At 50.2% G+C, this 71,252-nt stretch overlaps 2 non-coding genes and 6 pseudogenes across 2 annotated transcripts; all 8 read right to left on the reverse strand.

The window, feature by feature from the left end:
• Window positions 1-7,120: 7,120 nt before the first annotated feature.
• LOC144674091 (U2 spliceosomal RNA) lies at window positions 7,121-7,291 on the reverse strand (annotated as a pseudogene).
• Window positions 7,292-27,030: 19,739 nt separating this feature from the next.
• LOC144674089 (U2 spliceosomal RNA) lies at window positions 27,031-27,206 on the reverse strand (annotated as a pseudogene).
• A 3,348-nt stretch (window positions 27,207-30,554) lies between these two features.
• On the reverse strand, window positions 30,555-30,733 carry LOC144674083 (U2 spliceosomal RNA; annotated as a pseudogene).
• Window positions 30,734-34,083: 3,350 nt separating this feature from the next.
• LOC144674096 (U2 spliceosomal RNA) lies at window positions 34,084-34,264 on the reverse strand (annotated as a pseudogene).
• A 3,349-nt stretch (window positions 34,265-37,613) lies between these two features.
• On the reverse strand, window positions 37,614-37,795 carry LOC144674093 (U2 spliceosomal RNA). Its single transcript, XR_013574471.1, has one exon. It is a non-coding gene; the product is annotated as a U2 spliceosomal RNA (small nuclear RNA).
• Window positions 37,796-43,138: 5,343 nt separating this feature from the next.
• Window positions 43,139-43,317, reverse strand: LOC144674085 (U2 spliceosomal RNA; annotated as a pseudogene).
• A 5,789-nt stretch (window positions 43,318-49,106) lies between these two features.
• On the reverse strand, window positions 49,107-49,287 carry LOC144674088 (U2 spliceosomal RNA; annotated as a pseudogene).
• A 5,342-nt stretch (window positions 49,288-54,629) lies between these two features.
• On the reverse strand, window positions 54,630-54,812 carry LOC144674084 (U2 spliceosomal RNA). The gene has a single exon (XR_013574469.1). It is a non-coding gene; the product is annotated as a U2 spliceosomal RNA (small nuclear RNA).
• Window positions 54,813-71,252: the final 16,440 nt, after the last annotated feature.

Raw genomic sequence — 71,252 nt, forward strand, 5'->3', positions numbered from 1 at the left:
TACCATGAAACCTTTTATCCTTTAATGTCTCCTGCCCTCCACCCTATCACACACCTTCCCTTTTGTTCATCGACATCATTCCCTCCCCAGACCAACTCCTATTGGTCCAAATAAAATCGGCCTTCCTGGTAATAAATCCATGAGTTCTGTCATTGGTGGAGATTGTGGCTGGTTAATTGGTTCAATGTTGCTGCTTCTGGTCTCACTGGTGTCAGGTGAGTGCGGCTTGTGTGTATAAAAGGTGCTGCTCGGTGGCTGAAGGGATGGTTGAGTTGTTTGGTATCATGGGGGATTTTGTAGTGAGGGCTTTGTTCCCAGGGCTGGTGTTAGTTGGAGCTGTTTGTGGCTCTGATACTTGGCAACTGTTTCTCGGCCAGAGGTTTCCATGGAGCAGAGTCAAAGCCACCCCTGTGCCTCAGACATTCTCTCCGCCTGGGCCTCCCTTTGGTTCCCATTTCCGTGTGTCTGAGGGTGGAAGTGTGTCTCCACTGCAGACTGTGATGGTGCAGTGTGGAGAGGACAAGCTGCTGCTCAGGGTCCAGCTGGATTTATTTGGAACCTGGCACCTGATCAAAGCTGCTGACCTGACCCTGGGGACAGCAGGTTGTTGGCCAACCAGGATCTACTCTCAGAACCACACTGTCCTCTTTGACTATGGACTCCATGAGTGTGGCAGCAGGTTGCAGGTAATGGGAATCCTCAGCTCTTGCTCTAAGCTTGGGCTGTAGGTTGTTCCCCACTCTTCATTCCAACACTGGGTGAGATGTCAATGATATTGAGGAGATAGCTGTCTCCTGCTTTATAAAACTACAAATTAGCTTTCTATCTTGTATTGTACTTTACTTTAACTGATCCCTGAGTCTCTCCAACCTATGACATCAGCCCCATTGGTCTTGAACCTTCTCTTTGGATCCTCCAAGCTTTTCCTTTTGTTGTTTTGAGGATTTTCAGCTCTATTCCCCTCATTCAGATCAATCCAACTGGAGGTTTCAGTCCAGTTTAATCGAACCAGGTTTAGAATGAGATGTGATGAAAATTTGCTTTTTCAATAAAATTTGGATAGCTTGAATTTCCAAGCAATGGTGGGATGTGACACCCAGCTTTCAGAAACTAAGCTGAAGTGTTAATTTTTTTCAAAAGGTTATTGATAAATTAGTACTAAAGTTTTATATTATGAAAAGTGAAGTTGCAACAAGATATGGGAACAATGGAATTTACCTGTAGAGAGGATGAGGCTGAGTCAGTATTGAAGACATCCTAAGATCTTTCATAAATGTGAGAAGCCTCCAGCCTCTGCATCAAGTTCCTGTCTAAAGGAACCAAGGATGTGTCAACTCGTATTGAATTCTCCTGTCCAGGTGGTGTTGCTTTGCCTGGGTCTGTACAAATCTGTTTTTTAACTGTTGCCTTAATGAAGGTGTCACTGGGAGCCAGATTAATCAGAATTTTGGGAGTTCTTATAGTAATTTGTAGACATAATGGATGTGCTTAATCTTTTCTTTAAATGTTTACATTTTTATCTAAACCTCCTGAATTTGTGGCAGTCTTTGCTGTTCCTGAATTCCGGGCACTGATCTCAAAATAAAATACTAATTGCAAAACAGTTGAGTGCCTAATCAAGTTTCCCTCGTGGATTTGATCCACCTGACTAGCATCATCTGCCACATCATAACATTCCCTTCATTCCCCAAAATAAATCCATCTGTCTCCAATGTACTCGGTGACTGAGCATTCACAGCTCTCTGGGATAGAATCCCAAACATTCACCACCTGCTGTATGAAGTAATTCCCTGTCACATTAATCTTAAGTGACCCCCTGACCTGAGATGCCTACCCCTAATAATCAACTCTCCTCCGGCTGGGGGGAAGCAGCCTCTTCACACTGATCCTGTCCATCCCCCTCAGAATTGTTTCAGGGGAGGGATGACTTCATGTTAGCCCCCCCACCTGAACCACACCCCAGAGTATCATGGATCTGTCATTGTGAGAACAAATGGAGCTGTCGTTCCCATTGAGTGTCGTTGAAGGTGAGAATCTTTATTCGCTTTGTCAATAAGATCTACAGCTGCTGGTGGTCTCTGAAGATGTCCTAAAATGACTCCCTGCCTTTCCAGGAAGGGCAATGTGAGCAGTGACCCCATCAAGCCCACCTGGATCCCATTCAGCTCCACCAAGTCCTGGAGAAGGGCATCTGTCATTCTCTCGCGCCTAATGAATGGTATTGTGATGGGTGGATGGGGAGTGATTTGTACTTCAGGTGACTGGCTTACAGAGCGCACTTCGACTGTCTACTACCTGGGTGAGCTCATTCACATTGAGGCCTCTGTTTCAATGATCAACCACATGCCCCTGAAGCTCTACATTGACCGCTGTGTAGCTACACTGAGCCCAGACAAGGACTCCACCCGGAGATACAGCTTCATTGACCACAATGGGCAAGGATCTCTCTGCTTTCTCCAGCTGGTCCCATCTCAATGGCTTCACTTGATTCACTTCCTGTCCCTTTTTAATCTTTCTTCAGTTGCCTCCTGGACAGCAAAGCTGAGGACTCCTTTTCAACTTTTGTGTTGCCAAGAGACGAGCAGGAGCTGGACAAGCTCCGCTTTGACCTGGATGTGTTCCGTTTCCTTGGAGATGACCGTTCCTTGGTAAGAGGAAGCTGATCATTGGGGTCTCCATGTTGGGAGGGAGTCACTGAATCATGACTTGTGTTGAATGTGTCCCTCAGATTTTCATCACCTGTCACCTGAAAGTTGCTCCATTGGATCAGAGGGATTCCAGGAACAAAGCTTGTACTTTCCAGAAGGTGCAGAATGTGTCAGTTCCCCCTCTCTCTCCCTCAGGGATGTTGTGTGGGGATGTGATGCACAACCTGGTTGATGGGCTCTTTCTCTTGTTTAGCTGGACCCCATTGGAGGAATCGAGCATTGACATTTGTGCCTGTTGCCATGTGGGTAACTGTGGTGCCACAAGGGAGTTGTGGTTAGGTCCCAGAGGAAGGAGAGATCTTGTACCTGAAGCTGGTGGGACATTGATCCTCTAGATGTTGGACGTCCCCCTTTCCCCTCTCTAACTGGAATGTTTGATGTTGCAGAGAGTGAAGCTGGATTGAAGTGGGAGGGTGAGGCCTCACTTGGACCCCTGCAGGAGATGAGAAGTGGTATCGCACACTCCTGCAGAAACAACAGGTCAGCTTTGACCTTGGCAAGGTAGTCCAAGGTCGCAACACATCGAGTAGTAGATTTAATGCTACGCACATTTCTGGATACAATCTTTACACCCATTTTAAAGCATTTAGTGTCTTACCAAACCTGTTGTCTCTGAGAGTCCGAGACCTTTGGTCTGCTCCTGCATACCCATAGTGTTCACAAATTGCCTCACTTTGGATGGGCTGAGGAAACTGTCCTGAACCTCCCCATTGGAGATGTTCTGCTCAGGTGGCATCTGGGGATTCGTGTAGAGGACGGGATTTGAAATGTCCTCTGTTGGAGAAGCTTCCCCAATCCTCTCCCCCTCTGGGGCGTCGCTGCTCCCGGCTTCCCGGAGCTGGGGTGCGCTGAGCGCTTCACTGCTCCCAGATTGCTGGGGTTGGGGTGCACTGGCCTCTTCAGGTTGTGGGCAAAGTCGGGGTGCGCTGGTCTCCTCATTGTCGCCAATGTTCTGGAGCTCGGGTGTCTCGTCCTCCAACTCCCTAGAGCTTTTCCGCTTCTTCTGTAGGTGCCGCCCTTACCTTTCTTCGTCTGAAGAGCAGCTGTCCTTGTCATCCGTGTCGGATAGGAGACGCCTCTTGCCACTTGTCTGGGAAGTGGCTTGGTCCCTTCTTAGCCCCTTCTTCCTTTTGGCTCTCTTCACCAGCTGCCACTCCCCCTGCTGATTTTCCGCTGCTTCCTCCTCCATTGATTCGCTCTCCTGAGGAGTGGGAGGTTCAGGGGGCAGTGCTGTTGATTGGCTGTCTGCTGCCTCAATCTTATCCTCCACCTTGTCTCTCTCTGTGTCCTCCTTTGTCCCGTTGTTCTCACTGGGGGCCATGGTGTTTGGAGTGTTACAAGAGTCCTTGGTAGTAGTGACACGAAGCATTTCTTCTGCTTCCCCCTCATTGGCGTTGGCTGCCCGTGCATAAGTGAGGCAGCGTTTGGGGCAGGTCCTGTAGAGGTGACCTGCCTCGCCACACAGGTTGCAGCACTTAGTCTGTTTTCAGTCCTTTGTCTGGTGCCCTTCCTGTTTGCAGTTCTTGCAGAGGGCGGCGCTGCAGTTGGCCGCCACATGACCAGACTTGCCGCATGAGTGACAAAGTTTGGGTTGTCCAGCGTAGACCAGGTAGCCACGGCTTCCCCCGATAGCAAATCTGGAAGGAGGGTGGAAGACGGCTCCCTTACCATCGGTCTTGAGCGTGACCTTAACCTGGCGTTTGCTGGTCCAAATCCCGAAGGCGTCTCTAACCTTGGTGCAGCTCCCAACCTTGTCGACGTACCTGGTGAGGAAGGTGAACACGTCAGCGACAGCGACGTGGGGGATGTAGAGATGCACCGTCACCACACGGTCCCGTTGCAACGGCAGAGCAAAGAGCGGCTCCACCGTCAGGATCTTCATCTCCGGCTGGTCTCTCTTCTTCTCGAACACCTTCAGGAACTTGACGCAGGCAGCAACATTCCTGAAGGTCACGTCGAAATATCCAGCGCTGGGGAAGTCTTGCAGGGAGTAGATCTCCTCCGCTTCCAATCCAAACGCCTTCAACAGGATCCGCTTGATGAAGAAGGCCCGATCCATGGGTGCTCCTCCTTCACTGTCCTTCACTGTCACCCGAACGGTGTTACGTACCCCCTGGTTTGGGGCTCCTTTGGTTTTAGCCGTCGCTTCACTACAACTGATCTTAGCCAAAAGGCCGAGAAGCGATAACCCAGAAACCCATGCACCCGTCCCGTCTTCCTCGGCCTCCGGCTTCACCGTCCGTTTTGCTGCGTGTGGCCGAACACGGGCTGAAGACCCGACAGCCAGCATTGAGCATCAGGACCTTTCTTGCTTGATGCTGCCTCCCTGAAGCAGCGCCTGCAACAGCTTCAAAACCCAACAGGGGGCATCGTCCAGTCCCGGGCTCCGCCCTGACAAGCAGCACAAGTGCACACCAGCAGCAGCCCTGCAGTTGTACCAATATCCAACAGGGGGCATTTTCCAGTCCAGGATTCCACCCTGACAAGCAGCACAAGTGCACACCAGCAGCAGCCCTGCAGTTGCACCAAAATCCAACAGGGGGCATTGTCCAGTCCCGGGCTCCACCCTGACAAGCAGCACAAGTGCACACCAGCAGCAGCCCTGCAGTTGCACCAATATCCAACAGGGGGCATCGTCTAGTCCCGGGCTCCACCCTGACAAGCAGCACAAGTGCAAACCAGCAGCAGCCCTGCAGTTGCACCAAAATCCAACGGGGGGCATCATTCAGATATAAAAACAAAGAACTGCGGATGCTGGAAATCCAAAACAAAAACAGAATTACCTGGAAAAACTCAGCAGGTCTGGCAGCATCGGTGGAGAAGAATAAAGTTGACGTTTCGAGTCCTCATAACCCTTCAACAGAACTGAGTAAAACTAGGAGAGGGGTGAAATATAAGCTGGTTTAAGGTGGGGGGGTGGGGGGAGAGAAGTCGGGCGGGGGGGTGGTGTGGTTGTAGGGACAAGCAAGCAGTGATAGGATCAGATAACCAAAAGATGTCAGAGACAAAAGAACAAAGAGGTGTTGAAGGTGGTGGTATTATCTAAACGAATGTGCTAATTAAGAATGGATGGGAGGACACACAAGGTACAGCTCTAGTGGGGGTGGGGTGGGGTGATATAAGACTAACAGGGCATAAAAGGTATAAATTTAAAAATAATGGAAATAGGTGGGAAAAGAAAAATCTATATAAATTATTGGAAAAAATAAAAGGGAGGGGGAAGAAACGGAAATGGGGGTGGGGATGGGGGAGGGAGTTCAAGATCTAAAGTTGTTGAATTCAATATTCAGTCCGGAAGGCTGTAAAGTGCCTTGTCGGAAGATGAGGTGCTGTTCCTCCAGTTTGAGTTGGGCTTCACTGGAACAATGCAGCAAGCCAAGGACAGACATGTGGGCAAGAGAGCAGGGTGGAGTGTTAAAATGGCAAGCGACAGGGAGGTTTGGGTCATTCTTGCGGACAGACCGCAGGTGTTCTGCAAAGCGGTCGCCCAGTTTACGTTTGGTCTCTCCAATGTAGAGGAGACCGCATTGGGAGCAACGAATGCAGTAGACTAAGTCAGAGGAAATGCAAGTGAAATGCTGCTTCACTTGAAACGGGTGTTTGGGCCTTTGGACGGTGAGGAGAGAGGAAGTGAAGGGGCAGGTGTTGCATCTTTTGCGTGTGCATGGGGAGGTGCCATAGGTGGGGGTTGAGGAGTAGGGGTGATGGAGTGGACCAGGGTGTCCCGGAGGGAACGATCCCTACGGAATGCCGCCAAGGGGGGTGAAGGGAAGGTGTGTTTGGTGGTGGCAGAACTGTTTTTGAAGGTAGCAGCATCAGAACAGATGCGACGGACGCAAAAGAACTGAGAGAATGGGATGGAGTCCTTACAGGAAGCAGGGTGTGAGGAGCTGTAGTCAAGGTAGCTGTGGGAGTCGGTAGGCTTGTAATGGATATTGGTGGACAGTCTATCACCAGAAATTGAGACAGAGAGGTCAAGGAAGGGAAGGGAAGTGTCAGAGATGGACCATGTGAGAATGATGGAGGGGTGGAGATTGGAAGCAAAATTAATAAATTTTTCCAGTTCCCGACGAGAGCATGAAGCAGCACCGAAGTAATCATCGATGTACCGGAGAAAGAGTTGTGGGAGGGGGCCGGAGTAGGACTGGAACAAGGAATGTTCCACATACCCCATAAAGAGACAGGCATAGCGGGGGCCCATGCGGGTACCCATGGCCACACCTTTTATTTGGAGGAATTGAGAGGAGTTAAAGGAGAAATTAAAGTTAAAGGGGGCATCACTCAGTCTGGCACCAATGAGCCTGTCCTGCCACTCAGCACAAGTTCAGTTCAACCAGATCAATGATGGAAAGCAGGACAATGCTCTGAATGACTTTTTCTTCTTTTCAGTTTCCCTTTCACCCTGTAGAGGGCAAAACTGCACCATTCCTGAAGACGCTGCAATACCAGGTCGATGTGTGGAATGGACGGAGAAAGATCCTGTTCCATCTCCCTGCTCCAAAAATAAATTTAATATTTGGTCCCCAGATAAAGGACGTATCGGATATTAAACTGATAAGAACAGATTTTTTTTTGAAAAATATACTTTATTCATAAAATATCTGGAGGAACATTCCAAAACATTTCAAAATCACCATCACAAAACTACAATCAGATTCAACTTTTACACATTGATCACAAGGTGCATCGATACAATCAATGAATATTACAATCATTTCAATATGGTCAATGCAGACAATCAGACAAAAGTATTGGAGTTATCAACATACATCATGTTGCTCTCTGAGGTGCTTCAATATAATTAGTATTCACTGCAGACATTCATTTGGAGCTGTACAGCCCGAGGGGCTCTCAACATTTCCCAGTCCCTGGGTGCACTGTGGCAGAAAGGTCTTAGACAGCGACCCTTCCCCATTGCGCCTTTGCGGTGGCTGCCCCAAGCTTTAGTGCGTCCCTCAGCACGTAGTCCTGGACCTTGGAACGTGCCAGTCTGCAACACTCGGTCGGGGACAACTCTTTGCGCTGGAAGTCCAACAAGTTTCAGGCAGACCAAAGAGCGTCTATCACCGACGTCCAGACCTTCTTTGCAAAGGCACAACCACAAGGAGGTGAACAACGGTCTTGTCCCCACCACAGCCACCTCAAGGGGAACGTGCAGAGGGGGTGAGACTCCTGCCGTGTTGCGGAATCCCTCCCCAAATCTCATTTTGGAGAGCACATCCACCATGTTTGTCCAGACTCTCCCATGTACTGTCATCAAAGCCCTTTGTAATGGAGGACAGGAAGGACTGGGACTCCGTACTGTCTGTGGGCTTCACGTCATACAATCCGACATAAAAGGATTTGCTGATCCTCAAAATGTCGGACTGCGATGACTTTACTGAGCCGTCTTCTTCCTTCAGGCTGCTGATCACAGAGCTCTCTCTGTGTACCTTTTGGAAGAAGAAACGTGAGCACGTCTCATCCTGCTCCACGGAGCGGACTCTGGAACGGAAGATGATCTTGGAGGCCTCCGAGGCAAAGAGCGAGGCTTGCTGGCTCTTCACCTATTGGAGTTCCTCCTTGACATCCACCCCCATCGACTGCAGCTGGAGCAGGTTTTTCTGGAGACAGGAAACGTTCCCCCAGCCTCTCCCTCTCTCTCTTGCCTTCTGAATACCTTTGAGGGTGAAAACCTCTTCATGTTACTAACAAAAACACATGAACATATGAATTAGCAACAGGAGTCGGCCTCTCAGCCCTTCAAGCCCACTTTGCCACTCAATAAGCTCCCGGCTGATCTGATCGTAACCTCATTTCCACATTACCCCCTACCCTCGATAACCTTTCACCCACTTACTTCCCAATAATTAAAAATATTCAACGATTCTGCTTCCATCGCCTGTTGAGGAAGATAATTCCAAAGTCTCACGACCCTCTGAGAGAAAAGAATTTCCCCTCACCTCTGTCTTAAACAGTGGCCCCAAATACAAGATTCTCCCACAAGAGGAAACATCCTCTCCACATCCACCCTCTCAAGGCCCCTCAGCTTCTTGTATGTTTTAATCAGGTCGCCTCTTACTCTTCTGAACTACAGCAGATACAGGCCTAGCCTGTCCAATCCTTCCTCATAAGGCAATCCGCCCAATCCAGGTACTAGTTGGGTAAACCGTATCTGAATGGCTTCCAACGCATTGACATTCTTCCTCAAATAAGGAGACCAATAGTGTACACAGTGCTCCAGATGGGGTCACACCAATGCCCTGAATAACTGAAGCATCAGCTCTCTACTTTTCTATTCAACAGTGAGGCCCGAGTGCGCAGGCGCAACTGTTGCTGACGCCTTTCCAGTCAGCGGAAGGAGTTACAGTATTTTCAGTGGTAGCAATAGAATCAACATCAGTGCTGCCTCTATTAAATAGCTCAAGGAACGCTGCTTATGGAAAACAAAGAAAAGATTGCTTTCTATTATTCTGCCTGATTGCGTTGGTTGATCTTAGATTTTTCCTTTCTGATTGTGCAATTTAATTAACGGTAACTCGAAGCATAACCATACCAGTGCACTTTCAAACGCTATTTGGGCCCAATTTCCAGATGACAGTCGAACCGGAATTGTCCCGGCCTGTTTCTGTGCTGTAAACTTGTGTGCAGACGACTGAGATGATATTTACACCAGGGAATGGAAAGAAACATTAAAGAATTTCAAGACATCAGCAAAAAAAATGTCAATGTGAAAAGCTAAGACACTGATGTGAGGGGGGCAGTGAGACAACTGAAAACAAAGAGGACATGTCGCTAAAGTCTGAATTTAAAATAGAAAATTCTGGTCAAACAGGTTAGGGACAGTTGCAAAAAACAACACAGCTTCCCCCCCTCCCCCACCCACCCAGCCAAAAGCTGTTTACAGAATGTCTGTGAAAAGAGCTACGCAGAGATTTAAAGAGACACTCCATTCAGCTGACTAAAAGTATCTTCACTTACATCAGTATAGCTCCAAACTCACGATCCAGCTCCATTTTCTCCTGTGCTTCACTTGCTGACTCTGTAGCCTCTCAAGCAGAAGGTTGTGGGTTCAAATCTCACTCCAGAGATTTGTGCACTTAATCCAAGCTGACAGTCCTGTTGGAGGAGATCGGAAATCAAGGCTTTAACAAGTAGCTGAAAAAGATCCCAGGTACGATTCAAGCTGGGGAATTCTCCCTGGTTTCCTGCTGAACATTTATTCTTCAACCAACATCAGTTAAAAGAGGTTATTTGTCATTATCCCGTTGTTGTATATGGGTCCTTGCTGGGTACAAAATAACTGCCACACTTACAACAGCAAAACACATTTCAACACTTCAAAAGTGCTTCATGGAGTAAAGTGTTTGGAATATTCAGTAATGAGCAGAAACAGAATATCTCTGTGATAATACACACAGAAAATGATGGAAATACACAGCAGGTTTTCAGCCTCTGTGTGGAGTAACAGAGTTAACGTTTCAGGTTGTGATGAAAGGTCATTCACCTGAAAAGTTCACTCAGTTTCTCTCTCCAAAGTGATCAAGGTAAGCATCAAGAGGTTTTTCATCCTCAAAGGCACCCAGAAAGCTAGAAAGGAACAGAGGGAAATGTCCCGACTCCAGAAAAACATGCAGAATCTGCTCTGGCTGCAGTCGATGGGGGTCGATGTCAAGGAGGAACTCCAAGAGGTGAAGAGCCAGCAAGCCTCGCTCTTTGCCTCGGAGGCCTCCAAGATCATCTTCTGTTCCAGGGACTAAGGCCCTTGAGTCCTTCGAGAAGAGTAAAACTCCTGGAAGCGACGGCTTGCTGGCGGAGTTGTATTCGGCTCTGTGGGACTTGATCGGCCCAGACCTGCTAGGAGTGTACGAGAGTATGCTCCTGGCCGGTAGTATGTCAGAATCCATGAGGAAAGGCATCATCACCCTCATCTACAAGCACAAGGGGGGAAGGGAGGAAAGGGAGGAAATTAGAAATTGGTGACCCATTTCACTGTTGAATGTGGACTATAAGCTTCTGTCCAAGGTCATCGTCAATCGGGTCAAATCCGCTCTGGAATTGGTGATCCACCCTGACCAGACCTGCACTGTGCCGGGCAGGAAGATCTTTGACAGCCTGGCGCTGCTCAGGGATACGATTGCCTATGTACAGGACAGGGGTGTGGATACCTGCCTCATCAGCTTGGATCAGGAGAAGGCCTTTGACAGAATATCGCACACCTACATGGTGGATGTGCTCTCCAAAATGGGGTTTGGGGACGAAATTCGCAACTGGATCCAACTGCTCTACACTAACATCAGTAGCGCAGTCTCAATCAATGGGTGGGAAACAGATAGCTTTCCGATGAAATCTGGAGTCAGGCAGGGCTGTCCTCTCTCGCCTGTCCTTTTCGTGTGTTGCATAGAACCCTTTGCCGAGTCCATCAGGAAGGATCCGGGCATAAGAGGAGTGACGATCCCAGGCAGTGGAGGCACTCAAGTCAAAGCCTCCCTGTACATGGACGACGTCGCCGTCTTCTGCTCGGATCCGCTGTCGGTGCGCAGACTGATCCACATCTGCGACCAGTTTGAACTAGCCTCGGGAGCCAAGGTAAATCGTGGGAAGAGCGAGGCCATGTTCTTTGGGAACTGGGCTGACCGATCCTTTGTCCCCTTCACCGTCAGGGCTGACGGCCTGAAGGTGCTGGGGATATGGTTCGGAGGGTCCGGGGCATGTGTTAGAAACTGGAAGGAATGAGTGGCAATGCTAATAAGAGCACTGGGCATGCACCCAAACCCATTCTTAGGAAGGATGAGTGCCCATGAGTAGCATGTTGGCATGGGTCAGTGTGGAGAACAGTTAGGGGCTGGCCATCCCCCATGGACCTCAGGGGTGTTACAGTCAGTGGCAGCTGCCAATGATGCCGAAGTTCGCCAAGGGGGTGAGCCCTGGCTGCATGGACTGAGTGCCTTGCGGGTCGAGTGCCACGAATCGGATGTGCCCTGCGAGATGGTCCTCAGCTGGGGTTGGACTGGCTGCAATGGCGCTGCAGGTAGAGAGTGGACTCACTGCTCCTCTATACTTTCAGGAGAAGACATCCCATAACAATATTGAGAGGTCACAGACTGGCGGGGAACCCCACACCTCCTCATCCTCACTCACTATAAGCAGAAGGCCTTGGAACTCGAGGGGCAGCAAGTACCTCGGTCAACCAGCCGTGGTGAGGTTGGGGTATCAGACGAAGGTCAGAGTGCAGCGCACTGAGGTGAGAACTTCAGCTTGTGCAACCATTCTAGTGTAGCCTCTTCATTGATGTGCGCCTCGAACCTGGAGTCCCCATTGACAATCAAAAGACGAGGGCACCATGAAGCAGATCTCCGTTGTCTCACCAGGGTGCCTGGCATGTACAGTGAGAGTCTGATGACTTTCACTAACAACATGTTCATCTTCTCCCTTTTGGGTTCAGCAGCAGGCGCTCGCACTCAGGACCCTGAAGGGCCACCCCTGACCCCGGAAGATCACCATGTTCCCCACGCGCCTGCCTCACACCCGCTCTGTCAAGCAGGCACCAGCGCAGATACCAGCATTAGATGGCCGTCCAGTATCTCAGTGCACATTGGTGAGGGCACTTCACACTCGTTTGAGGTGCAGGCGGAGGCAGAGAGTGCCCAGGGTGCTGGCAGTCGGAGGACTGCTGGAGACCAGGACGATGCTCAGTCGAAGGCTGATGATGAGCCTCTGGAGTCGTCCATTAGGAAGCAGATGCTGGACGTCCAGCGGGGTGTGCGGGAGGATCTAGCGGAGATCTATGAGGGTATGTGCGCCATGGTCTCCATTATGGAGGAGTCCATGCGGAGCATGACCACTGAGCGCACTGCCTCAGCCAAGGAGAGAGTGGCGACTGTCAGGGAGAGGCTGCCCCAGGGACAGGATCAGGGGTCCCTGGGGATACACTCGGACCTGCAAGCGCTCACACCGGCAATGACCTCAGGTGGTCAGTGTCCGTGTGTGAGATGGATGGGGTACCCAGTATACCAGCTAGGTGCCCGTCCATCAATGGCGAGCAGGGAGGTCCTGAGTGACCTCACGTTGGCGCACGAGCTGCCTGTTGTCTCTGCGGGCTCCTCTCAGGGCCCTACGGATGATGGCAGCAGCCCCTCTGCCCCTCTGCCAGTGACCGTGGCATCTGATGAGGCTGCGGCGACTGGGGAGATGGCAGCCATGGCACTGGCCGCTCCCTCCCAGGTGGGGACAGCACAGGCTCCACTGGCCAGAGGACGACCGCCAAGGTCACCCAGGCCAACAAGGCAGCAGAGTCAGCAGGCTGCCTCCAATGCCAGTGCCAGCGAGGGGGCAGCACCTAGACATAGCACCCACAAATGTAAATTTAAAGCACCTTAAGCACAAGATGGTCTTGTCACGGGTGATGTTTTGTTCCCCCATTTTGCTTTGAGTTTTTTAATGGTGTGACAAACAACACCGGTTAATGTTCAGTTCAGGAATCTGTCACCTGCAACATTAAATGACATTTGATTTTGTGTTATTGGCCTGAGTTTGCTTCATTTGTTCTGCAGGTGCAGCGTAGGCCAATATTTAATGATGCACCGAAATATCGCGAGAGTGCGCGTTGACGTTGGGACGCTCGGCTGATGTCAACATGTTTCATTTCAGGCTCGAGCGAATCGGACACGCGCCCGCCCACCAAGCCAAAAATTCTGCCCATTGAGTTCAGTCTTTAGCCTATTTTGGGCAGTGAAAGAAGTTGTTTTGGACAATGGAGCCCCAAATCCTGGAAAACCGTTCATACAAAAGCACCATTCACTTGCAAATACACCTCTCCACCACTCTCTCTCTCTCTCTCTCACTCCACTGCAGCTTTTACCTCACAACATTTTAAACCAGTTCTCTGCTGCCGCTGCTGATACCGCTCTTAAAAGTACAGCAAGCTCCCAGCTCAAAGCTCATAGACTTTACACAGCTGCTGACAAGCGTCTAAATTCACGATCACACAATGGTTACGGTGCGTAAGCAGGCCAATCGGCCCATCGTGTCTGTACTGGCTCTCTGAATGAGCATCTCAATACCCAGTGCCATTCTCCTGCCCTCACCCAATAACCCTACAGATTGTTTCTTTTCAACTAATTATCTAATTCCCTCTTGAATGCTTTGATTGAACCACACTCTCAGTCAGTGCATTCCGGACCCTAGCCACTCACGGTGTGAAATCGGTTTCTCTTATGTCACTTCTGCTTCTTTGACCCGTTGCTTTAAATCTGTATCCCCTCATTTTCGATCATTTCACAAGTGGGGACAATTTCTCCCTATCTACTCTCTCCAGACCTCTCATGACTTTCAATACCTCTATCAACTCTCTTCTCAGCCTTCTTTTCTCTCAGGAAAACAGTCTCAACGTCTCCAATCTTACTCCGTAACTGATCTTCCACATCCCTCTTCGGCACTCTCTCCAATGCCTTCACATCCTCCCTAAAATGTGGTGCCCAGAACTGTACGCAGTACTCCAGCTGTGGTCTAACTCGTGTCTTATACAAGCCCCTATTAATAAAGCCTAGGATACTGAATGCTGTGTTAACTGCTCTCTCAACTTGTCCTGCCACCTTTAATGACTTATGCAAATACACACCCAGGTCCATCTGTGTCGACGCCCCCTTTATTTTGTGCTGTCTCTCTATGTTCTTCCTACCAAAATGCATCAGCTCATATTTCTCCACACTGAACTTCATCTGCCACATATCCGCCCATTCGACCAACTAGTCTGTGTCCTTTTCAAGTTCTCCACTGCCCTCTTCACGGTTCACAGTTGCTTCCAAGTTTTGTATCGTCTGCAAATTTTGAAAAATTTTCCTCTACTCTAAGGTCTAAACCATTCATATATATCAGGAAAAGCAAGGGTCCAATACTGACCCCTGGGGAACTCCACTACAAACCCGCCTCCAGCCCTAAAATCATCCATTAACTATTACTCTCTGTTTCTTGTCACTCAGTCAATTTTCTATCCACATTGCTACTGTCTGTTTTATTCCATGAGATATAACTTTTCTCACAAGTCTGTGTGGCACTGTATCAAATGCCTTTTGGAAGTCCATGTACACCACATCAACAGCATCACCTTCACCAACCCTCTCTGTTACCTCTTCAGAAAATTTCAGCAAGTTAGGGAAACGCCATTTTCCCTTAAGAAATCCATGCTGGCTCTTCTTAATTAACCCGCATTTGTCCCTGAATTTTCCGTGCCCGCTGGTGGTGGGCATGATAGGTGGCGCGATCGGTTTCACGATGGTGGGAAGGCAGGTTGTGATTGTCCGCTCAGCCCGCCAACGACAGGCCGCGTTTCCCACCATCGGTCATCGGGAACCTCATTGTAATACACCAGCATATCATTATCAGGCCATCCCGCCAGGCTCTTGCACCCCCGCTGGATCATCCGTCCACGTCAGCGGGAAAGCACGCTGACGTGTTTCACAACAGCACAGAGGTGACGTGCACTTGGCGGCTGCACTTTGGGTAAACTGGAGGTGAGTGAACAGCTCACTGGGGTTGCCTGTTGCTTTCCAGGCTTCAGGGGCACAGGGGGGGTCGGGGGTATGTGCTGCCCTGCCTCGGAGGCGACTTTTGTGGGTGAGGGGGAGTGGGGGGCAAGTGCAGCCTTGCCGTTGAGGTGACTGGTGGCTGAGGGTCATCGTTTGCTGTGCCCTTTACAACCTGGCGCTCCAACAGGGAGACGAGCTGGCTGAGGAGGAGCTGGAGGAGCTGCAGACCTCCTCCGATGAGGAGGACGCCGAAGGGGATGAGGCTGAGGAGGTCCTCGGAGGCGGCGATGACGGGGATGAGGACCTCGCACAGGCTAGACGAGGCAGGCACGCTCGGGAGGCCCTCATAGTTGCTAGATTTGTGGAGGATGATGATGACATGCAGTGAGGAGACACCATAGTCCCTCACATCACATTTGTGAACGTTTGGCTCCCGTCTGGCTTATGGCAGAATGTGAGAATGCTTCTGTCATGGAGACGCAGGGGAGGCCCTAATAGTCACTCAATTGCAGGAAGATGATGATGACCATGCACTGCGCACACTCCATAAATCTTCACACAGCTTCTGAGAATGTTGCTCCAGCAACTGTGACATGAACGAGTCCTTTGCAGCCCCTGCCCTGAGCTTTAGTGCGTCCCTCAGCACATATTCCTAGACCTTGGAATGTGCCAGTCTGCAACAATCCGTCGGGGACAACTCTTTGCACTGGAAGACCAATAGGTTTCAGGCCAAAGAGCATCCTTCACCGAGTTGATGATCCTCCAGCTGCAGTTGATGTTTGTCTCAGTGTGTGTCCCTGGGAACAGCCCGTAGAGCACAGAGTCCTGTGTCACAGAACTGCTCGGCATGAACCTCGACAGAAACCACTGCATCTCTCTCCAGACCTTCTTTGCAAAGGCACAATCCACAAGGAGGTGAACAACGGTCTCTTCCCCACCACAGCCACCTCGAGGGCAACGTGCAGAGGGGGTGAGAATGCAGGCGTTTGGGAAGGATGTGACTTGGGGGAGGTTGTGACAAAGCGGTATTGTCACTGGACTAGTTATCCAGCGACTCAGCAAAGCGCTCTGGGGAGCCGGGATCAAATCCCATCACGGTAAATGGTGGAATTTGAATTCAATAAAAATCTGGAATTATAATTCTAATGATGACCATGAAACCATTGTTGATTGTTGTAAAAACCCACCTGGTTCACTAATGTCCTTCAGGGAATGAAACCCGCTCTCCTTAGTGCTCTGGCCTACATGTCACGCCAGATCCACAGCAATGTGACTCTTAAATACCCTCTGAAATGGCCCAGCAAGACACTCATTGTATCAAACCGCTAAAATGTCAAAACAGAATGAAGCGGGACTGACCACCCGGCATGGACCTAGACACCGGAAATGACAATGGCAATCTCAGCGCTGTCGACCTGGCAAAGTTCCCCTTAGTAACCTGCGGGGGCTGGTGCCAAGATTGGGATAGCTGCCTCACAGACGAGTCAAGCAACAATCTGACATGGTCATACTCTGTATCATAGCTTACAGGTAATGTCCCAGACACCAGCATCACCATCCCTGGTTATGTCCTGTCCCACTGGCAGGATTATACCCAGTAGAGGCAGTAGCACAGTGGTATACAGTCAGGATGGAGTTGGTCTGGGAGTTCTCAACATTGACTCTGGACTCTGAAGTCTTATGGCATCAGGTCAAACATGGACAAGGAAACCTCCTGCTGATTAGCACCTACCACCCCTCTCAGCTGAAGAATCAGTGTTCACCAATGTTCAGCACCACTTGGAAGAAGCACTGAGGGTGGCAAGGGTGCAGAATGTACTCTGGGTAGGAGACGGCAATGTCCATTTCGCCAAGAGTGGCTCGGTAGCACCACTACTGACCGAGCTGGCCGAGTCCTAAAGGACATAGCTGCTAGACTGGGTCTGTGGCAGGTGGTGAGGGAACCAACAAGAGGGGAAAGCATACTTGACCTCATCCTCACCAACCTACCTGCTGCAGAAGCATCTGTCCATGACAGTATCAGTAGGAGTGAGCACCACACGGTCCTTGTTGAGACAAAGTCCCATCTTCACATTGAGGATACCCTCTATTGTGTTGTGTAGCACTACCACTGTGCTAAATGGGATGGATTTCAAACAGACCTAGCAACTCAAGACTGCATCCATGAGGCTCTGTGGGCCATCAGCAGCAGTAGAATTGTACTCGAAACAATCTCTAACCTCATAAACCGGCAAGTTCCCTGCTCTGCCATTACCATCAAGCCAGGGGTTCAACCCAGGTTCATTGAAGAGTGCAGGGGGGCATGTCAGGAGCAGCTCCAGGCATACCTAAAAATGAGGTGTCAACCTGGTGAAGCTACATCACAGGACGACTTGCGAGCCAAACAGCATAAGCAGCAAATGACAGACAGAGTCAAGTGACTGACCTTGATATCAAGACAACATTTGACCAAGTGTAGAGCGGAGCACATCAGTGTAAAAGATAAGGCTGAAGCACTTGCAATAATCTTCAGCCAGAAATGCCGAGTGGATGATCCATCTCGACCTCCTTCTGAGGTCCTCAGCATCACAGATGCCAGTTTTCAGCCAAAGCGATTCACTCCACTTGATATCAAGAAATGGCTGAAGACACTGGATACTGCAAAGGCTATGGGCCCTGACAATATTGCGGTAATGGTACTGAAACTTGTGCTCCGGAACATGCCGTGCCCCTAGCCAAGCTGTTCTAGTACAGCTACCACACTGGCATCTACCCGTCAATGTGGAAAATTGCCCAGGTATGTCTTGTACAGACAAATCAGGGCAAACGCAACCCAGCCAGTTACCGCCCCATCACTCTACTCTCGTTCATCAGTAAAGTCATGGAAGGGGGTCATCAGCTGCGCAATCAAGCGGCCATTGCTTAGCAATAACCTGCTCACTGACAGGTTTGGGTTTGGCCAGGGTCACTCAGCTCCTGGCCTCATTACAGCCTTGGTTCGAGCATGGACAAAAAAGCTGAACTCCTGAGGTGACGTGAGAGTGACTGACCTTGATATCAAGACAGCATTTGACCGAGTGTGGAATCAAGGAGCCCGATCAAATCTGGAGACGATGGGAAATGGGGGGGAAGCTCTCCGCTGGTTGGAGTCATACCCAGCACTAGGGAAGATGGTTGTGGTTGTTGGAGGTCAATCATCTCAGTTCCAGGACAACAGTGCAGGAGTTCCTCAGGGTAGTATCCTCAGCTCAACCATCTTCAGCTGCTTCATCAATGACCTTCCGTCCATCAAAAGGTCAGAAGCGGGGACGTTCGCTGATGATTTCACAATGTTCAGGACCGTTCGTGTCTCCTCAGTTACTGAAGCAGCCCATGTCCAAATGCAGCAAGACCTGGACAATATCCAGGCTTGGGCTGACAAGTGGCTAGTAACATTTACGCCACATAAGTGCCAAGAAATTACCACCTCCAACAAGAGAGAATCTAACCATCACCCCTTGACATTCAATGGCATTGCCATCGCTGAATCACCCACTATCAATGTGCTGGGGGTTACCATTGACCAGAAAATGAACTGGACTACCATCTCAATACTGTGGCTGCAAGAGCAGGTCAGAGGCCAGAAATCCTGCGCCGAGTAACTCACCTTCTGACTCCCCAAAGTCTGTCCACTACCTACAAGGCATAAGTCAGGAGTGTGATGGAATACTCTCCAATTGCCTGGGTGAGTGCCGCTCCAACAACACTCCAGAAGTTTGACACCATCCAGGACAAAGCAGACCGCTTAATTGGCACCCCATCCACAAACATTCACTCCCAACACCACCAACGCACAGCGGCACCAGTGTGTACCTTCTGCTAGATGCACAGCAGGAACTCCCCAAAGTTTCTTAGGCAGCACCTTGCAAACCCACGACCACTACCATCTGAAGGACAAGGACAACGGACACATGGGAACACCCCCACCTACAGATTCCCCTCCAATCCACTCACCATCCTGGCTTGGAAATATGTCACCGTTCCTTCACTGTCGCTGGATCCAAATCCTGGAAGCGCTCCCTAACACAATGTGGGTGTATCCACAGCACATGGACTGCAGCGGTTCAAGAAGGCAGCTCAGCACCACCTTCTCAAGGGCAATTAGGGATGGGCAATAAATGCTGGTCTAGCCAGTGATACCCACGTCCTGTGTAAATGAATGAAAAAAGACTGGAAGAGCCTTTCTCACCACCGGCCAAGCCAAGTCTTGCTGGAAGCTGTGTAAAACCCCTCGGGCTGTATGTTTAACATGAAATGAATGCTGTAATGTAACCTGTAACTCTAAGTGTAGTGAGGCACCCTGTATGGAATGAAACTGATGTGTTAAATTTGAACTGTTCTGGAATGTAGCTTTACACATTTTATGAAACAAAATGTACTTTTTCACAAGCTTAGAGATCAACAGCAAATCAAGTACAGTGACTGTTGTTTACTGGGCTGAGGGGAGGAGTCAAGGTGTTGGGCTTCTCTCTGTCCCTGATATCTGATCGATTCAGCAGCCTGGAATGTTTATTCGAATTCAGTGTGAGGAAAAGACCAGACTAGGAGCAGTGAGCGAAGAGAGTAGCGGCATTTTAATTTCCGCATGGATGTTACTGATACAAGCCTTGATTGAAACAATCAAAGGTTAGCAGCCACTGCTGAGGACAGAAATACCGAGTGTTGATCTATCACGGAGCACTCACAAGAATTGACCAGCCCAGTGCATTGCCAGGAGGAACCTGAAAACTGTGCTAAGCACAAGAGACCAAGACAAATTCAATTGAAAAGAGGAAAGCTGAGATCTGGGAGAATTGAGCAGCAAAGACACTCAGGTAAGCATGCTAGTTTGAAGATCAAGTTCAAAATGTTGTGCAAGATGTATTTACAGCGCAGATAATTTTCACTTTCCTAGAACAAGCCTTTTCCTTTCTGCAAGTTGCTCAATCTGCACGGTTGTTCTTTTCTGCTGCCCCTTCCCACTCACCTTGCCTGTCGCACAGGGGCTTCATGAAATGATGGGGAGATGATTAAAAGTAAAGTGAGAGGAAATTGGTGCAACCTGGCAGATATTGTTCTGTGCTCACAAGTGATTTTGTTCCCAAGTTTGCCTTGCATTCAAATGCAGGTTGAGGTTGAAAAATTCCTAAAATGTTGTAGAAAATAACCTTGGAGAAGGACGGATAAACATTGTAAAAATGGAATCTCAAGTGATTGTGAAGGAAATAATGGTGTGACGGCAAAAGTTGATAATTTGTCTCATTGTATTGCACGGCCTCAATTGGGCTGAGCTGTGTCATGTTGCAGCTTCTGTAATTTTGAGATTGTTTTCCGAATGTCCGGCAGTAAAGCTTTTTTTAATAGTTTACTGTCGGCCCCACATGAAGCGTCTGGGTCCTGATTTGCACATGTAAGGGAGCCATCCACTCCAACAGGTCTTGTCTCGCTTTAGCTGTTGCCCCCATCCCCCACCAGGTTCCACCTCATGGCTAGGGGAGGGGTGCTGCTGAGGTGGGATTCTTTTGAAGAACTGAAACGTTTTTTGTGAAAAATATGCTTTATTCATAAAATATCTGGAAGAACATTCCAAAATATTTCAAATTCACCATCACAAAAAGTACAGTCAGATTCAACTTTTACACATGGATCACCAGGTGCATCAATACGATCAATGAATATTACAATCATTTCAATCTGGTCATTACAGACAGTCAGACAATGGGGTTGGAATTATCAACATCCATCAAGTTGCTCTCTGAGGTGCTTCAATACAATTATAATACAATTAGCATTCAATGCATTCAATGCATTGTGAGCTGGACAGCCCGAGGGGCTCTGATTTAAAGCAACTGGCAGAAGAAGCAAAAACGATTTGAGAGAAACCTTTTTCACACAGAGTGGCTAGGGTCCAGAACGCACTGACTGAGAGTGTGGTTCAATCAAAGCATTCAAGAGGGAATTAGATAATTAGTTGAAAAGAAACAATCTGTAGGGTTACTGGGAGAAGGTAGGAGAATGACACTCGGTATTGAGATGCTCATTCAGAGAGCCAGTACAGACACGATGGGCCGATTGGCCTGCTTATGCACCGTAACAATTGTGTGATCGTGAATTTAGACGCTTGTCAGCAGCTGTGTAAAGTCTATGAGCTTTGAGCTGGGAGCTTGCTGTACTTTTAAGAGCGGTATCAGCAGCGGCAGCAGAGAACTGGTTTAAAATGTTGTGAGGTAAAAGCTGCAGTGGAGTGAGGGAGAGAGAGAGAGAGAGAGAGAGTGTGGTGGAGAGGTGTATTTGCAAGTGAATGGTGCTTTTGTTTGAACGGTTTTCCAGTATTTGGGGCTCCATTGTCCAAAACAACTTCTTTCACTGCCCAAATCAGGCTAAAGACTGAACTCAATGGGCAGAATTTTTCGCTTGGCGGGCGGGCGCGTGTCCCATTCACTCGAGCCTGAAATGACACATGTTGACATCAGCCGAGCGTCCCAACGTCAACGCGCACTCTCGCGATATTTCGGTGCATCATTAAACATTGGCCTACGCTGCACCTGCAGAACAAATGAAGCAAACTCAGGCCAATAACACAAAATCAAATGTCATTTAATGTTGCAGGTGACAGATCCCTGAACTGAACATTAATTACCGTTAATTAAATTGCACAATCAGAAAAGTAAAATCTAAAATAAACCAACGCACCAGGCAGAATAATAGAAAGCAATCTTTTCTTTGTTTTCCATAAGCAGCGTTCCTTGAGCTATTTAATAGAGGCAGCACTGATGTTGATTCTATTGCTACCACTGAAAATACTGTAACTCCTTCCGCTGACTGGAAAGGCGTCAGCAACAGTTGCGCCTGCGCACTCGGGCCTCACTGTTGAATAGAAAAGTAGAGAGCTGATGCTTCAGTTATTCAGGGCATTGGTGTGACCCCATCTGGAGCACTGTGTACACTATTGGTCTCCTTATTTGAGGAAGAATGTCAATGCGTTGGAAGCCATTCAGATACGGTTTACCCAGCTAGTACCTGGATTGGGCGGATTGCCTTATGAGGAAGGATTGGACAGGCTAGGCCTGTATCTGCTGTAGTTCAGAAGAGTAAGGGGCGACCTGATTAAAACATACAAGAAGCTGAGGGGCCTTGAGAGGGTGGATGTGGAGAGGATGTTTCCTCTTGTGGGAGAATCTTGTATTTGGGGCCACTGTTTAAGACAGAGGTGAGGGGAAATTCTTTTCTCTCAGAGAGTCGTGAAACTTTGGAATTCTCTTCCTCAACAGGCGATGGAAGCAGAATCGTTGCATATTTTTAATTATTGAGAAGTAAGTGGATGAAAGGTTATCGAGGGTAGGGGGTAATGTGGAAATGAGGTTACGATCAGATCAGCCGGGAGCTTATTGAGTGGCGAAGTGGGCTTGAAAGGCTGAGAGGCCGACTCCTGTTGCTAATTCATATGTTCATGTGTTTTTGTTAGTAACATGAAGAGGTTTTCACCCTCAAAGGTATTCAGAAGGCAAGAGAGAGAGGGAGAGGCTGGGGGAACGTTTCCCGTCTCCAGAAAAACCTGAACAAAAACAAAAATACCTGGAAAAACACAGCAGGTCTGACAGCATCTGCGGAGAGGGACACAGTTAATGTTTCGAGTCCGAATGACCCGTCAACAGAACTTCTCTGTTGAAGGGTCATTCGGACTTGAAACGTTAACTGTGTCCCTCTCCGCAGATGCTGCCAGAACTGCTGAGTTTTTCCGGTCTTTTTGTTTTAGTTTTGGATATCCAGCGTCCGCAGTTTTTTGCTTTTATCCAGAAAAACCTGCTCCGGCTGCAGTCGATGGGGGTCGATATCAAGGAGGAACTCCAAGAGGTGAAGAGCCAGCAAGCCTCGCTCTTTGCCTCGGAGGCCTCTCTAGATGATCTTCCGGTCCAGAGTCCGCTCCGTGGAGCAGGATGAGACGTGCTCACGTTTCTTCTTCCAAAAGGTACACAGAGAGAGCTCTGTGATCAGCAGCCTGAAGGGAGAAGACAGCTCAGTAAAGTCATCGCAGTCCGACATTTTGAGGATCAGCAAATCCTTTTATGTCGGATTGTATGATGTGATGCCCACAGACAGTACGGAGTCCCAGTCCTTCCTGTCCACCATTACAAAGGGCTTTGATAACAGTACATGGGAGAGTCTGGACAAACATGGTGGATGTGCTCTCCAAAATGGGATTTGGGGAGGGAATCCGCAACACGCCTGGAGTCTCACCCCCTCTGCATGTTGCCCTCGAGGTGGCTGTGGTGGGGACAAGATCGTTGTTCACATCCTTGTGGATTGTGCCTTTGCAAAGAAGGTCTGGAGAGAGATTTTTTTTGCAAAAATATACTTTATTCATAAAATATCTTCAATCACATTCCAAACCATTTCAAAAACACCATTACAAGGGTACAATCCAGGTTAAACTTTTACAAAATGTATCACCAGGTGCATCAGTACAAACAATATTACAATCATTTACAGCCTTTCATTTTGAGCTGTACAGCCCGAGGGGCTCTAAACAGTTCCCAGTCTCTCGGTGCGCTGTAGCACAAAAGGTCTTAGACAGCGACCCTTCCCCATTGTGCCTTTGCGGCGGCTGCCCCAAGCTTTAGTGCGTCCCTCAGCACATAGTCCTGGACTTTGGAATGTGCCAGTCTGCAACACTCAGTCGGGGACAACTCTTTGCGCTGGAAGACCAACAAGTTTCGGGCAGACCAAAGCGCCTCTTTCACCGAGTTGATGATCCTCCAGCTGCAGTTGATGTTCCTCTCGGTGTGTGTCCCTGGGAACAGCCAGCAGAGCACAGAGTCCTGTGTCACAGAACTGATCGGGATGAACCTCGACAGAAACCACTGCATCTCTCTCCAGACCTTCTTTGCAAAGGCACAATCCATAAGGAGGTGAACAACGGTCTCGTGCCCAACACAGCCACCTCGAGGGCAACATGCAGAGGGGGTGAGACTCCTGGCGTGTAGGAAGGATCTGACCGGGAGGGCGTTTCTCACCACCAGCCAAGCTACGTCTTGGTGCTTGTTGGAAAGTTCTGGCGATGAGGCATTTTGCCAAATGACTTTCACAGTCTGCTGGGGAACCATCCGACAGGATTCTCCCTTTCTTTTTCCCGCAGGGCCTCTAAGACGATATGTGCCGACCACTGCCTGATGGACTTGTGGTCAAAGGTGTTTCTCTGCATACATTTTTCCACCAGGGACGGGTGGTACGGCACGGTCCAACTACTTGGAGCGTTCCGCGGCAGCGTGGCCAGACCCATCCTTCGCAACACTGAGGACAAGTAGAACCTCAACACATAGTTACACTTGGTGTTTGCATACCAAGGGTCTACGCACAGCGTGATGCAGCCGCACACAGTTTGAGGGCATGTTGGGAACGTATTCTCCCCCTTTATCCAGAGGCTTGTACATCGCGTTCCTGCGGACACGATCCATTTTCGACCTCCAGATAAAGCTAAAGATGGCTCGGGTGATCGCCATCGCGCAAAAGTCTGGAATGGGCCAGACGTGCGCCACGTACAGGAACAGCGAGAGTGCCTCACACCTGATGACCAGGTTCTTACCCGCAAATGAGAGGGAGCGTCGCTCCCACATGCCCACTTTTCTTTCCACTATTGATACTCGCTCTTTCAAGTTTCTAACACATGCCTCGGTCCCTCTGAACCATATCCCCAGCACCTTCAGGCCGACAGCCCTGACGGTGAAGGGGACAAAGGATCGGTCAGCCCAGTTCCCAAAGAACATGGCCTCGCTCTTCCCACGATTTACTTTGGCTCCCGAGGCCAGATCGAACAGGTCGCAGACCTGGATCAGTCTGCGCACCGACAGCGGATCCGAGCAGAAGACAGCGACATCGTCCATGTACAGGGCGGCGTTGACCTGAGTGCCTCCACTGCCTGGGATTGTCACTCCTCATATGCCCGGATCCTTCCTGATGGACACAGCAAAGGGTTCTATGCAACTCACAAACAGGACAGCGGAGAGAGGGAAGCCCTGCCTGACTCCTGATTTAATCGGAAAGCTATCTGATTCCCAGCCATTGATTGAGACTGCGCTGTTAGTGTACAGCAGTCGGATCCAATTGGGTTTTGAAACATGTACATGTTGGAAAGTAAAGAAAGCTTCGCTGTCCTTCACCGTCACCCGAACGGTGTTACGTACCCCATGATATGGGGCTCGACTGGTTATAGCCATTGCTTCACGACTACACTTGATCTTTGCCAAAAGGCCGAGAAGCGATTCCATTTGCCTTCCTTGTTACCTGCTGTACCTGCATACTAGCTTACAGCGATTCATGCGCGAGGACACCCAGATCCCTCTGTGCTGAAGCATTTCTGAAGTTTCTCTCCATTTAAATAATAAGTCACCTTTTTATTCTTCTGACCAAAATGGATAACCTCACACTTATCCACGTTAAACTCCATCTGCCAAATTTTGCCCCATTCACCTAACCTGTCCAAATCCATTTGTAAATTTCTTATTTCTTCATTGCAACTTACTTTCCCACCTATTTTGGTGTCATCTGCAAAGTTAGCTATAGTACCTTCTACCCCTGAATCCAAGTAAATAGTTGGGGCCAAAGGACCGAACCCTGTGGCACCCCACTAGTTACAGCTTGCCATCCACAAAAGACCCATTAATCCTGACTCTCTGCTTTCTGTTGGTTAGCCAATCATCTAGCCAAGCTAATATATTACCCTTAGCTGCGTGTGATCTTATCTTGTGTATTAATCTTTTGTGCGGCACCTTATCAAATGCCTTCTGGAAGTCCAGACATGCTACATCTACAGGATCCCCATTATCCACTTTGCTTGTCACATCTTCAAAGAACTCCAGCAAATTAGTCAAACACGATTTACTCTTCGTAAAGCCATGCCGACTCTGACGGATTGCAATTTGACTTGCATTTTAGGAAGGTAGTGAAGGCATTGGAGAGAGTGCAGAAGAGGTTTACGAGTTTGGTTCCGGGGCGAGGAAGTTGAGTTATGAAGTAAGATTGGGGAAGCTGGGAATGTATTCCTTGGGGAAAAGAAGTCCGAGAGGAGACTTGATAGAGGTATTGAAAATCATGAGGGGTCGGGAGAGAGTAGATAGGGAGAAACTGTTTGCACCGGGGAAAGGATCGAGAAGGAGAGGGCACAGGTTTAAAGTAACTGGCAAAAGAAGCAAAAGTGACAGGAGCAGCGAGTGGCCAGGGTCTGGAATGCACCGCCTGATAGCGCGGCGGAGGCAGGTTCAATTGAAGAGGGAATGAGATGATTATTTGAAAAGAAAGCATGTGCCGGGTTACGTGGAGAAGGCAGGAGAAAGGCACGAGGTGGAATGTTCATTGGGAGAACTGGTGCAGGCACGACGGGGGGAATGGGCTCCTTGTGCAATGTAAGGATTGTGTGAATGTGGATGTAGAGGTTTCGGAGTAGCTGTGTAAAGTGTGTGAGGTTTGAGGTGTGAGTTTTGATTGTTGCTGTATCAGCAGCAGCAGCAGCGGCAGCAGAGAGCTGGTTTAAAATGTTGTGAGGCGAAAGGTGCAGCTGAGAGAGTGTTTGAGAGGTGTATTTGCAAGTGAAAGATGTTTTTATATGAGTGAGGTAGAGTGTTTGTGAGATGAGAGTGCTGTCTGTGAGTGTTGGGTGAGCGTGCATGTTTTTTGTGTGTAGCTGCTGCGGGTGAGTGAGTGAGTGAGAGAGAGAGAGAGAGAAAGAAAGAAAGTTGGGTTTTGGAACATGTACATGTTGAAAAGTAAAGAAAGCAGATGTTTGTAAGAAAGCTATTTTTAGCATTGAAAATCCCCTGGAAAGGGGAGGGTGCACCGTTCCCAGAGATACTGCAATACCGGGTCGATGCGTGGAGTGGACGGAGCAAGCCCCTATTCCATCTCTCTGCTCCAAAAATCAATTTAATATATGGTCCCCAGATAAAGGACGTATCAGATATTAAACTGATAAGAACAGATTATTTTTTTTTTGTAAAAATATACTTTATTCATAAAATATCTTCAATCACATTCCAAACCATTTCAAAAACAACATTACAAGGGTACAATCCAGGTTAAACTTTTACAAAATGTATCACCAGGTGCATCAGTACAAACAATATTACAGTCATTTACAGCCTTTCATTTTGATCTGTACAGCCCGAGGGGCTCTAAACAGTTCCCAGTCTCTCGGTGCGCTGTGGTAGAAAGGTCTTAGACAGCGACCCTTCCCCATTGCGCCTTTGCGGCAGCTGCCCCAAGCTTTAGTGCGTCCCTCAGCACGTAGTCCTGGACTTTGGATTGTGCCAGTCCGCAACAATCGGTCGGGGACAACTCTTTGTGCTGGAAGACCAACAAGTTTCGGGCAGACCAAAGCGCCTCTTTCACCGAGTTGATGATCCTCCAGCTGCAGTCGATGTTTGTCTCGGTGTGTGTCCCTGGGAACAGCCCGTAGAGCACAGAGTCCTGTGTCACAGAACTGCTCGGGATGAACCTCGACAGCAACCACTGCATCTCTCTCCAGACTTTCTTTGCAAAGGCACAATCCACAAGGAGGTGGACAACGGTCTCTTCCCCACCACAGCCACCTCGAGGGCAACGTGCAGAGGGGGTGAGCTTCCTGGCGTGTAGGAAGGATCTGACGGGGAGGGCCTTTCTCACCACCAGCCAAGCTACGTCTTGGTGCTTGTTGGAAAGTTCTGGCGATGAGGCATTCTGCCAAATGACTTTGACAGTCTGCTCGGGGAACCATCCCACAGGGTCCACCCTCTCCTTATCCCTCAGGGCCTCTAGGACGTTACATGCTGACCACTGCCTGATGGACTTGTGGTCAAAGGTGTTTTTCTGCATCAATTTTTCCACCAGGGACAGGTGGTACGGCACGGTCCAACTACTTGGAGCGTTCCGCGGCAGCGTGGCCAGACCCATCCTTCGCAACACCGGGGACAGGTAGAACCTCAGCACGTAGTGACACTTGGTGTTTGCGTACTGAGGGTCTACGCACCGCTTGATGCAGCCGCACACAAAGGTGGCCATCAGTATGAGGGCGATGTTGGGCACGTTTTTTCCCCCTTTATCTAGAGGCTTGTACATCGCGTCCCTGCGGACACGATCCATTTTCGACCTCCAGATAAAGCGGAAGATGGCTCGAGTGATCGCCGTCGCGCAGGAGTCTGGAATGGGCCAGACCTGCGCCACGTACAGCAACAGCGAGAGTACCTCACACCTGATGACCAGGTTCTTACCCGCAATGGAGAGGGAGCGTCGCTCCCACATGCCCAGTTTCCTCTTCACCATAGCCACTCGCTCCTTCCAGTTTCTAACGCATGCCCCGGTCCCTCCGAACCATATCCCCAGCACCTTCAGGCCGTCAGCCCTGACAGTGAAGGGGACAAAGGATCGGTCAGCCCAGTTCCCAAAGAACATGGCCTCGCTCTTCCCACGATTTACCTTGGCTCCCGAGGCCAGTTCGAACTGGTCGCAGATGTGCATCAGTCTGCGCACCGACAGCGGATCCGAGCAGAAGACGGCGACGTCGTCCATGTACAGGGAGGCTTTTACCTGAGTGCCTCCACTGCCTGGGATCGTCACTCCTCTTATGCCCGGATCCTTCCTGATGGACTCGGCAAAGGGTTCTATGCAGCACACGAAAAGGACAGGCGAGAGAGGACAGCCCTGCCTGACTCCAGATTTAATCGGAAAGCTATCTGTTTCCCACCCGTTGATTGAGACTGCGCTACTGATGTTAGTGTAGAGCAGTTGGATCCAATTTCGAATTCCCTCCCCAAAGCCCATTTTGGAGAGCACATCCCCCATGTAGGTGTGCGATATTCTGTCAAAGGCCTTCTCCTGATCCAAGCTGATGAGGCAGGTATCCACCCCCCTGTCCTGTACATAGGCAATCGTATCCCTGAGCAGCGCCAGGCTGTCAGAGATCTTCCTGCCTGGCACAGAGCAGGTCTGGTCAGGGTGAATCACCAATTCCAGAGCGGATTTGACCCGATTGGCGATGACCTTGGACAGAATCTTATAGTCCATATTCAACAGTGAAATGGGTCGCCAATTTCTAATTTCCTCCCTTTCCCCCTTGTGCTTGTAGATGAGGGTGATGATGCCTATCCTCATGGATTCTGACATACTACCGGCCAGGAGCATACTCTCGTACACTCCTAGCAGGTCTGGGCCGATCAAGTCCCACAGAGCCGAATACAACTCCGCCGGCAAGCCGTCGCTTCCGGGAGTTTTACTCTTCTCGAAGGACTCGAGGGCCTTAGTCAGTTCATCAGGAGTTAGCGATTTGTCTAGGCTCTCCCGCGTACTGTGGTCTAAGACCTCCGTGATAGAGGACAGGAAGGACTGGGAGGCCGTGCTGTCCGTGGGCTTCACGTCATACAATCCGGCATAAAAGGATTTGCTGATCCTCAGAATGTCGGACCGTGATGACTTTACTGAGCCGTCTTCTTCCTTCAGGCTGCTGATCACAGAGCGCTCTCTGTGTACCTTTTGGAAGAAGAAACGTGAGCACGTCTCATCCTGCTCCACGGAGCGGACTCTGGAACGGAAGATGATCTTGGAGGCCTCCGAGGCAAAGTGCGAGGCTTGCTGGCCCTTCACCTCTTGGAGCTCCTCCTTGACATCGACCCCCATCGACTGCAGCCGGAGCAGATTCTGCATCTTTTTCTGGAGTCGGGACATTTCCCTCTGTTCCTTTCTAGCTTTCTGGGTGCCTTTGAGGATGAAAAACCTCTTGATGCTTCCCTTGATCGCTTCCCACCAGTGTGTCAGGGACTCAAAGAGGGGTTTCACGGTTCTCCAACCTTTGTAATCCCTCTTGAGCTCCTCAATGTTCTCTGGGGTCAGCAGTTGCACATTTAGCTTCCATGCCCCCCTGCCCACCCTCAGGTCCTTCTCCAAGTGGCAGTCCACCAGTAGGAGGCAGTGGTCAGAGAAGAACACCGGCTTGACCTCGGTGGATCTGACTGTGAATGCACGGGACACAAACAGGAAGTCTATCCTGGAACGAATGGACCCGTCTGGCCGCGACCAGGTGTATCTACGCTGCGCTCGGTCTGCAGGGTTGCTGAAGACGTCGTGCAGCTTGGCATCCTTAACTGTTTCCATCAGGGATCTGGACGTAGCGTCCAATCTGCTGCCGGCCCTGCCGGCGAGTGTTGGGTGATCGTGCGTCTTTTTTGTGTGTAGCTGCTGCGGGTGAGTGAGTGAGAGAGAGAGAGAGAGAGAGAGAGAGAAAGAAAGAAAGTTGGATTTTGGAACATGTACATGTTGAGAAGTAAAGAAAGCAGATGTTTGTAAGAAAACTATTTTTAGCATTGAAAATCCCCTGGAAAGGGGAGGGTGCACCGTTCCCAGAGATACTGCAATACCGGGTCGATGCATGGAATGGACGGAGCAAGCCCCTATTCCATCTCCATGCTCCAAAAATCAATTTAATATATGGTCCCCAGATAAGGGACGTATCAGATATTAAACTGATAAGAACAGATTTTTTTTTTTTTTTTGTAAAAATATACTTTATTCATAAAATATCTTCAATCACATTCCAAACCATTTCAATAACAACATTACAAGGGTACAATCCAGGTTAAACTTTTACAAAATGTATCACCAGGTGCATCAGTACAAACAATATTACAATCATTTACAGCCTTTCATTTTGATCTGTACAGCCCGAGGGGCTCTAAACAGTTCCCAGTCTCTCGGTGCGCTGTGGTAGAAAGGTCTTAGACAGCGACCCTTCCCCATTGCGCCTTTGCGGCAGCTGCCCCAAGCTTTAGTGCGTCCCTCAGCACGTAGTCCTGGACTTTGGATTGTGCCAGTCCGCAACAATCGGTCGGGGACAACTCTTTGTGCTGGAAGACCAACAAGTTTCGGGCAGACCAAAGCGCCTCTTTCACCGAGTTGATGATCCTCCAGCTGCAGTCGATGTTTGTCTCGGTGTGTGTCCCTGGGAACAGCCCGTAGAGCACAGAGTCCTGTGTCACAGAACTGCTCGGGATGAACCTCGACAGCAACCACTGCATCTCTCTCCAGACTTTCTTTGCAAAGGCACAATCCACAAGGAGGTGGACAACGGTCTCTTCCCCACCACAGCCACCTCGAGGGCAACGTGCAGAGGGGGTGAGCTTCCTGGCGTGTAGGAAGGATCTGACGGGGAGGGCCTTTCTCACCACCAGCCAAGCTACGTCTTGGTGCTTGTTGGAAAGTTCTGGTGATGAGGCATTCTGCCAAATGACTTTGACAGTCTGCTCGGGGAACCATCCCACAGGGTCCACCCTCTCCTTATCCCTCAGGGCCTCTAGGACGTTACGTGCTGACCACTGCCTGATGGACTTGTGGTCAAAGGTGTTTTTCTGCATCAATTTTTCCACCAGGGACAGGTGGTACGGCACGGTCCAACTACTTGGAGCGTTCCGCGGCAGCGTGGCCAGACCCATCCTTCGCAACACCGGGGACAGGTAGAACCTCAGCACGTAGTGACACTTGGTGTTTGCGTAGTGAGGGTCTACGCACCGCTTGATGCAGCCGCACACAAAGGTGGCCATCAGTATGAGGGCGATGTTGGGCACGTTTTTTCCCCCTTTATCTAGAGGCTTGTACATCGCGTCCCTGCGGACACGATCCATTTTCGACCTCCAGATAAAGCGGAAGATGGCTCGAGTGATCGCCGTCGCGCAGGAGTCTGGAATGGGCCAGACCTGCGCCACGTACAGCAACAGCGAGAGTACCTCACACCTGATGACCAGGTTCTTACCCGCAATGGAGAGGGAGCGTCGCTTCCACATGCCCAGTTTCCTCTTCACCATAGCCACTCGCTCCTTCCAGTTTCTAACGCATGCCCCGGTCCCTCCGAACCATATCCCCAGCACCTTCAGGCCGTCAGCCCTGACAGTGAAGGGGACAAAGGATCGGTCAGCCCAGTTCCCAAAGAACATGGCCTCGCTCTTCCCACGATTTACCTTGGCTCCCGAGGCCAGTTCGAACTGGTCGCAGATGTGCATCAGTCTGCGCACCGACAGCGGATCCGAGCAGAAGACGGCGACGTCGTCCATGTACAGGGAGGCTTTTACCTGAGTGCCTCCACTGCCTGGGATCGTCACTCCTCTTATGCCCGGATCCTTCCTGATGGACTCGGCAAAGGGTTCTATGCAACACACGAAAAGGACAGGCGAGAGAGGACAGCCCTGCCTGACTCCAGATTTAATCGGAAAGCTATCTATTTCCCACCCGTTGATTGAGACTGCGCTACTGATGTTAGTGTAGAGCAGTTGGATCCAATTTCGAATTCCCTCCCCAAAGCCCATTTTGGAGAGCACATCCCCCATGTAGGTGTGCGATATTCTGTCAAAGGCCTTCTCCTGATCCAAGCTGATGAGGCAGGTATCCACACCCCTGTCCTGTACGTAGGCAATCGTATCCCTGAGCAGCGCCAGGCTGTCAGAGATCTTCCTGCCTGGCACAGAGCAGGTCTGGTCAGGGTGAATCACCAATTCCAGAGCGGATTTGACCCGGTTGGCGATGACCTTGGACAGAATCTTATAGTCCACATTCAACAGTGAAATGGGTCGCCAATTTCTAATTTCCTCCCTTTCCCCCTTGTGCTTGTAGATGAGGGTGATGATGCCTTTCCTAATGGATTCTGACATACTACCGGCCAGGAGCATACTCTCGTACACCCCTAGCAGGGCTGGGCCGATCAAGTCCCACAGAGCCGAATACAACTCCGCCGGCAAGCCGTCGCTTCCGGGGGTTTTACTCTTCTCGAAGGACTCGAGGGCCTTAGTCAGTTCCTCAGGAGTTAGCGGTTTGTCCAGGCTCTCCCGCGTACTGTGGTCTAAGACCTCCGTGATAGAGGACAGGAAGGACTGGGAGGCCGTGCTGTCCGTGGGCTTCACGTCATACAATCCGGCATAAAAAGATTTGCTGATCCTCAGAATGTCGGACCGTGATGACTTTACTGAGCCGTCTTCTTCCTTCAGGCTGCTGATCACAGAGCGCTCTCTGTGTACCTTTTGGAAGAAGAAACGTGAGCACGTCTCATCCTGCTCCACGGAGCGGACTCTGGAACGGAAGATGATCTTGGAGGCCTCCGAGGCAAAGTGCGAGGCTTGCTGGCCCTTCACCTCTTGGAGCTCCTCCTTGACATCGACCCCCATCGACTGCAGCCGGAGCAGATTCTGCATCTTTTTCTGGAGTCGGGATATTTCCCTCTGTTCCTTTCTAGCTTTCTGGAAGCCTTTGAGGATGAAAAACCTCTTGATGCTTCCCTTGATCGCTTCCCAGCAGTGTGTCAGGGACTCAAAGAGGGGTTTCACGGTTCTCCAACCTTTGTAATCCCTCTTGAGCTCCTCAATGTTCTCTGGGGTCAGCAGTTGCACATTTAGCTTCCATGCCCCCCTGCCCACCCTCAGGTCTTCCTCCAAGTGGCAGTCCGCCAGTAGGAGGCAGTGGTCAGAGAAGAACACCGGCTTGACCTCGGTGGATCTGACTGTGAATGCACGGGACACAAACAGGAAGTCTATCCTGGAACGAATGGACCCGTCTGGCCGCGACCAGGTGTATCTACGCTGCGCTCGGTCTGCAGGGTTGCTGAAGACGTCGTGCAGCTTGGCATCCTTAACTGTTTCCATCAGGGATCTGGACGTAGCGTCCAATCTGCTGCCGGCCCTGCCGGCGAGTGTTGGGTGAGAGTGCGTGTTTTTTGTGTGTAGCTGCTGCGGGTGAGTGAGTGAGAGAGAGAGAGAGAGAGAGAGAGAGAGAAAGAAAGAAAGTTGGATTTTGGAACATGTACATGTTGAGAAGTAAAGAAAGCAGATGTTTGTAAGAAAATTATTTTTAGCATTGAAAATCCCCTGGAAAGGGGAGGGTGCACCGTTCCCAGAGATACTGCAATACCGGGTCGATGCGTGGAGTGGACGGAGCAAGCCCCTATTCCATCTCCCTGCTCCAAAAATCAATTTAATATATGGTCCCCAGATAAGGGACGTATCAGATATTAAACTGATAAGAACAGATTTTTTTTTTTTTTTTTTGTAAAAATATACTTTATTCATAAAATATCTTCAATCACATTCCAAACCATTTCAAAAACAACATTACAAGGGTACAATCCAGGTTAAACTTTTACAAAATGTATCACCAGGTGCATCAGTACAAACAATATTACAATCATTTACAGCCTTTCATTTTGATCTGTACAGCCAGAGGGGCTCTAAACAGTTCCCAGTCTCTCGGTGCGCTGTGGTAGAAAGGTCTTAGACAGCGACCCTTCCCCATTGCGCCTTTGCGGCAGCTGCCCCAAGCTTTAGTGCGTCCCTCAGCACGTAGTCCTGGACTTTGGATTGTGCCAGTCCGCAACAATCGGTCGGGGACAACTCTTTGTGCTGGAAGACCAACAAGTTTCGGGCAGACCAAAGCGCCTCTTTCACCGAGTTGATGATCCTCCAGCTGCAGTCGATGTTTGTCTCGGTGTGTGTCCCTGGGAACAGCCCGTAGAGCACAGAGTCCTGTGTCACAGAACTGCTCGGGATGAACCTCGACAGCAACCACTGCATCTCTCTCCAGACTTTCTTTGCAAAGGCACAATCCACAAGGAGGTGGACAACGGTCTCTTCCCCACCACAGCCACCTCGAGGGCAACGTGCAGAGGGGGTGAGCTTCCTGGCGTGTAGGAAGGATCTGACGGGGAGGGCCTTTCTCACCACCAGCCAAGCTACGTCTTGGTGCTTGTTGGAAAGTTCTGGCGATGAGGCATTCTGCCAAATGACTTTGACAGTCTGCTCGGGGAACCATCCCACAGGGTCCACCCTCTCCTTATCCCTCAGGGCCTCTAGGACGTTACGTGCTGACCACTGCCTGATGGACTTGTGGTCAAAGGTGTTTTTCTGCATCAATTTTTCCACCAGGGACAGGTGGTACGGCACGGTCCAACTACTTGGAGCGTTCCGCGGCAGCGTGGCCAGACCCATCCTTCGCAACACCGGGGACAGGTAGAACCTCAGCACGTAGTGACACTTGGTGTTTGCGTAGTGAGGGTCTACGCACCGCTGATGCAGCCGCACACAAAGGTGGCAATCAGTATGAGGGCGATGTTGGGCACGTTTTTTCCCCCTTTATCTAGAGGCTTGTAGATCGCGTCCCTGCGGACACGATCCATTTTCGACCTCCAGATAAAGTGGAAGATGGCTCGAGTTATCGCCGTCGCGCAGGAGTCTGGAATGGGCCAGACCTGCGCCACGTACAGCAACAGCGAGAGTACCTCACACCTGATGACCAGGTTCTTACCCGCAATGGAGAGGGAGCGTCGATCCCACATGCCCAGTTTCCTCTTCACCATAGCCACTCGCTCCTTCCAGTTTCTAACGCATGCCCCGGTCCCTCCGAACCATATCCCCAGCACCTTCAGGCCGTCAGCCCTGACAGTGAAGGGGACAAAGGATCGGTCAGCCCAGTTCCCAAAGAACATGGCCTCGCTCTTCCCACGATTTACCTTGGCTCCCGAGGCCTGTTCGAACTGGTCGCAGATGTGCATCAGTCTGCGCACCGACAGCGGATCCGAGCAGAAGACGGCGACGTCGTCCATGTACAGGGAGGCTTTTACCTGAGTGCCTCCACTGCCTGGGATCGTCACTCCTCTTATGCCCGGATCCTTCCTGATGGACTCGGCAAAGGGTTCTATGCAACACACGAAAAGGACAGGCGAGAGAGGACAGCCCTGCCTGACTCCAGATTTAATCGGAAAGCTATCTGTTTCCCACCCGTTGATTGAGACTGCGCTACTGATGTTAGTGTAGAGCAGTTGGATCCAATTTCGAATTCCCTCCCCAAAGCCCATTTTGGAGAGCACATCCCCCATGTAGGTGTGCGATATTCTGTCAAAGGCCTTCTCCTGATCCAGGCTGATGAGGCAGGTATCCACACCCCTGTCCTGTACATAGGCAATCGTATCCCTGAGCAGCGCCAGGCTGTCAGAGATCTTCCTGCCTGGCACAGAGCAGGTCTGGTCAGGGTGAATCACCAATTCCAGAGCGGATTTGACCCGGTTGGCGATGACCTTGGACAGAATCTTAAAGTCCACATTCAACAGTGAAATGGGTCGCCAATTTCTAATTTCCTCCCTTTCCCCCTTGTGCTTGTAGATGAGGGTGATGATGCCTTTCCTCATGGATTCTGACATACTACCGGCCAGGAGCATACTCTCGTACACTCCTAGCAGGGCTGGGCCGATCAAGTCCCACAGAGCCGAATACAACTCCGCCGGCAAGCCGTCGCTTCCGGGGGTTTTACTCTTCTCGAAGGACTCGAGGGCCTTAGTCAGTTCGTCAGGAGTTAGCGGTTTGTCCAGGCTCTCCCCCGTGCTGTGGTCTAAGACCTCCGTGATAGAGGACAGGAAGGACTGGGAGGCCGTGCTGTCCGTGGGCTTCACGTCATACAATCCGGCATAAAAGGATTTGCTGATCCTCAGAATGTCGGACCGTGATGACTTTACTGAGCCGTCTTCTTCCTTCAGGCTGCTGATCACAGAGCGCTCTCTGTGTACCTTTTGGAAGAAGAAACGTGAGCACGTCTCATCCTGCTCCACGGAGCGGACTCTGGAACGGAAGATGATCTTGGAGGCATCCGAGGCAAAGTGCGAGGCTTGCTGGCCCTTCACCTCTTGGAGCTCCTCCTTGACATCGACCCCCATCGACTGCAGCCGGAGCAGATTCTGCATCTTTTTCTGGAGTCGGGACATTTCCCTCTGTTCCTTTCTAGCTTTCTGGGTGCCTTTGCGGATGAAAAACCTCTTGATGCTTCCCTTGATCACTTCCCACCAGTGTGTCAGGGACTCAAAGAGGGGTTTCACGGTTCTCCAACCTTTGTAATCCCTCTTGAGCTCCTCAATGTTCTCTGGGGTCAGCAGTTGCACATTTAGCTTCCATGCCCCCCTGCCCACCCTCAGGTCCTCCTCCAAGTGGCAGTCCGCCAGTAGGAGGCAGTGGTCAGAGAAGAACACCGGCTTGACCTCGGTGGATCTGACTGTGAATGCACGGGACACAAAGAGGAAGTCTATCCTGGAACGAATGGACCCGTCTGGCCGCGACCAGGTGTATCTACGCTGCGCTCCGTCTGCAGGGTTGCTGAAGACGTCGTGCAGCTTGGCATCCTTAACTGTTTCCATCAGGGATCTGGACGTAGCGTCCAATCTGCTGCCGGCCCTGCCGGCGAGTGTTGGGTGAGAGTGCGTGTTTTTTGTGTGTAGCTGCTGCGGGTGAGTGAGTGAGAGAGAGAGAGAGAGAGAGAGAGAGAGAAAGAAAGAAAGTTGGATTTTGGAACATGTACATGTTGAGAAGTAAAGAAAGCAGATGTTTGTAAGAAAACTATTTTTAGCATTGAAAATCCCCTGGAAAGGGGAGGGTGCACCGTTCCCAGAGATACTGCAATACCGGGTCGATGCGTGGAGTGGACGGAGCAAGCCCCTATTCCATCTCCCTGCTCCAAAAATCAATTTAATATATGGTCCCCAGATAAGGGACATATCAGATATTAAACTGATAAGAACAGATTATTTTTTTTTTTTTTTTGTAAAAATATACTTTATTCATAAAATATCTTCAATCACATTCAAAACCATTTCAAAAACAACATTACAAGGGTACAATCCAGGTTAAACTTTTACAAAATGTATCACCAGGTGCATCAGTACAAACAATATTACAGTCATTTACAGCCTTTCATTTTGATCTGTACAGCCCGAGGGGCTCTAAACAGTTCCCAGTCTCTCGGTGTGCTGTGGTAGAAAGGTCTTAGACAGAGACCCTTCCCCATTGCGCCTTTGCGGCAGCTGCCCCAAGCTTTAGTGCGTCCCTCAGCACGTAGTCCTGGACTTTGGATTGTGCCAGTCCGCAACAATCGGTCGGGGACAACTCTTTGTGCTGGAAGACCAACAGGTTTCGGGCAGACCAAAGCGCCTCTTTCACCGAGTTGATGATCCTCCAGCTGCAGTTGATGTTTGTCTCGGTGTGTGTCCCTGGGAACAGCCCGTAGAGCACAGAGTCCTGTGTCACAGAACTGCTCAGGATGAACCTCGACAGCAACCACTGCATCTCTCTCCAGACTTTCTTTGCAAAGGCACAATCCACAAGGAGGTGAACAACGGTCTCTTCCCCACCACAGCCACCTCGAGGGCAACGTGCAGAGGGGGTGAGACTCCTGGCGTGTAGGAAGGATCTGACGGGGAGGGCCTTTCTCACCACCAGCCAAGCTACGTCTTGGTGCTTGTTGGAAAGTTCTGGCGATGAGGCATTCTGCCAAATGACTTTGACAGTCTGCTCGGGGAACCATCCCACAGGGTCCACCCTCTCCTTTTCCCTCAGGGCCTCTAGGACGTTACGTGCTGACCACTGCCTGATGGACTTGTGGTCAAAGGTGTTTTTCTGCATAAATTTTTCCACCAGGGACAGGTGGTACGGCACGGTCCAACTACTTGGAGCGTTCCGCGGCAGCGTGGCCAGACCCATCCTTCGCAACACCGGGGACAGGTAGAACCTCAGCACGTAGTGACACTTGGTGTTTGCGTACTGAGGGTCTACGCACCGCTTGATGCAGCCACACACAAAGGTGGCCATCAGTATGAGGGCGATGTTGGGCACGTTTTTTCCCCCTTTATCTAGAGGCTTGTACATCGCGTCCCTGCGGACACGATCCATTTTCGACCTCCAGATAAAGTGGAAGATGGCTCGAGTGATCGCCATCGCGCAGGAGTGTGGAATGGGCCAGACCTGCGCCACGTACAGCAACAGCGAGAGTACCTCACACCTGATGACCAGGTTCTTACCCGCAATGGAGAGGGAGCGTCGCTCCCACATGCCCAGTTTCCTTTTCACCATAGCCACTCGCTCCTTCCAGTTTCTAACGCATGCCCCGGTCCCTCCGAACCATATCCCCAGCACCTTCAGGCCGTCAGCCCTGACAGTGAAGGGGACAAAGGATCGGTCAGCCCAGTTCCCAAAGAACATGGCCTCGCTCTTCCCACGATTTACCTTGGCTCCCGAGGCCAGTTCGAACTGGTCGCAGACGTGCATCAGTCTGCGCACCGACAGCGGATCCGAGCAGAAGACGACGACGTCGTCCATGTACAGGGAGGCTTTTACCTGAGTGCCTCCACTGCCTGGGATCGTCACTCCTCTTATGCCCGGATCCTTCCTGATGGACTCGGCAAAGGGTTCTATGCAGCACACGAAAAGGACAGGCGAGAGAGGACAGCCCTGCCTGACTCCAGATTTAATCGGAAAGCTATCTGTTTCCCACCCATTGATTGAGACTGCGCTACTGATGTTAGTGTAGAGCAGTTGGATCCAATTTCGAATTCCCTCCCCAAAGCCCATTTTGGAGAGCACATCCCCCATGTAGGTGTGCGATATTCTGTCAAAGGCCTTCTCCTGATCCAAGCTGATGAGGCAGGTATCCACACCCCTGTCCTGTACATAGGCAATCGTATCCCTGAGCAGCGCCAGGCTGTCAGAGATCTTCCTGCCTGGCACAGAGCAGGTCTGGTCAGGGTGAATCACCAATTCCAGAGCGGATTTGACCCGGTTGGCGATGACCTTGGACAGAATCTTACAGTCCACATTCAACAGTGAAATGGGTCGCCAATTTCTAATTCCCTCCCTTTCCCCCTTGTGCTTGTAGATGAGGGTGATGATGCCTTTCCTCATGGATTCTGACATGCTGCCGGCCAGGAGCATACTCTCGTACACTTCTAGCAGGTCTGGGCCGATCAAGTCCCACAGAGCCGAATACAACTCCGCCGGCAGGCCGTCGCTTCCGGGGGTTTTACTCTTCTCGAAGGACTCGAGGGCCTTAGTCAGTTCGTCAGGAGTTAGCGGTTTGTCTAGGCTCTCCCGCGTACTGTGGTCTAAGACCTCCGTGATAGAGGACAGGAAGGACTGGGAGGCCGTGCTGTCCGTGGGCTTCACGTCATACAGACCGGCATAAAAGGATTTGCTGATCCTCAGAATGTCGGACCGTGATGACTTTACTGAGCCGTCTTCTTCCTTCAGGCTGCTGATCACAGAGCGCTCTCTGTGTACCTTTTGGAAGAAGAAACGTGAGCACGTCTCATCCTGCTCCACGGAGCGGACTCTGGAACGGAAGATGATCTTGGAGGCCTCCGAGGCAAAGTGCGAGGCTTGCTGGCCCTTCACCTCTTGGAGCTCCTCCTTGACATCGACCCCCATCGACTGCAGCCGGAGCAGATTCTGCATCTTTTCCTGGAGTCGGGACATTTCCCTCTGTTCCTTTCTAGCTTTCTGGGTGCCTTTGCGGATGAAAAACCTCTTGATGCTTCCCTTGATCACTTCCCACCAGTGTGTCAGGGACTCAAAGAGGGGTTTCACGGTTCTCCAACCTTTGTAATCCCTCTTGAGCTCCTCAATGTTCTCTGGGGTCAGCAGTTGCACATTTAGCTTCCATGCCCCCCTGCCCACCCTCAGGTCTTCCTCCAAGTGGCAGTCCGCCAGTAGGAGGCAGTGGTCAGAGAAGAACACCGGCTTGACCTCGGTGGATCTGACTGTGAATGCACGGGACACAAACAGGAAGTCTATCCTGGAACGAATGGACCCGTCTGGCCGCGACCAGGTGTATCTACGCTGCGCTCCGTCTGCAGGGTTGCTGAAGACGTCGTGCAGCTTGGCATCCTTAACTGTTTCCATCAGGGATCTGGACGTAGCGTCCAATCTGCTGCCGGCCCTGCCGGATCGTCCAGCCGCATCGATGATGCAGTTGAAGTCCCCGCCCAGAATGACCGGCCTGGAGGTCGCCAGCAGCAGTGGGAGCTGCTGAAAAACCTCCAGCCGCTCAGCCCCTGGTCCCGGGCCATACACGTTAATTAACCGGAGTAGAGCGTTCTTGTACATTACGTCTGCTACGAGGAGGCGCCCGCCCACCACCTCCTTGACCTCGGAGACGGTGAAGTTGCCTCCCCGCAGCAGAATACCCAGGCCGGAGGAACGAGAGTCGTTTCCGCCCGACCAGATCGATGGCCCGTGGGACCACCATCGTGACCATTGCCTGTAGGAGCTGAGGTGCGGTATCGCACACTCCTGCAGAAACAACAGGTCAGCTTTGACCTTGGCTAGGTAGTCCAAGGTCGCAACACATCGCGTAGTAGATTTAATGCTACGCACATTTATGGATACAATCTTTAAACCCATTTTAAAGCATTTATTCTCCTACCAAACCCACTGTCTCTGAGAGTCCCAGACCTTTAGTCTGCTCCTTCATACCCGTAGTGAGCTCAAATTCCTTCACTTTGGATGGGCTGAGGTAGATCTCCTTGGCCGTGTTCTGCTCCGGTGGCATCTGGAGGTTCACGTAGAGAGCGGGTTTTGAGATGACCTTTGCTGGAGAAGCTTCTCCAAAACTCACCCCCTCTGGAGTGTTGCTGTTCCCGGCTTCCTGGAGCTGGGGTGCGATGATTGCCTCACTGCTCCCAGATTCCAGGGGCTGTGGTGCACTGGCCTCCTCAGGTTGCAGGCAAAGTTGGGGTGCGCTGGTCTCCTTGTTGTCTCCAATTTTCTGGAGCTCGGGTGTCTCGTCCTCCAACGCCCTGGAGCTTTGCCGCCTCTTCTGTCGGTGCCGCTCTGGCACTTCATCATCCGAAGAGCTGCTGCCCTTGTCTTCCGTGTCGGATGGGAGACGCCTCTTGCCGCTTCTCTGGGAAACGCCTTTGCTTCTTCTTCGCTCCCTCTTACTTTTCTTGTTCTTCACCGTCCGCCACTCCCCCTGCTGCTTTTCCACTGCTGCCTCCTCCTCCATTGATTCGCTGTCCTGAGGACTGGGAGGTTCAGGTGGTAGTGCTGCTGATTGGCTCTCTGTTGCCTCAATCTCTTTCTCCACCTTGTCTCTCTCTGTGTCCTCCTTTGTCCCGTTGAGCTCCCTGGGGGCCTTGGTGGTTGGAGTGACACGAAACATTTCTTCTGCTTCCCCCTGGTCGGCTTTGGCTGCCTGTGCGTAAGTACGGCAGCGTTTGGGGCAGGTCCTGTAGAGGTGACTTGCCTCGCCACACAGGTTGCAGCACTTGGCCTGTTTGCAGTCTTTTGTCTGGTGCCCTTCCTGTTTGCAGATCTTGCAGAGGGAGGCGCTGCAGTTGGCCGCCACATGACCAGCCTTGCCGCATGAGCGACAATGCTTGGGTTGCCCAGCGTAGACCAGGTAGCCCCGGTTTCCCCCGATGGCGAAACTGGAGGGAGGGTGGAAAATGGCTCCCTTACCGTCGGTCTTTAGCGTGACCTTAAACAGGCGTTTGCCTGTCCAGATCCCCAAGTCGTCTCGAATCTCGGTGCCGCTCCCCACCTTATCGAAGTACCTGGTGAGGAAGGTGACCACGTCGGCGACAGGGACGAAGGGGTTGTACACATGCACCATCACCTCACGTTCCCGTTGCAACGGCAGAGAAAAGTGCGGCTCCGCCGTCAGGATCTTCATCTCCGGCAGGTCTCTCTTCTCCTCGAACACCCTCAGGAGCCGGACGCAGTCTGCCACCCGCTTGAACGTGACGTCAAAATAACCGCCTTTGCGGGAGTCGTGCAGGGTGAAGATCTCCGTAGCTTGGAAGCCGCACGCCTTCAACAGGATCCTCCTGGTGAAGAAGCCCCGATCCATAGGTGATCCTCCTTCGCTGTGGTTCACCGTGACTCGGACGGTGATAGGTAACCCACGGTATGGATTTGGATTGCGATTGGTTATCGCCCTTCCATCCCGACCTTGCCTTGGCAGGACCATGGTGTCGCCCCTGCAACACTTGATCTTAGCCAAAAGGCCGAGAAGCGATGAGAAAGAAAGAAAGTTGTGTTTTGAAAGATGTGCATGTTGAAAAGTAAAGAAAGCAGATGTTTGTAAGAAAACTATTTTTAGCATTGAAAATCCCCTGGAAAGGGGTGGTGCACCATTCCCAGAGATACTGCAATACCGGGTCGATGCGTGGAGTGGACGGAGCAAGCCCCTATTCCATCTCCCTGCTCCAAAAATCAATTTAATATATGGTCCCCAGATAAGGGACGTATCAGATATTAAACTGATAAGAACAGATTTTTTTTTTTTTTTTGTAAAAATATACTTTATTCATAAAATATCTTCAATCACATTCCAAACCATTTCAAAAACAACATTACAAGGGTACAATCCAGGTTAAACTTTTACAAAATGTATCACCAGGTGCATCAGTACAAACAATAAGAACAGATTTTTTTTTTTTGTAAAAATATACTTTATTCATAAAATATCTTCAATCACATTCCAAACCATTTCAAAAACAACATTACAAGGGTACAATCCAGGTTAAACTTTTACAAAATGTATCACCAGGTGCATCAGTACAAACAATATTACAATCATTTACAGCCTTTCATTTTGATCTGTACAGCCCGAGGGGCTCTAAACTGTTCCCAGTCTCTCGGTGCGCAGTGGTAGAAATGTCTTAGACAGCGACCCTTCCCCATTGCGCCTTTGCGGCAGCTGCCTAAACTGATAAGAACAGATTTTTTTTTTTGTGTAAAAATATACTTTATTCATAAAATATCTTCAATCGCATTCAAAACCATTTCAAAAACAACATTACAAGGGTACAATGCAGGTTAAACTTTTACAAAATGTATCACCAGGTGCATCAGTACAAACAATATTACAATCATTTACAGCCTTTCATTTTGATCTGTACAGCCCGAGGGGCTCTAAACAGTTCCCAGTCTCTCGGTGCGCTGTGGTAGAAAGGTCTTAGACAGCGACCCTTCCCCATTGCGCCTTTGCGGCAGCTGCCCCAAGCTGTAGTGCGTCCCTCAGCACGTAGTCCTGGACTTTGGATTGTGCCAGTCCGCAACAATCGGTCGGGGACAACTCTTTGTGCTGGAAGACCAACAAGTTTCGGGCAGACCAAAGCGCCTCTTTCACCGAGTTGATGATCCTCCAGCTGCAGTCGATGTTTGTCTCGGTGTGTGTCCCTGGGAACAGCCCGTAGAGCACAGAGTCCTGTGTCACAGAACTGCTCGGGATGAACCTCGACAGCAACCACTGCATCTCTCTCCAGACTTTCTTTGCTAAGGCACAATCCACAAGGAGGTGGACAACGGTCTCTTCCCCACCACAGCCACCTCGAGGGCAACGTGCAGAGGGGGTGAGCTTCCTGGCGTGTAGGAAGGATCTGACGGGGAGGGCCTTTCTCACCACCAGCCAAGCTACGTCTTGGTGCTTGTTGGAAAGTTCTGGCGATGAGGCATTCTGCCAAATGACTTTGACAGTCTGCTCGGGGAACCATCCCACAGGGTCCACCCTCTCCTTATCCCTCAGGGCCTCTAGGACGTTACGTGCTGACCACTGCCTGATGGACTTGTGGTCAAAGGTGTTTTTCTGCATAAATTTTTCCACCAGGGACAGGTGGTACGGCACGGTCCAACTACTTGGAGCGTTCCGCGGCAGCGTGGCCAGACCCATCCTTCGCAACACCGGGGACAGGTAGAACCTCAGCACGTAGTGACACTTGGTGTTTGCGTACTGAGGGTCTACGCACCGCTTGATGCAGCCGCACACAAAGGTGGCCATCAGTATGAGGGCGATGTTGGGCACGTTTTTTCCCCCTTTATCTAGAGGCTTGTACATCGCGTCCCTGCGGACACGATCCATTTTCGAACTCCAGATAAAGCGGAAGATGGCTCGAGTGATCGCCGTCGCGCAGGAGTCTGGAATGGGCCAGACCTGCGCCACGTACAGCAACAGCGAGAGTACCTCCCACCTGATGACCAGGTTCTTACCCGCAATGGAGAGGGAGCGTCGATCCCACATGCCCAGTTTCCTCTTCACCATAGCCACTCGCTCCTTCCAGTTTCTAACGCATGCCCCGGTCCCTCCGAACCATATCCCCAGCACCTTCAGGCCGTCAGCCCTGACAGTGAAGGGGACAAAGGATCGGTCAGCCCAGTTCCCAAAGAACATGGCCTCGCTCTTCCCACGATTTACCTTGGCTCCCGAGGCCAGTTCGAACTGGTCGCAGATGTGCATCAGTCTGCGCACCGACAGCGGATCCGAGCAGAAGACGGCGACGTCGTCCATGTACAGGGAGGCTTTTACCTGAGTGCCTCCACTGCCTGGGATCGTCACTCCTCTTATGCCCGGATCCTTCCTGATGGACTCGGCAAAGGGTTCTATGCAGCACACGAAAAGGACAGGCGAGAGAGGACAGCCCTGCCTGACTCCAGATTTGATCGGGAAGCTATCTGTTTCCCACCCATTGATTGAGACTGCGCTACTGATGTTAGTGTAGAGCAGTTGGATCCAATTTCGAATTCCCTCCCCAAAGCCCATTTTGGAGAGCACATCCCCCATGTAGGTGTGCGATATTCTGTCAAAGGCCTTCTCCTGATCCAAGCTGATGAGGCAGGTATCCACACCCCTGTCCTGTACATAGGCAATCGTATCCCTGAGCAGCGCCAGGCTGTCAGAGATCTTCCTGCCTGGCACAGAGCAGGTCTGGTCAGGGTGAATCACCAATTCCAGAGCGGATTTGACCCGATTGGCGATGACCTTGGACAGAATCTTATAGTCCATATTCAACAGTGAAATGGGTCGCCAATTTCTAATTTCCTCCCTTTCCCCCTTGTGCTTGTAGATGAGGGTGATGATGCCTTTCCTCATGGATTCTGACATACTACCGGCCAGGAGCATACTCTCGTACACTCCTAGCAGGTCTGGGCCGATCAAGTCCCACAGAGCCGAATACAACTCCGCCGGCAAGCCGTCGCTTCCGGGGGTTTTACTCTTCTCGAAGGACTCGAGGGCCTTAGTCAGTTCGTCAGGAGTTAGCGGTTTGTCCAGGCTCTCCCGCGTACTGTGGTCTAAGACCTCCGTGATAGAGGACAGGAAGGACTGGGAGGCCGTGCTGTCCGTGGGCTTCACGTCATACAGTCCGGCATAAAAGGATTTGCTGATCCTCAGAATGTCGGACCGTGATGACTTTACTGAGCCGTCTTCTTCCTTCAGGCTGCTGATCACAGAGCGCTCTCTGTGTACCTTTTGGAAGAAGAAACGTGAGCACGTCTCATCCTGCTCCACGGAGCGGACTCTGGAACGGAAGATGATCTTGGAGGCCTCCGAGGCAAAGTGCGAGGCTTGCTGGCCCTTCACCTCTTGGAGCTCCTCCTTGACATCGACCCCCATCGACTGCAGCCGGAGCAGATTCTGCATCTTTTTCTGGAGTCGGGACATTTCCCTCTGTTCCTTTCTAGCTTTCTGGGTGCCTTTACGGATGAAAAACCTCTTGATGCTTCCCTTGATCACTTCCCACCAGTGTGTCAGGGACTCAAAGAGGGGTTTCACGGTTCTCCAACCTTTGTAATCCCTCTTGAGCTCCTCAATGTTCTCTGGGGTCAGCAGTTGCACATTTAGCTTCCATGCCCCCCTGCCCACCCTCAGGTCCTTCTCCAAGTGGCAGTCCGCCAGTAGGAGGCAGTGGTCAGAGAAGAACACCGGCTTGACCTCGGTGGATCTGACTGTGAATGCACGGGACACAAACAGGAAGTCTATCCTGGAACGAATGGACCCGTCTGGCCGCGACCAGGTGTATCTACGCTGCGCTCCGTCTGCAGGGTTGCTGAAGACGTCGTGCAGCTTGGCATCCTTAACTGTTTCCATCAGGGATCTGGACGTAGCGTCCAATCTGCTGCCGGCCCTGCCGGATCGTCCAGCCGCATCGATGATGCAGTTGAAGTCCCCGCCCAGAATGACCGGCCTGGAGGTCGCCAGCAGCAGTGGGAGCTGCTGAAAAACCTCCAGCCGCTCAGCCCCTGGTCCCGGGCCATACACGTTAATTAACCGGAGTAGAGCGTTCTTGTACATTACGTCTGCTACGAGGAGGCGCCCGCCCACCACCTCCTTGACCTCGGAGACGGTGAAGTTGCCTCCCCGCAGCAGAATACCCAGGCCGGAGGAACGAGAGTCGTTTCCGCCCGACCAGATCGATGGCCCGTGGGACCACCATCGTGACCATTGCCTGTAGGAGCTGAGGTGCGGTATCGCACACTCCTGCAGAAACAACAGGTCAGCTTTGACCTTGGCTAGGTAGTCCAAGGTCGCAACACATCGCGTAGTAGATTTAATGCTACGCACATTTATGGATACAATCTTTAAACCCATTTTAAAGCATTTATTCTCCTACCAAACCCACTGTCTCTGAGAGTCCCAGACCTTTAGTCTGCTCCTTCATACCCGTAGTGAGCTCAAATTCCTTCACTTTGGATGGGCTGAGGTAGATCTCCTTGGCCGTGTTCTGCTCCGGTGGCATCTGGAGGTTCACGTAGAGAGCGGGTTTTGAGATGACCTTTGCTGGAGAAGCTTCTCCAAAACTCACCCCCTCTGGAGTGTTGCTGTTCCCGGCTTCCTGGAGCTGGGGTGCGATGATTGCCTCACTGCTCCCAGATTCCAGGGGCTGTGGTGCACTGGCCTCCTCAGGTTGCAGGCAAAGTTGGGGTGCGCTGGTCTCCTTGTTGTCTCCAATTTTCTGGAGCTCGGGTGTCTCGTCCTCCAACGCCCTGGAGCTTTGCCGCCTCTTCTGTCGGTGCCGCTCTGGCACTTCATCATCCGAAGAGCTGCTGCCCTTGTCGTCCGTGTCGGATGGGAGACGCCTCTTGCCGCTTCTCTGGGAAACGCCTTTGCTTCTTCTTCGCTCCCTCTTACTTTTCTTGTTCTTCACCGTCCGCCACTCCCCCTGCTGCTTTTCCACTGCTGCCTCCTCCTCCATTGATTCGCTGTCCTGAGGACTGGGAGGTTCAGGGGGTAGTGCTGTTGATTGGCTCTCTGTTGCCTCAATCTCTTTCTCCACCTTGTCTCTCTCTGTGTCCTCCTTTGTCCCGTTGAGCTCCCTGGGGGCCTTGGTGGTTGGAGTGACACGAAACATTTCTTCTGCTTCCCCCTGGTCGGCTTTGGCTGCCTGTGCGTAAGTACGGCAGCGTTTGGGGCAGGTCCTGTAGAGGTGACTTGCCTCGCCACACAGGTTGCAGCACTTGGCCTGTTTGCAGTCTTTTGTCTGGTGCCCTTCCTGTTTGCAGATCTTGCAGAGGGAGGCGCTGCAGTTGGCCGCCACATGACCAGCCTTGCCGCATGAGCGACAATGCTTGGGTTGCCCAGCGTAGACCAGGTAGCCCCGGTTTCCCCCGATAGCGAAACTGGAGGGAGGGTGGAAAATGGCTCCCTTACCGTCGGTCTTTAGCGTGACCTTAAACAGGCGTTTGCCTGTCCAGATCCCCAAGTCGTCTCGAATCTCGGTGCCGCTCCCCACCTTATCGAAGTACCTGGTGAGGAAGGTGACCACGTCGGCGACAGGGACGAAGGGGTTGTACACATGCACCATCACCTCACGTTCCCGTTGCAACGGCAGAGAAAAGTGCGGCTCCGCCGTCAGGATCTTCATCTCCGGCAGGTCTCTCTTCTCCTCGAACACCCTCAGGAGCCGGACGCAGTCTGCCACCCGCTTGAACGTGACGTCAAAATAACCGCCTTTGCGGGAGTCGTGCAGGGTGAAGATCTCCGTAGCTTGGAAGCCGCACGCCTTCAACAGGATCCTCCTGGTGAAGAAGCCCCGATCCATAGGTGATCCTCCTTCGCTGTGGTTCACCGTGACTCGGACGGTGATAGGTAACCCACGGTATGGATTTGGATTGCGATTGGTTATCGCCCTTCCATCCCGACCTTGCCTTGGCAGGACTATGGTGTCGCCCCTGCAACACTTGATCTTAGCCAAAAGGCCGAGAAGCGATGAGAAAGAAAGAAAGTTGTGTTTTGAAAGATGTGCATGTTGAAAAGTAAAGAAAGCAGATGTTTGTAAGAAAACTATTTTTAGCATTGAAAATCCCCTGGAAAGGGGTGGTGCACCATTCCCAGAGATACTGCAATACCGGGTCGATGCGTGGAGTGGACGGAGCAAGCCCCTATTCCATCTCCCTGCTCCAAAAATCAATTTAATATATGGTCCCCAGATAAGGGACGTATCAGATATTAAACTGATAAGAACAGATTTTTTTTTTTTTGTTTTGTAAAAATATACTTTATTTATAAAATATCTTCAATCACATTCCAAACCATTTCAAAAACAACATTACAAGGGTACAATCCAGGTTAAACTTTTACAAAATGTATCACCAGGTGCATCAGTACAAACAATATTACAATCATTTACAGCCTTTCATTTTGATCTGTACAGCCCGAGGGGCTCTAAACAGTTCCCAGTCTCTCGGTGCGCTGTGGTAGAAAGGTCTTAGACAGCGACCCTTCCCCATTGCGCCTTTGCGGCAGCTGCCCCAAGCTTTAGTGCGTCCCTCAGCACGTAGTCCTGGACTTTGGATTGTGCCAGTCCGCAACAATCGGTCGGGGACAACTCTTTGTGCTGGAAGACCAACAAGTTTCGGGCAGACCAAAGCGCCTCTTTCACCGAGTTGATGATCCTCCAGCTGCAGTCGATGTTTGTCTCGGTGTGCGTCCCTGGGAACAGCCCGTAGAGCACAGAGTCCTGTGTCACAGAACTGCTCGGGATGAACCTCGACAGCAACCACTGCATCTCTCTCCAGACTTTCTTTGCAAAGGCACAATCCACAAGGAGGTGGACAACGGTCTCTTCCCCACCACAGCCGCCTCGAGGGCAACGTGCAGAGGGGGTGAGCCTCCTGGCATGTAGGAAGGATCTGACGGGGAGGGCCTTTCTCACCACCAGCCAAGCTACGTCTTGGTGCTTGTTGGAAAGTTCTGGCGATGAGGCATTCTGCCAAATGACTTTGACAGTCTGCTCGGGGAACCATCCCACAGGGTCCACCCTCTCCTTATCCCTCAGGGCCTCTAGGACGTTACGTGCTGACCACTGCCTGATGGACTTGTGGTCAAAGGTGTTTTTCTGCATAAATTTTTCCACCAGGGACAGGTGGTACGGCACGGTCCAACTACTTGGAGCGTTCCGCGGCAGCGTGGCCAGACCCATCCTTCGCAACACCGGGGACAGGTAGAACCTCAGCACGTAGTGACACTTGGTGTTTGCGTACTGAGGGTCTACGCACCGCTTGATGCAGCCGCACACAAAGGTGGCCATCAGTATGAGGGCGATGTTGGGCACGTTTTTTCCCCCTTTATCTAGAGGCTTGTACATCGCGTCCCTGCGGACACGATCCATTTTCGAGCTCCAGATAAAGCGGAAGATGGCTCGAGTGATCGCCGTCGCGCAGGAGTCTGGAATGGGCCAGACCTGCGCCACGTACAGCAACAGCGAGAGTACCTCACACCTGATGACCAGGTTCTTACCCGCAATGGAGAGGGAGCGTCGCTCCCACATGCCCAGTTTCCTTTTCACCATAGACACTCGCTCCTTCCAGTTTCTAACGCATGCCCCGGTCCCTCCGAACCATATCCCCAGCACCTTCAGGCCGTCAGCCCTGACAGTGAAGGGGACAAAGGATCGGTCAGCCCAGTTCCCAAAGAACATGGCCTCGCTCTTCCCACGATTTACCTTGGCTCCCGAGGCCAGTTCGAACTGGTCGCAGATGTGCATCAGTCTGCGCACCGACAGCGGATCCGAGCAGAAGATGGCGACGTCGTCCATGTACAGGGAGGCTTTTACCTGAGTGCCTCCACTGCCTGGGATCGTCACTCCTCTTATGCCCGGATCCTTCCTGATGGACTCGGCAAAGGGTTCTATGCAACACAGTAAAGGACAGGCGAGAGAGGGCAGCCCTGCCTGACTCCAGATTTAATCGGAAAGCTATCTGTTTCCCACCCATTGATTGAGACTGCGCTACTGATGTTAGTGTAGAGCAGTTGGATCCAATTTCGAATTCCCTCCCCAAACCCCATTTTGGAGAGCACATCCCCCATGTAGGTGTGCGATATTCTGTCAAAGGCCTTCTCCTGATCCAAGCTGATGAGGCAGGTATCCACACCCCTGTCCTGTACATAGGCAATCGTATCCCTGAGCAGCGCCAGGCTGTCAGAGATCTTCCTGCCTGGCACAGAGCAGCTCTGGTCAGGGTGAATCACCAATTCCAGAGCGGATTTGACCCGGTTGGCGATGACCTTGGACAGAATCTTATAGTCCACATTCAACAGTGAAATGGGTCGCCAATTTCTAATTTCCTCCCTTTCCCCCTTGTGCTTGTAGATGAGGGTGATGATGCCTTTCCTCATGGATTCTGACATGCTGCCGGCCAGGAGCATACTCTCGTACACTTCTAGCAGGTCTGGGCCGATCAAGTCCCACAGAGCCGAATACAACTCCGCCGGCAAGCCGTCGCTTCCGGGGGTTTTACTCTTCTCGAAGGACTCAAGGGCCTTAGTCAGTTCCTCAGGAGTTAGCGGTTTGTCCAGGCTCTCCCGCGTACTGTCGTCTAAGACCTCCGTGATAGAGGACAGGAAGGACTGGGAGGCCGTGCTGTCCGTGGGCTTCACGTCATACAGTCCGGCATAAAAGGATTTGCTGATCCTCAGAATGTCGGACCGTGATGACTTTACTGAGCCGTCTTCTTCCTTCAGGCTGCTGATCACAGAGCGCTCTCTGTGTACCTTTTGGAAGAAGAAACGTGAGCACGTCTCATCCTGCTCCACGGAGCGGACTCTGGAACGGAAGATGATCTTGGAGGCCTCCGAGGCAAAGTGCGAGGCTTGCTGGCCCTTCACCTCTTGGAGCTCCTCCTTGACATCGACCCCCATCGACTGCAGCCGGAGCAGATTCTGCATCTTTTTCTGGAGTCGGGACATTTCCCTCTGTTCCTTTCTAGCTTTCTGGGTGCCTTTACGGATGAAAAACCTCTTGATGCTTCCCTTGATCACTTCCCACCAGTCTGTCAGGGACTCAAAGAGGGGTTTCACGGTTCTCCAACCTTTGTAATCCCTCTTGAGCTCCTCAATGTTCTCTGGGGTCAGCAGTTGCACATTTAGCTTCCATGCCCCCCTGCCCACCCTCAGGTCCTTCTCCAAGTGGCAGTCCGCCAGTAGGAGGCAGTGGTCAGAGAAGAACACCGGCTTGACCTCGGTGGATCTGACTGTGAATGCACGGGACACAAACAGGAAGTCTATCCTGGAACGAATGGACCCGTCTGGCCGTGACCAGGTGTATCTACGCTGCGCTCCGTCTGCAGGGTTGCTGAAGACGTCGTGCAGCTTGGCATCCTTAACTGTTTCCATCAGGGATCTGGACGTAGCGTCCAATCTGCTTCCGGCCCTGCCGGATCGTCCAGCCGCATCGATGATGCAGTTGAAGTCCCCGCCCAGAATGACCGGCCTGGAGGTCGCCAGCAGCAGTGGGAGCTGCTGAAAAACCTCCAGCCGCTCAGCCCCTTGTGCCGGGCCATACACGTTAATTAACCGGAGTGGAGCGTTCTTGTACATTACGTCTGCTACCAGGAGTCGCCCGCCCACCACCTCCTTGACCTCGGAGACGGTGAAGTTGCCTCCCCGCAGCAGAATACCCAGGCCGGAGGAACGAGATTCGTTTCCGCCCGACCAGATCGATGGCCCGTGGGACCACCATCGTGACCATTGCCTGTAGGAGCTGAGGTGCGGTATCGCACACTCCTGCAGAAACAACAGGTCAGCTTTGACCTTGGCTAGGTAGTCCAAGGTCGCAACACATCGCGTAGTAGATTTAATGCTACGCACATTTATGGATACAATCTTTAAACCCATTTTAAAGCATTTATTCTCCTACCAAACCCACTGTCTCTGAGAGTCCCAGACCTTTAGTCTGCTCCTTCATACCCGTAGTGAGCTCAAATTCCTTCACTTTGGATGGGCTGAGGTAGATCTCCTTGGCCGTGTTCTGCTCCGGTGGCATCTGGAGGTTCACGTAGAGAGCGGGTTTTGAGATGACCTTTGCTGGAGAAGCTTCTCCAAAACTCACCCCCTCTGGGGTGTTGCTGTTCCCGGCTTCCTGGAGCTGGGGTGCGATGATTGCCTCACTGCTCCCAGATTCCAGGGGCTGTGGTGCACTGGCCTCCTCAGGTTGCAGGCAAAGTTGGGGTGCGCTGGTCTCCTTGTTGTCTCCAATTTTCTGGAGCTCGGGTGTCTCGTCCTCCAACGCCCTGGAGCTTTGCCGCCTCTTCTGTCGGTGCCGCTCTGGCACTTCATCATCCGAAGAGCTGCTGCCCTTGTCATCCGTGTCGGATGGGAGACGCCTCTTGCCGCTTCTCTGGGAAACGCCTTTGCTTCTTCTTCGCTCCCTCTTACTTTTCTTGTTCTTCACCGTCCGCCACTCCCCCTGCTGCTTTTCCACTGCTGCCTCCTCCTCCATTGATTCGCTGTCCTGAGGACTGGGAGGTTCAGGGGGTAGTGCTGTTGATTGGCTCTCTGTTGCCTCAATCTCTTTCTCCACCTTGTCTCTCTCTGTGTCCTCCTTTGTCCCGTTGAGCTCCCTGGGGGCCTTGGTGGTTGGAGTGACACGAAACATTTCTTCTGCTTCCCCCTGGTCGGCTTTGGCTGCCTGTGCGTAAGTACGGCAGCGTTTGGGGCAGGTCCTGTAGAGGTGACTTGCCTCGCCACACAGGTTGCAGCACTTGGCCTGTTTGCAGTCTTTTGTCTGGTGCCCTTCCTGTTTGCAGATCTTGCAGAGGGAGGCGCTGCAGTTGGCCGCCACATGACCAGCCTTGCCGCATGAGCGACAATGCTTGGGTTGCCCAGCGTAGACCAGGTAGCCCCGGTTTCCCCCGATAGCGAAACTGGAGGGAGGGTGGAAAATGGCTCCCTTACCGTCGGTCTTTAGCGTGACCTTAAACAGGCGTTTGCCTGTCCAGATCCCCAAGTCGTCTCGAATCTCGGTGCCGCTCCCCACCTTATCGAAGTACCTGGTGAGGAAGGTGACCACGTCGGCGACAGGGACGAAGGGGTTGTACACATGCACCATCACCTCACGTTCCCGTTGCAACGGCAGAGAAAAGTGCGGCTCCGCCGTCAGGATCTTCATCTCCGGCAGGTCTCTCTTCTCCTCGAACACCCTCAGGAGCCGGACGCAGTCTGCCACCCGCTTGAACGTCACGTCAAAATAACCACCTTTGCGGGAGTCGTGCAGGGTGAAGATCTCCGTAGCTTGGAAGCCGCACGCCTTCAACAGGATCCTCCTGGTGAAGAAGCCCCGATCCATAGGTGATCCTCCTTCGCTGTGGTTCACCGTGACTCGGACGGTGATAGGTAACCCACGGTATGGATTTGGATTGCGATTGGTTATCGCCCTTCCATCCCGACCTTGCCTTGGCAGGACCATGGTGTCGCCCCTGCAACACTTGATGTTAGCCAAAAGGCCGAGAAGCGATGAGAAAGAAAGAAAGTTGTGTTTTGAAAGATGTGCATGTTGAAAAGTAAAGAAAGCAGATGTTTGTAAGAAAACTATTTTTAGCATTGAAAATCCCATGGAAAGGGGTGGTGCACCATTCCCAGAGATACTGCAATACCGGGTCGATGCGTGGAGTGGACGGAGCAAGCCCCTATTCCATCTCCCTGCTCCAAAAATCAATTTAATATATGGTCCCCAGATAAGGGACGTATCAGATATTAAACTGATAAGAACAGATTTTTTTTATTTTTTTTTTTGTAAAAATATACTTTATTCATAAAATATCTTCAATCACATTCAAAACCATTTCAAAAACAACATTACAAGGGTACAATCCAGGTTAAACTTTTACAAAATGTATCACCAGGTGCATCAGTACAAACAATATTACAATCATTTACAGCCTTTCATTTTGATCTGTACAGCCCGAGGGGCTCTAAACAGTTCCCAGTCTCTCGGTGCGCTGTGGTAGAAAGGTCTTAGACAGCGACCCTTCCCCATTGCGCCTTTGCGGCAGCTGCCCCAAGCTTTAGTGCGTCCCTCAGCACGTAGTCCTGGACTTTGGATTGTGCCAGTCCGCAACAATCGGTCGGGGACAACTCTTTGTGCTGGAAGACCAACAAGTTTCGGGCAGACCAAAGCGCCTCTTTCACCGAGTTGATGATCCTCCAGCTGCAGTCGATGTTTGTCTCGGTGTGTGTCCCTGGGAACAGCCCGTAGAGCACAGAGTCCTGTGTCACAGAACTGCTCGGGATGAACCTCGACAGCAACCACTGCATCTCTCTCCAGACTTTCTTTGCAAAGGCACAATCCACAAGGAGGTGGACAACGGTCTCTTCCCCACCACAGCCACCTCGAGGGCAACGTGCAGAGGGGGTGAGCTTCCTGGCGTGTAGGAAGGATCTGACGGGGAGGGCCTTTCTCACCACCAGCCAAGCTACGTCTTGGTGCTTGTTGGAAAGTTCTGGCGATGAGGCATTCTGCCAAATGACTTTGACAGTCTGCTCGGGGAACCATCCCACAGGGTCCACCCTCTCCTTATCCCTCAGGGCCTCTAGGACGTTACGTGCTGACCACTGCCTGATGGACTTGTGGTCAAAGGTGTTTCTCTGCATAAATTTCTCCACCAGGGACAGGTGGTACGGCACGGTCCAACTACTTGGAGCGTTCCGCGGCAGCGTGGCCAGACCCATCCTTCGCAACACCGGGGACAGGTAGAACCTCAGCACATAGTGACACTTGGTGTTTGCGTACTGAGGGTCTACGCACCGCTTGATGCAGCCACACACAAAGGTGGCCATCAGTATGAGGGCGATGTTGGGCATGTTTTATTCCCCCTTATCTAGAGGCTTGTACATCGCGTCCCTGCGGATACGATCGCTTTTTGACCTCCAGATAAAGCGGAAGATGGCTCGAGTGATCGCCATCGCGCAGGAGTCTGGAATGGGCCAGACCTGCGCCACGTACAGCAACAGCGAGAGTGCCTCACACCTGATGACCAGGTTCTTACCCGCAATGGAGAGGGAGCGTCGCTCCCAAATGCCCAGTTTCCTTTTCACCATAGACACTCGCTCCTTCCAGTTTCTAACGCATGCCCTGCTCCCTCCGAACCATATCCCCAGCACCTTCAGGCCGTCAGCCCTGACAGTGAAGGGGACAAAGGATCGGTCAGCTCAGTTCCCAGAGAACATGGCCTCGCTCTTCCCACGATTTACCTTGGCTCCCGAGGCCAGTTCAAACTGGTCGCAGATGTGGATCAGTCTGCGCACCGACAGCGGATCCGAGCAGAAGACGGTGACATCGTCCATGTACAGGGAGGCTTTGGCCTGAGTGCCTCCACTGCCTGGGATTGTCACTCCTCTTATGCCTGAACCCTTCCTGATGGACTCAGTAAAGGGTTCTATGCAACAGACAAACAGGACAGGAGAGAGAGGGCAGCCCTGCCTGACTCCAGATTTAATCGGAAAGCTATCTGATTCCCACCCATTGATTGAGACTGCGCTACTGATGTTAGTGTAGAGCAGTTGGATCCAATTTCGAATTCCCTCCCCAAACCCCATTTTGGAGAGCACTTCCACCATGTAGGTGTGCGGTATTCTGTCAAAGGCCTTCTCCTGATCCAAGCTGATGAGGCAGGTGTCCACACCCGTCATGCACATGATGGGGAGGGCCTTTGTCACTATCAGCCAAGCTACATCCTAATGCTAATTTGAAAGTTTTGGTGATGAGGCATTCTTCCAAATTACTTTGACAGTCAGCTCAGGAAACCACCCGACAGCATTCACTATCTCCTTTTCCCGCAGGACCACATTACAATATGTGCAGCCCACTGCCTGATGGACTTGTGGTCAACAGGTTTTTCTGCATAAACTGTTCCACAAGGGATAGGTGATACAGCAGGTTCCAACTGAATGGAGCGTTCTCTGGTAACATAGCCATATCCATTCTTCCCAACACCGGGAAGAGGTAGAATCTCAGCACGGAGTGACACTTGGGCCTGGATTCTTGGGCCTGAGCATTGGGGCGTCTTAGGTCACTGTGCTAATGACATCATTGCTGCATCACTACCCAGCAGCCAAACTCAATGTACATTGCTCAACATGGGCTGCTGTGTTTAACCGACTTCAGTTTCAGGAAAATGTAACAGGAGCACATTTCACTCTGTGCTATTGGACAGTGGTTTAATAGTTGGAAAAGATCAGTGGTGCTCACCAGGGTTCACACCTGAAGAATTGTCAACCTTTGTGTTGCTGCACAGCACAATCAGATAAAGCATTTCTTACCTTCCGTCACTTCCTGTTCCTTCAGCTGTAGCCTAACCAGTGTATCATAACGGTTTGGCATAACTTCCTTCCCTTTGGACTCCACGCCTCAATTTATAAAGCCGAGGATCCTTATTTGTGTTTACATGAATTCTTGCTGCAACAAACGGAGCTTTGGCGAGATCATACCCAGAGTATTGTGTACCATTGTTTTGGTCTCCTCACCAAATGAAGGATATATTTTCCATAGTAGGGATGCAACAATGGTTCAGTAAAGATTGAATGGAGTGGCCAATATTTTCTGGAGTTTAGAAGAATGAGCCGTGGTCTTGGGTTCGCTAAGGCTGTGCTGAGGAAAGTGGAGGGAAGGAGAGTACAGCACAAAGGATAGGAAGGCTGGCACAGGCAAAAGAAACTGCAGCCAACAGGGTGAAGCGGGGTACAGGTGCTGTCACCCTATTTTCTAACGTGGACAACTGCCTTAGTGTGGTTGTGCCTGCAGTTGCACAGAAATCCAACAGGGGGCAGTGTCTGGCCTAGCTGCACAGGAGAAAAATTGCAAGGCCCTGAGCTGAACTTCAGCGCAAATACCCACATGTAAATGGCACATTGAAGGTGAGAAAAGCAACTCTTAATGAGGAGCAGTTTCAGAAGAAATGTAAAGCATGGTCAGGCAGCTGTAAAAACATTGTTCTGTTGACTGTTACATCTGCTCATCGTAAACAGGGGAGTTGCACCATTCTGCTATACCCTGCAAGACCAGGTTAAAGCATGTAGTGGACATCGGCATGTTTTAAAAGTTTTTGTCGCATCAGAATTGTTTAATTTAATAAGAAACTTACTGATGTGTCCCAATGAAACAATTAAGTGGTTCAGTATAATTTTTTTTCTGCCATTTTAAATCAGCTTACTCAGGGACAACTGGTCACCCAGATTACAAATTCTCATTTTATTACAATAAACCAGTTTCAGATATATCACTGAAACATTATCTGTCACCTACCATTCAAATGCATCAAGGAATACAGAGAAAATAAAGTTACTTTTTATTATTCTGCCTTGTTGCGTTGGTTCAGGGAGATTTTGCATTCATGATTTTCCAAATGAATTGGTGGCCAGAAGCCTAACCTAACCTGCACAATTTCAAGTGTTCTTCCCGTGCAATTTCCCGATTGTACCCAAAGTGAAATTATCTCAGCTCGTTTCTGTGATGTAAACTGCTGCATTGTTGAGTGAGATGGAAACAATGGAAAGAAGCATTGAAGAAATTAAAGACATTAGCAAAACAAAGAACATGTGGATAGGTCAGACATGCAAGGAAGTGAGAAGTGAGACACATTGAAAACAAAGACACCCTGCAGATCAGGTCTGACATTCAAACGGAAAATTGCAGACAACTCATGATTTGATCAGAGAGTAAATGCAAAATACTGCTGATGGATGCTGGATGCAGATAGAAATCTGAAACAAGAACAAAAAATGCTGGAAAAGCTCAGCAGGTCCAGCAGCATCTGTGGAGAGAGAAACACAGCTAACATTTCGAGTCCCTTTGACCCTTTGTTTGGAGAGTACTGTGTTCTGACAAAGAGCCTCATCCCAACAGCTACACAGCTCCCCACACCCCAATAAAAAGCCTGTTTCCAGATTGTGTGTGAAAAGCTTGTGGAGCTGGGCTGCCCACTGCTCATAGATTTAAAGAGATAGTCCATTAAAATAACCAAAAGTAATTTGACTTCCATTAGTAGACCTCTAAACTGCTGTTTTTCTGTGGGAAGAGGGTTGTGTGAGATCTAGTATCACCCCAGAGAATTGAGCAGATATTCCAGCTAACATCATAACTGGATGCAAAATATTCCATGGCACTATTCAAGAAAGAGTGGCCGAATTCTCCCTGGTCTCCTGGCCAATATTTCTCCTTCAACCAACATTACTGAAAACATTATTTGTCATGATGTCATTTCTGTATGTGGGACTTTGCTGTGAGTAAATTAACTGACACATTTCCAGCATCACAACAGATATCAGCACTTCAAAAATATTTAATTGATTGAAGTATTTTGCACCATCCAGTAGCGAGCAGGAATAGAAATGATTGCCTCTTGGTTGAGAAACACAGCAGAAACTGAACCATTAGAATGAAAAACATAAAAGTTCCCACAAGGAAAACCAATCAGATAATGTCACAGAATCACAGAATTGTTAGGGTTCAGAAGGAGACCATTTGGCCCATCATATTTACACCAGCTCTCCGAATGAGCATTATGACTTAGCACCATTCTCCTCCCTTTTCCCCTTACCCTTGCACATTGTTTCTATTCAAATAATCATCTAGTGATAATCCTCTTGAATGCCTCGATTGAACCTGCCTCCACCACACTTCCAGGCAGTGCATTCCATACTCGAACCACTCGCTGTGTGAAAAAGATTTTTCTCACATCACGTTTGCTTCTTTTGTAAATCACTTTAAACCTGTGCTCTCTCGGTCTCGATCCTTTTCAGAGCGGGAACAGATTCTTCCTATCTACTCTATCCAGCCCCCTCATGATTTTGAACACCTCTATCAAATCTCCTCTTAGCCTTCTCTTCTCCAAGGAGAACAGTCCCAACGTTTCCAATCTATCTTCGTAACTGAAGTTTCTTACCCCGGAGACATATTTGTAAACCTCTTCTGCACTCTCTCCAATGTGTTCACATCCGTTCTATAGTGTGGTGCCCAGAGCTGGACACAATACTCCAGCTGAGGGCTAAATAGCATCTTATATGAGCTCAGCATAACCTCTCCACTCTTGTACTCTATGCTCCTCTTAATAAAGCCCAGGATACTGCATGCTTTACTAACTGCTCGCACCACTGTCCTGCCACCTTCAATGACCTATGCACATAAACACCCCGATCCCTCTGCTCCGCCACGTCCTTAAGAATTGTACCCCTTATTTTATATTGTCTCTCCATGTTCTTTGTACCAAAGTGCATCCCCTCATGCTTCTCCGCATTGAGCTTCATCTGCCACCTATCTGCCCACTCTACCAACTTGTCTATGTTCTTTTGAAGTTCTATACTGTCCTCCTCACAGTTTACAATGCTCTGTAATAGATCAGTGCTCTGTACTCTTTTTGTAGTGGCTGCTAAAGGAGAAACATTTGACTCTTTATATCTGAGTAAATTCCAAGTAGAACCTGAAATGCTGCAGTTTTGTCCACTCCCAACCTAGCCTGTACCTGCTGGCACAAATCTTGTATTCAGCTCCTGCTGATCTGAGGTACAGATAAAGGCCTGGAGTGAGAGCAGCCACTGCTGGGAAAATCCTTTGAGCTGGAGCTGGTCAAGCTGCTGTGCACATCCTGTTAAAGAAACATCACCAAAATGCAAAGACCTTTCACAGGAACAAGGATGGTTTGAGGCTTTTCCATACACAGTACACATGAAGGCTACAAAAGGTGTAGTCAGCTAGTCCTTAACATGCAGGTCTAATAATGACACTGGAACCAATTTTTAATGAGTGAGGTAGTTCCAGAATGGAAAGTCTTTAAACTCTACAAGGTTCAGCTGCAGGACCGCAGTGATGCTCGTTATTACTTTATTATTTTGCAATGCCGTTCAAGTGAAAATTTCAAATCAATAGAACTGATCTTTTTGTGCTCAGTCCCAACCATCACCTTCTCCATAAAACACGACCACATCCCACCTCAGCCGCTCTAGAAGAAATACTTCCATATAAATAGTTGCATTTGTGGGTTGACGTGTATTAGATCCCCTGCTTTTTGAGGTATATCTAATAATTTGGATGTAAATGTAGGGGGAATGATCAAGAAGTTTGAAGATTAGTAGAAGCAGAAACACTCATTTAAAAGCGTGTCTGGATATGCACCTTAAAATGCCGGAACCTGCAGGGTTACAGACTAAATGCTGGAAAGTGGGATTAGGCTGGGTGGCTCGTTTTTCAGCCCGAGCAGACACAATGGGCCAAGTGGCCGCTTTGTGCCATAAACTTTCTATGATTCTATTCTGTGTGGAGATGATAATATCCAGCTGCAGATCACTGCTGGCTGGATGACAGGAAACATTGAAAGTGTTTGCTTGGGTTAGACATGCCGTGTCTTTCAATGTACAGTAATCCCTCTGCACTAATGGCTCTCTGGCCTGAAAGCTCTTACTTTACCACTGACAGTGAAAAAGGAGGATGGAAAGGGAAAGTGTTGGGTACCGGTTTATACTCTTGGCTGTCTTTTACTATTAAATCATTCCAAGATATCAGGGCCTATTATAACTCCACCGTTTAATTGCCACCTGTCAATCTAAGACCACGAGTTTTTATACTGACAAAGAGCTTCTCAAAATGCTTTGTTCACTCCCACAATCCTATATTTTGGAGAGGTTCGATCATATTCTTTGCAATGTTTACGTATCGAATAATATAGCAACCTATGAGTATGAAAATGGGCTTATGGAAAAATTTATCTGGAATCTACTGGATTGGCTTTCATCTAGGGTGAAACTAAAAATCAATTCCAACAGCAGTTTAAGAGCTGTTTACTGTAAGGGTGAAACCCTTTTGCATTACTATCAAGTATTGGTACTTGGGATTGAACACATTCACGTCATTAGTTAATGTAAATTGCAAAATATGAAATCATTCATATGTCAAGAGAACCTGAAACTTTTCTAGGAGATCCCCTCCTGCCTCAGTTGGTAATGGTTTGATTGTTTGATCAGTGCTCAGCTAGCCTGAAACCAGTATTAGTGCAGCAGGAAGGATGCTGCAGAGAAACAGAGCAGAAATATACAGCCAACATACCTGTCAGTTTTCAGCACCAGTTTAAAGTTACTGCATTAGAAGTGCTCCAATGAATTAAGAAAGTCACAACAGTATTGTTTTCAGAGATGAATTCAAATAACTCTTGCGTTAATTCAGTGTTGCCTGTTATTTTGGACCCTCCCAATCCCGATATCTTCGTGCTGTAATTGCTCCTGTTAAAATATTACTGCACTGCTGTTAACCCAGCATCTTCCCAGCTGTGTTTCTCTCGCAGCCGGTCATGTGACAGTCCGGACACTACAGCACCTGCATTGTGGTTTGAACCATCATGCAATTTCCTTTAATGATCCTTTTCTTGAAAGTTTTGGAGGGGATGCAAGAAAAATCAAAGTCTGGAATCCAACTCCAGACAATTTCAGCAACATCAAAATTCCAGTTACTCAACCCCCAGACAGACACAAAAGCAAGCTGTGCTTAATTGTCTGTCTTTTTACGCAATTAATGTCTTAATTAATTAATTGCTTAATAACTTCAAGTGCTTTTGAAAACATTAATTGTTAATTGTAGCTGAGTCAGTATGTAATAGCAGGCTCCATAAAAGGTGCAAGTTATGAATTCACATTGCCAGCTCTGAGCTTCCATACAAAAGGTGCACATGCTGGGAACTGAAACTTGTGAGTCAGTTGACATCAAGGTATCTCTGTCTATTACACCCTATAGGACCTATAGGTACGTGTATCAACAATTCTCCCCCATAGACACTATTTGGTCATTTAAGCTTCGTGCCGACAGTGTGAATCTGCAAGTTGATTTGCTGCCTGCATCTTCTAAAATGCTCATCTCTGTCCCGGAAAGAAAACCTCCCCGCCAAATTAAAATCGGTGTGAAAGTGCAAAGCTTCAGTCAACATTCTGGTAGTTCTCATTTCACCTCTGGACACGATGAGCAAAATCCAGATCTCTCATGTGATAATTGTACAAAAAAAGTCTGCGAAGTAAAACTTGGAGCTGCCACCTTCAGGCAAGTCCCTTCCTCCTAAAGGATGTAATAAAGTCTGTAAATTGTTGAATTAACAATAAAAACAGTTAAGGTTTAATCTGATTCCACTGTTCCCAGACATTACTTTCAGCAGGTTCACCCACTCAACCAGCTCATTCCCCTTTGCATTTGAAGCTCTCCATCTGCAAGAGGTGCTGTGATTGGAAGAAGGAGCGGAGCTTGTAAAAGCAGATTCACAGAATCTGCCTGGAATTTGTTCCAGGGTCATTATTAGACGTAATCACACAAATTGAAAAAAAGAGTGTTCTTCAAATGCAAGGATTCTGAGTCATTGATAATAATCAAAATGTTTATCAGTATCAGTCACTAATGGCCAGCAACTTCAGACTGGAGAACAAGGGAAATTGCACGCGTGCTATACTTTTGAGTATTACCATCATCCTCTAATGATATTGGTTTATTTAACACACAAAAATTATCAGGGCTGATGCTGACCAAATGGATTATGCAGCAGGTATGTGCCTATGGCCAAGTGTTGCTTAAGCAGCGAGGGTAATATCATGGACTTGGATGCCTCTGGATGAACTTTAGCATATTCAGCGCCATCCAAACAGCAAAATTAGCACTGAGCAGAGGATCAGTCAAGTGTAGCTTACTTTGCAAAGTAAAGCAAAAGTAGTAATCCTGGCAGTAGCAAGCTTGTGAAGTGTGCACAAGAGGTGCACAATACGTATGCTGAGGTGAAACCCCAGGGCAGAAAGTCGCTGGAAATGCTAGAAATCACACAGCAGAAACTGGCCACTAAACATTCTGCCAAGAGTCACTGCTTAGAAGGCCCATGTTACAGCTCCATATCTTACTGTTAAAGAAAAGGGAAAACCAAACCAGAGTAGTGCTCTTTAAAAATTTGGGCTTTTTTTGAGTTTCCAAGGTCATATTCCAGTGTTTGTTTTTAAACTTAATCCTGTATTACACGAACAAACTGCATTAAACACTGGGAAGTTAAAATGATGTTAAAATTGGTGGTGGCACAGCACCCATTTCACCTCCATCTCCACTTCCAATATTCCATCTGACCAGTATCAGCATCTGCCCACCACATCACTTGTGTCCTAATTACCAGAGCTCAGGACTCGCCCTAGCCCATGTTTCCTTTCTTTAAAACAAAAATGAACTCATCACTGCCCTGCCAAATGCAAGTGTTGTAAATGTGATGCACCCATTCAGAACACTTAACATCTAGGTCATGCACTTGTTCAGACTTTACACAGCTCCAGGATTTTAGGGCAAATTGATGCCTGCCTGATCTACTCTAAGGAAGCATTTCACTAAATGAACATTGCCATATGAAGCTTCAGATGACAACTGTAGTTGATGCTGCAACAAATTGTACAGACAGACAATCTTGATTGTCCCAGTTCACAATAGCATTGCCTGCAAGCCTTGCTGAGTAACACACCATCCTGCTTTGGAGTCATCATGGAATGTAACAATGCAAAGGGAGGCCATTTGACCCTCGAGTCTGTGTGAACCCCTTGAGTCACGCGAGGGGACTGCTCTCTCCCCATTCTTCTGTACATTCCACCCCTTCTAGCCCTGCTCACAAAAGGGTGCGCTTCCTGAGGAATTTGAAGGAGGATGGCAAATCCATTTGCTCTGAAAAATTTTCATTCATTCTCAAGCTCACTCAGGAAAAAAAAAGGTACACAAGGTTGATCCTGCAACTGAGAAATTGCTGCATTCAGCTAAGGCTGCAGATTCAAGAATAACATTTCTGCCACCAGGGGTGTAAAGTTGTCACCTTTGTAGAGCAGCTGGGGAAAAGAGAGCACGTTGCCAGATTGTATGCTGAGGCCGTTTACGAAGGCTTCCTGGGAAAAGAAAGAGCCAGGCTATGGAAAACACACCCACAACGCCAAGAAATTTAGTGCTGAGCACAGCATAAGAAAGTGAGACTTAGTGCCAGTTAGCATGGTATGAGTGGGAGGTCTGACTGAGATCAATACTCTGGATATGGAAAGAGCTCTGCAGAGCAGGCCAAAGTCTCAAGAGGGAGGAAGGTGATGTATGAACTGCTTTCTCAAGCACTCAGTCACAGTATAAGGTCAAAGAGACTGCACACAGTTAATATTGAAATAAGGCAAACACATAGCACCTCGACAGGGGCTTGTGAAGGGAACACCATCAGATCATACACAGCTGGGATGATAGACAGGGAAAGCCTAGGATATGGACAGAGTATCTAATATCATTGGTTACAGCACTGGAGGACATTCTACCCATCAGATCAGTGCTGGATCTCTGAAGGAGCACGTTGTCCTATCGAGCTTAAGCTACACTTGTCCACAAACATTCATTCCCTCAACCATCAACACACAGTAGCAACGTGTACCATCTACAAGATGCATTGCAGGAATTCGCCAAGGCTCCTTCGACAGCACCTTCCAAACCCACGACTACTACCATCTTGAAGGACAAGGGCAGCAGATACATGAGAAAACCACCACGTAGAAGTTCCCTTCCAAACCACTCACTATCCTGGCTTGGAAATATATTGCTATTCCTTCACCATAGCTGGGTCAAAATCCTGGAACTCCCTTCCTAACAGCACTATGGGTACACCTTCACCACATGGACTGCAGTGGTTCAAGAAGGTAGCTCACCACCACCACCACCTCCTCCTCCTCCTTCAGGGATGGGCAATAAATGCTGGCCCAGCCAGCGAAGCCCACATCCCATAAATGAATTTTTTAAAAAATGACCTTGTCAATGGAATATCCTGCCCATCCAATGGTATAAAAATTGTTGCAAAAAAATAAATAAATAAAAATAAAAGTGCTTAGCCAAGCAGCCTGGGTCAACTACTAGAAGGAAAGATCAGGGGGTTGACAACTCGCTGTTAATTTCTTGTAACACGTTTGCAACTACCGGCATTATTGCTAATGGGTGTAGGGAATTCTGTGACACCAGTCAGGAGTGTGATGAAATGCTCTCCACTTGGTTGGACGAGTGCAGCTCCAACAACACAAGAAGCTCAACACCTTCTACAACAAGGTAAACTGCGTTCTACCGAGCACTTCAAATGAAGCAGCTCAGGCCTTTTTTTGGCATGATGAATTTATACTGCATGCGGTAGGTTTCAAATATCCCCATATTCACAAACTAAAGATACTGCAGAGCCTCTACAGGTTAGTGTAGGCAGCAAAAGTGGCCCCTTTAAAATCCCAAAGAATCTGTAAATGACCAATCCTGTTGTAGAGGCACACACAATTTGTCACTGGCACACCTCAGGTAACATTTGGAGCACTCATCTGGAGGTCAGAGCCATGGCAGAGGAGCTAAACTTAGGTCAACCACAAGCCATCCATTGAAATGATTTTGTTTTGAAGATGAGATCAAGAGAAATTTGGAAGGAACACATCATAATTTCCAGCATCCTTCACATTGACCGAAACCTCATGTGTTGTCACGCACAATGTATATTCTGGGTGTAAAAGTCCTTTGGAGGTGCTTTTCTATTTGAGAATGAAACACAACATTGATGGCATTAGTTACGTAGCCTGGACCATAAGTAAGCCAATGACTTCGTGAGACTGAATGGCCACATCTTGCTACCACTTTGCTGAGGTGACAAATGTGACCAGTTTCCCTGCTCCCCTGTCCCACAGACTCAGGCATTACAGAGATGTCCCAGAGGCCCCCCCATTTCAGAGTCTGTGCTATAAACGTACTTTGGTCAACACCTTCAAACTGGACAGGTGATAAGCTGCTGGTCTTCATGCAGTAGGTGGCAGAGATGACATATACCCCCTATGTTGAGGCATACAATTCTAATGCACATCTCACCAAGGCCCTTGTGATTTTGTTACCTGTACATTGCATTCTATGCAGGGTAGGGCACGGTGTTGGGACATGTTCACGTCCTATGCTGCCCCTTCTCTTTTGTTGCCCCTCCTTCACCATAAAAAAGGCTTTACAACGATTTGCAATGGCTCTTCTGAAGAAACCATTCATGCACCAAGAGCTGGATGTTTGTTTACAAAGTCTGGAAATTGATTTTTGACACCCTTAAGGGCCATGATTGTAGGTGCCCTGCCAGTGTTGACAGCCAAAATACTAATGGTTTGGAAATCAAGTTGAGCATCTCTGGAAACTGTACCCAAATTGTTTTCACTTCCTAATAAGAGTAGAATATTGGCACCAATTCATTTTAGCTCAATGCAATAGACTGCATTCTTTTAAACAATCCAGAAATCAGATGATGTAATAAAGACATGTACCTTTTTATTATTTAATACCCTCCAGACTTCCCCCAGCTTCTTACTCCCCAACACGTGTCCACTGTACTATCAGAAATCCCCCAAAAGCAAAAGATGTTGAGAGGGGTGCTTTGTTTGCCTATTCAAGTTGATGTTCAGAAAATATAGGGAGATCAATTACACGACAAGGACAGATGAACACTCATTGCTGTCAGTGACAGTCTGCTGAGGGAAAGGGGTCCCACATTTGCTTAAATGAATACAAGAACCACTAAAATCAAATCAAGATTTTAAAGAGAAAATACTTGCATACTCTGATGAAACTTACTACCACAGAGTAGTAGAACAGATTGCAAACATTTAAGGGGAGCCTGAGGGGAATAGAGAAATACAGGCAGGTGGAAACAGTTCAGAGTGGGAGGGAACTCCTGAGGAGTTTAAAATCAGTGAACAGTTTTGCCAAAGGGCCTCCATTTTAGTGTTGACTCTTTACAATAAGTGACAGCACTTAAACAATTCAGCAGTTTGGGGCATCCTTTTATGGGGAGAGCCTGCACAAAAACACAAGCTGTTGATGTTTACACAACTTCTCACCAATGTCCAGAGCATCAGGAAAATATAAATACTCTCTGGAAATGATCAGCAGCTTCTTGAATCAGGGAACTAATTAAATGCTAAATTAATGAGGATTAATGTGATGAATTCTTGCACCAATGCAGATTCCCATTGATTCTTCAGTGTCTAAAATCATACATTAAAAAAGGCAGCTATTCGACCATTGAGGCTGTGCTGGCTCTTTAAAAGATCCAATTGATCCCATTCCTCTGCTCTCCCCCCAACCCCAGCCATTGTTCCTATTCAAGCTGATGTCCAATTCCTTTAGGGAAATCATTGCATGGGCTTCCAGCATCTTTCCAGGCAGTACATTCTCCACAATGTCTGACCGCATTGGCCTTGTTTTGTTGCAGCCACATTTGCTTCATCCGGATGGAAAGAGAAGAAAAAGCCTGAATGTCACAAGAAGCTTTGGAAAGAGCGGAGAGAGCCGGACATCGAGTGTTAATGTCAGTGGCCGAGCCCGAGCTCTCCACACAGCCTCATCGGACTAAAGCCCATTCGGCCCGTTTTTCCCTCCCTGAGAGTTTCCCCCCAATGAGAGTTCCCAAAGACATAAATTCCCAAACCCTCCCCGCTGGAGAGACAGGGGCTCCGGCGGCGCCTTAAATACCCATTGTCACGTGACGCCGCTCCGGGGCCCTCTCGCGAGGTTTGAGCCGGGTCACGCGGCCGTTGCCGGGGATCGGGAGGCGGCGGTTGGTTTTGGCGGTAAACTGAATGGCGCGCGCGGCGATCGAGAATCAAACGGGAGAGAAAAGGACCGAGGGCAAAATATAGAAATAGCGGAGGAGCGGAGAGAACTCGGGGGAGTGGGGGGGGAGGGGAGAGAACTCGGGGGAGTGGGGGGGGAGGGGAGAGAACTCGGGGGAGTGGGGGGGGAGGGGAGAGAACTCGGGGGAGTGGGGGGGGAGGGGAGAGAACTCGGGGGAGTGGGGGGGGAGGGGAGAGAACTCGGGGGAGTGGGGGGGGAGGGGAGAGAACTCGGGGGTTGGGGGGGAGAGAGAGAGAACTCGGGGAGGGGGGGGAAGAGAGAGAGAACTCGGGGGGAGGGGGGGGAAGAGAGAGAGAACTCGGGGGGAGGGGGGGAAGAGAGAGAGAACTCGGGGAGGGGGGAAGAGAGAGAGAACTCGGGGTGGGGGTGGGGGGAGAGAGAGAACTCGGGGTGTGGGGGGAAGAGAGCTGGGGGGGGGGAAGAGAGCTGGGGGGGTGAGAGAGGGCTGGGGGGAGCGGAGAGAGAGAGAGCTGGGAGGGAGAGAGAGCTGGGGGGGAGGGAGAAAGCTGGAGAGGAGGGGAGCTGGGGGTGGGGAGAGCTGGTGGGGGAGAAGGGGAGCTCGGGTGGGGGGTACAGCTGGAGGGGGAGGAGGGGAGCTGGGAGGGAGGAGGGGAGCTCGGGGGGGCGTGGCGAAGTGCTGGGGGGGAGGAGGGAGCGGGGGAGGGGAGAGCTCGGGGGAGAGGAGGAGGGGAGGAGGGGGAGCTCAGGGGGTAGGGGGAGGAGGAGAGCTGGGGGGGGAAGGGGAGCTCGGAGGGGGAGAGAGAGCTCTGCGGGGGGAGGAGAGAGAGTGAGCTCGGGGGGAAGGGGGCGGGGGGGTGGAGAGATCGGGGGGTTGTGGGAAGAGGGGAGCTTGTTGGGGGGTGTGGGAGGAGGGGAGCTCGGGTGGAGGGGAGGGGATCTTGGGTGGGGCGGGGGGAAGGGGAGCTCGGGGGGGGTGTGGTTGGCGGGGGGGAGAGAGAGCTCGGCGCGGGGGGGGAGGAGAACTCTGGGGGGTGGAGGGAGAGAGGGAGCGCAGGGGGCTGGGAAGGGGAGCTCGGGGTTGGGGGAAGAGAGCTCGGAGGGGAAGACGGGGGTGTGGTGGGGGGGGAGAGAGAACTCCGGGGCGGGAGACTGGGGGGTGGGGGAGGGGGGGGAGCAAGTTGGTGGGCGGCGGCGGCGGGGAGGGGGCTGGAGTCACAAGCTATTGGGGAATGAAAGGAAAACCGTCATTAGGAAAATTAGAGTTTGTGGGAGCTGGAAAAAGGCTGGGTGGGCGGAAAGAAACGAGTGGAGGAAAATCCGGGTCCAGCTCAGTGTTCAGAAGCTCATCTTGGGGTCAAGATTTCTTGTCAATAAAGGAGCTCAGATTTCGACAGATGCCAGGGATGGAAACAGTGGTCAGGAAACGGAGTTTCTCCCATGACCCAGGACAGTGGCTCCAACAGGGGGACAAACATCGATGGATGTCCCGCTCATTGTTTCTCTGATCACCATCAGAAAGATCCATTATTATTAGTCGGATCTGCAAGGCTTTCGGACAAAGTAAAATCCCATCGATTTGAACAAAATGTCGACGGCCAGTGGATTAATTTAAAAATGAGGAAGTTAGTGGGAAGGTAAGAAATCAGCCACGTCTATTTTGCCGGGTGGTAGCTGTTGAGCGGGTTCCACGAGAAGCCTGTTAAAGTGGACAGTACGAATAAGCATGTCCGGAGAAAGAGGTCAGCCAAGGCCATTCTCCACTGTCAGCAGCACATTGCATAAAGCAGTTTATCTGTAAAGTGATAGAAGGGAAGAAATAGTTCCAATTTATATCAACCTTACTATAAAGCATTTTGTCTCAATGTGATATGCGATGACACAAAGGCCAACAATTCAAGTATGAACACCGAGCCTGAGGATATCATTGATCCTTTCAGCTTTTCTCTCACTGCCGAGTGACGCAGATTGAAATATATTCATGGGCTGAATCTTCCCCCCTGTCGGGGGTGGTGGGGGGAGTTGTGCAGGGGCCGGCGTGAACCCAATTGACGCCCCCAATCGAGGGCGAGTTGCCATTTTATGTGGGTGGGCCAATTAAGGCCCGGGCAGCGTGATGCTCGCTCGCAATCGCTGAGAGCTACCTGTGTGGTGGGGGGGGGGATTCCCTGAGCCATTCCCTGAGTGGGTGGGGGGACATTCCCCTTGATCTCTCAAGTGCTCTTCCGTATCATTGATTAGCCTTTTAAACACCGCCTGTAACACGTAATGCTGATTCCTCACCTTTCGTAAGTCACCTTCAAACTTTGTCAGACTTTTGGGAAGGTGGGGAATTGGGGCCTGCTTAGGTTCGTCATAGTGTTCCAGGGCATGGTGGAGTGTGTCGGAGGCGTTGACTGAGACCTGACCCCTTTGTTGGACGTACATTATTCACGCTGTGTCTGATAGTAACTGGGAGCCGGGGTTCCCTTGTATCCTGAGCGGGTGTGATGGTTTCCTCTGTGGGTAATTTCTAATATACAACCCTCCGTTCGGTTGTACCCACATTTGTCCAGCACCACCCCCGTTCCAACTGGATGGGAG

Source organism: Cetorhinus maximus, unplaced genomic scaffold (genome assembly GCF_964194155.1).
Source record: "Cetorhinus maximus unplaced genomic scaffold, sCetMax3.hap1.1 HAP1_SCAFFOLD_551, whole genome shotgun sequence".
Taxonomy (NCBI): Eukaryota; Metazoa; Chordata; class Chondrichthyes; order Lamniformes; family Cetorhinidae; genus Cetorhinus; species Cetorhinus maximus.